Source organism: Chenopodium album, chromosome 18 (assembly GCF_948465745.1).
Source record: "Chenopodium album chromosome 18, dcCheAlbu1.1, whole genome shotgun sequence".
In the NCBI taxonomy this organism is placed as follows: Eukaryota; Viridiplantae; Streptophyta; class Magnoliopsida; order Caryophyllales; family Amaranthaceae; genus Chenopodium; species Chenopodium album.
The window spans coordinates 43,386,930-43,459,018 of NC_137851.1; the positions used below are offsets into that span (position 1 = coordinate 43,386,930).

General features: G+C 36.1%; 3 protein-coding genes across 3 annotated transcripts; 2 read left to right on the plus strand and 1 right to left on the minus strand.

Annotated features, from left to right (window-relative positions):
- Positions 1-6,404: 6,404 nt before the first annotated feature.
- LOC145592181 (uncharacterized) lies at positions 6,405-9,126 on the plus strand. The gene is made up of 5 exons (XM_081648641.1): positions 6,405-6,746; positions 7,007-7,327; positions 7,474-7,548; positions 8,434-8,520; positions 8,620-9,126. Exons 1-5 carry the CDS (start codon positions 6,405-6,407, stop codon positions 9,124-9,126), a joined length of 1,332 nt encoding a protein of 443 aa, XP_081504767.1.
- A 6,383-nt stretch (positions 9,127-15,509) lies between these two features.
- LOC145590907 (uncharacterized) lies at positions 15,510-19,497 on the minus strand. Its single transcript, XM_081647298.1, has 2 exons — positions 16,104-19,497; positions 15,510-15,868 (listed from the first exon to the last, which is right to left on the minus strand). The coding sequence occupies exons 1-2, from the start codon at positions 19,495-19,497 to the stop codon at positions 15,510-15,512; spliced, it is 3,753 nt and encodes a 1,250-aa protein (XP_081503424.1).
- Positions 19,498-26,842: 7,345 nt separating this feature from the next.
- Positions 26,843-57,118, plus strand: LOC145592423 (uncharacterized). The gene is made up of 27 exons (XM_081648874.1): positions 26,843-26,971; positions 28,010-28,169; positions 28,670-28,762; positions 29,295-29,397; positions 29,809-29,971; positions 35,529-35,700; positions 37,220-37,348; positions 38,738-39,331; positions 39,693-40,313; positions 43,950-44,018; positions 45,619-45,729; positions 45,819-46,061; positions 47,262-47,309; positions 49,028-49,159; positions 51,092-51,235; positions 51,311-51,373; positions 51,477-51,587; positions 51,737-51,820; positions 51,909-51,956; positions 52,110-52,184; positions 52,523-52,618; positions 53,186-53,266; positions 53,347-53,418; positions 55,356-55,400; positions 55,477-55,560; positions 55,940-56,043; positions 56,339-57,118. Exons 2-27 carry the CDS (start codon positions 28,014-28,016, stop codon positions 56,451-56,453), a joined length of 3,756 nt encoding a protein of 1,251 aa, XP_081505000.1. The 5' UTR covers positions 26,843-26,971; positions 28,010-28,013; the 3' UTR covers positions 56,454-57,118.
- The last annotated feature ends 14,971 nt before the right edge of the window (positions 57,119-72,089 follow it).

Below are 72,089 nucleotides of genomic sequence, written 5' to 3' on the forward strand. Positions count from 1 at the left end.
GGCAAGACTTCTAGTAAGAAATTATGCGGCCATGGACTGTAGACCAATGTGACCAAGTCACAAAACTTGGAGGTTCCACATAAACTGACTTTTACAAGTTCGGATTATTGTTATAACTTCAAGGAACGTATATGTACAAGGGAACATCCCTCGACCCTGCCAATCATACCATATTCCAGGCAGGGCTTTGCTCTCTTCTTCATGCCATATAACTGATTACTGGAGTTAAATATAAAGACTTTGATTGATATCAAATAAAGCGATTTTCCAACATACTAATATTGTACACTGCAACACAAGACTGTATTGGTAGATTTCTTCCTCAAATTTCCTTTTTTCAGATAGCTTTTGAAGCTGTTTTCACCTTAGAAGGTGGTATCTTTGGACAAAATCCTCCAGGATTCCAGGACCCTCACTTATGAAATGTTAATGTGGCCTATTATCCAGCTTTGTGCTATAAACTCAATAGGAGTCAACACCAACAAAGGCGTACACTATGCTATACAATAATACAGAATCCTACAGGTTAGAGTACGCTTTCCAGGACAAGTCAAGAAGACAAGCGTGGAAAGGGCAGAAGTTTTTGAAAGCTTTAGGCCATACTCCTATACATTTAGATCTTAAAGGGAATATATACTACTTGGTAAAGAACAAACTGCAGTAAGGATTATAACCACATTTTGCATCTGATCCAGGACTATATCAGAATTTGCTACACCTTTCACAGATTAGAGCATCAACTTCAGAGAAAATATATTCGCTTATTAAAAGAAGTGCTCACCTCTCTTTTCGTTTCTCCAAGAATCTTGTAAGAGACGCTTTCCGAGCCTGAGGCACAGCTGCAGTAATTCACGATTTATGTAATTAGTTAGAAACTTAATCTTTATATCAAGATGAAATGAACTGTTGTAAATATCAAAAGTCTGACAGAAGAAATACTGAAATACATTAATTATAAGCCACAACAATGTGATACAAAAATAATCCACAGGAATTGAATATTTGGTTGAGAATATACCTGATAAAACCGATCTTACACCAGCTCCGACAGAGGCACCTGATTTAGGAGGTTCAGGGCACTTAACGTGAGCAGGAGGGGCCACAACAGGTTTAATTGGAGTCGACATAACTGGTTTAATTGGATTTGCTTCAACTGCACAACTAGTTGCTACTACAGGAAGAGAACTGATAGAAGGGGGCAAAGAAATGGGGCTCAAGAGTCCTGCTAACTGATTTGGAATGGCAGTGTCGTTTGTTGGCGGTCTTTGCATTGGCACTGATGGCTGCACTTTAGGTAGAGACGGGATTGCAGCAGGCGAGGAAGTTGGATTTTTTGACTCACCATTTCCGGCTAATAACATTATAGCTTGAGCCTAATTAAAGACACAGAATGTCAGATACAGCAGGAAGACGAAACTGATAAGATTGAGTAAACAGAATAAACAATACCTTCTCAGGAGAAACGTTATCATAGACACAAACTGATCCATTATAGAAGAGGGTCAACTGACAGGAACCGATAGCAATACTCGGAGAACTCCTGCAGATCACATTATTAGGCACTTATTTCCTATGAAAAAAAAAAAAAACTGTAATAAGATGCAGTAGTACAAAACAGACTTCCACAACTCGGAGAACTCCTGCAGAACACATTATTAGGCACTTATTTCCTATGAAAAACAACTGTAATAAGATGCAGCAGTGCAAAACAGACTTCCATAACTTACTTCAGATCAGTAGAGCCAACAACAGGACCGTTTGGAGGCGTAACAGAAATATTTGTCACGTTACCAGAACCTATTGTGGCGGGAACGATTTGATTTGATTGACCAGTAACAGGATGGATTCTGACTTCAGAGGATTGATTTAATGAAAGTACATCTTTAGGCTGCCAATGATGATGACCTGTAATAGGATATTGACTTCCCCCTTGAATATCCAATCCCAACTTTCTCTGCAAAAACACATCTTACAGCATTAGATAACTAACTATCTGAAATGACATATTTTTCTGTTACATACGATATATATCAACATTAACGTTACCCCAATGCCTCTAAAGAGACTCGTGCCACGACCGGTGTTAAGGGACAAACCTGTGAAAAGGCAGGTGGGTATTGCTTATGAGCTCCTTCTTGATCTTGAGCTGTCTTAAAGGAAAGAAATTGGGAAGTTGAGAAAGACCATTGCAAATTAGATTTTCTCATTGTTACTTAGCTTGCAAAAAAATCACAAAAACTGGATATATTATTTCTCCTTGAATAAATTTCATACACATTAATTCAGCTTCAACTCCTGTAATTAGAAGCTAAAAACTATATGTATATATGCTTAAAAAGCACCAGATTCATTGATGGCCCCCCTTAAACTCAAAAGAATAAGCCAAATTTGTGGAATATGTTATTAATTTTATAAAACAAAGTCATATTATTGCTGTAAAATATATTAAAAACTCAAACAATGGGGAATAAAGAAATCAATCCATAATATTAAAACAAAGGAGCATTAACCATGTATTAATAAGTACATTATACAACCATGCATCCGACTAATAAGCATCCAATGCACTCTATTCTATGTGCTATAAATTAACATTTTAATAATAAAGATAGGAATAAATAAATAATCCATGATCTAGTAATGTGTACGAATAAAAGAGAATCATATAAACGAGAAGTTTCATTCATTCATTGACTAGATGAAAGAGTTGAAATGGTGAAAAATTAGCTGTAATTCAAAAAAGTCATTTTAATTAACTCATATTGTAATGCACATTGTACAGTACTACACATCTGATCTCTGCAAAGGTCCACGTGATGCACGACTTTGAAAGTTTTCTAATCATCTTTTCAATTAATTCATAGGTCATAGGACCAAGTTTTATTATTGTGTTTAGTATATTAATTTTTAGTACAACCGGTCTTGGGTGTAACATTATTTGTAATAACACAAGTACACAACCATTTTCGGATTCCGTCCCTCGATAGCTAATTGTTACTCCTTTTGGTTTCTATAAGTGACGTGCTTGCACTTTTCATACATGTAAATGTAAATAGATCAATTCAAACAAAAGTTTAAGGTAGTGGTTAAAATCTGAATTGATTTATGTGCTCTCCCTTCACATGAGAATACGTTGGATTTAAAATGTGGATATCGTTTGGAACTCCATACCAAGCGCGCGAGAGGTCGGTGGATGAGTTTGAACTTTGACCTTTTATCATGCTGACTCTAATATCATGTTAATGGATCAAGTTAACCAAAAATTTAAGCTAATTATTGAAACTCAAGATTGGTTTATATACTCTATTATTCGAGAGTTCGAGACTATATCGTTTCAATTACAATTCACGCACGTGATCACTACAAGTGCATGTCGGTAAATGTTTTCGGCCATTAATTGATGTTAAAAATAGATTAAAATTTGATATTATGAAGATACACCTTTGACAAATCTAATAACAACATATTTTATAATAACATTAATTTTTTATATATGAGTAAATTAGCTAAATTGTGAGTAAAAGTCAAAACTAATGAGCAAAAGTGCAAACCAAAGAAAGCTAGTGTGTTTTTAAAAACATAACAGAAGAAATATATGTGTCCGAGTGATCTTACAGATTGTCCGGTGTATTATAACACCTATGTACAACACCCCGTTCCCCAAATGAAAGAGTGCTAGACAAACCAAATAAGATTTTGTTTATGGAGATTTAAGGTTCGAATCTTGTCAGATGAGACTAATTAAAGGCGAAGACACCTTGCATTCCTTGCACTTCCAAATACCTAACACTCAAATACTGAAACAAGAAATTGTAAGGATTGACATTTGTTATAATGGTCCTCACCATTTTAATGTTTTTTAAAAAAATTTACGTAGTAAAATATTACTTCGTACTTGATTTACCCGTAAAAGTATCCATCTCAAAATCTTTCCTATAATCTTTTTGATTAATAAATATTAAGGGTAGAACTTCCAATGAACAGTATTCGTCGAGCCACGCTGTATCTAATTAAAATTATAATTCTTTTTAATGGATATATATTTAAAATTGTTAAATAAAATATAATACAAACCCCATGTGCATGTGGCATAACTTCACCAACTTAAGATATCGCCTAACATGCTTAAACACCTAATTAGTGAATCAGTCGTTTTTTTTTTTTTTTTTTTTTTGACAAGAATTCGTATTAATTATTGCCCAAAAACAGCAAATTTACAATTTAAAATTAATAATCATTGACAAAAACAAAATGGTGCAGTGAAGGGCCCGAAGGGCGATTCAATCTCTTTTAAATAATTCTCATTCAAATGATACATCAATTAAATAAAATAAAATCCCCTTAAATAAATAATTGCTAAGTACATCAACCAAATAAAATAGAAATCCCTCAATAAAATCAAAGTAATAAAATAGAATTGACCAAAAGAATCTTGAAGTTCTTTAAGCAGGCAAGCAAATTAATAATCTGAGTGATTGTTTAAAATGAGTAATTTTTTTATAAAGGTAAGGCATGAAAAACTGTTTGGTGAAAATGTTATACTATCTTGGCTTTATAAAACTTGTAATAGTTTGTGAGATACTTTTTTTTTTTTTTTTTTTTTTTTTTTTTTGAACATGAGAGCCAAAGCCAAGCCAAGCCAATCCTAAAGAGAAGAAAACTAGCTACGAATACATACAAGCAATAACAAAAATGAAACTACTCTATCAACAACATAAACGATCCTAGTTACTGATCTCTGATATCATCCTTAGTCTCGCACTTCCTTGCGCTTTCAATAAAACATTTTGAAGATCTTTCGAGAGTGCTTTGGATATGAATATGTAGTGGCTTGACTATACATCGTAGATTGTTAACCACTCAGCTACATGTTTACTATTGAGCCTATAAGCACAATTCAGCAAGGTTGTTAGAGGTTCCTGCCATGTCCTCAGAGTTTGTTATGATCTTGCCAGCTAGGATCAGGTTGTTACAGCAAGTTTGTTGTGTCTACGAGAAGTTTGTTAGATTTTCTTCTAGAGTATTCTTTCTTAATAGATACTATATATATCATCCTAAGCTATAATTGTCATTTTTTCACACATAATACAATTTCTCATATTTCTATTTATATTTTTCTCTGTTTCATGACATGGTATCAGAGCAGAAGATTTGTTCATCTTTGTTTGAGATCAATTTCTGTAGAAATTTTTGTTGCGATTTCTTCCTAAATTCTTCATATTCATAAATTTTTTTGAAAATTTCTAGCTGAATTTCTATTTTTCTTCCTGAACTTTCTTCCTTTGTTCAATCGATCATGGCTGCTGAAACTTCTCAGAATTTTGCTATATTACCTCTGAATCAGAATCTTGCAAGCATCTATTACATACATCCTTCTGATGCAACTTTAGCTCAGTTAGTTTCGTTCAAATTCAATGGTGAAAGTTTTACCAGCTCGAAGCGAGCTATGTTGTTGACACTTTCTGCAAAGAACAAGCTCGACTTTGTAATGGTGATTATAGTCGACCTACTTATGATAAAAGTGTTGATTGCAAAGCCTGGGAGAGATCCAATGATATGGTATGTTCTTGGCTTCTGTTTAATCTTGATGAAAGTATTGCTGGTAGTGTTATTTTCTGAGATCTGGTAGAGCAATTTGGTTAGATCTTGAGGATAGAATTGGATATACTTCTCTAGCTCAGATTTATGCATTAGAGCAATTGATGAGGCACATCCACTTTCTTACTGTACATGTAATGGTTACGCTTGTAATTTGACCAAGAGAATCTTTGAGAGGCATCAACTGAAAATGGTGATACAGTTCATGATGAAGTTATCAGATCAGTTTGCTCCTGTTAGAGGAAATCTGTTGATGTTACCTACCTTACCTAAGGTCACTAAGGCTTGTAGAATGTTTTCTCAGGAAGAAAAACACAAAGAGATTTCTCAGATGAACAATAATAATGAATCTAAGGCTTTTCTGGCTGATAGAAAGAGGTTCTATAATTCTGATGGAAATTATTCTGGCTTTTCTGGTGGTTCTGCTGTTAGTTTAACTAAGAACTACAGATCACAACCTTATGGATCTCATTCTAAGCAAGGTGGCTCCTCTCAGTACCAATTCAGAATGAATACTGGAGATCAGAAATTTGTGAAGCCTGGTTCAGAGTTTTACTGTACTCACTATGAGATTCCAGGTCATAATATTGATAGATGCTTCAAGTTGAAGGGGTATCCTCCTAGTTTCAAAGGCTTCAAGGATAAGAGAGTTGCTGCTATGAGTTGCATTGATCAGGATGCTGCTTCAGAACAGGATGATGATGATGGTCAAGTTGATGTTACCATGGAGTAGTATAATCAGTTCAAGGCTTACTTGAAATTTTAAAGGGATGAGGAAGCTAAAGAGAACAAAGAGCCATGCAATGATGGCAAGCAATCTTTGCTTACTTTCTTGTTCTGCTGCTAAGTGGTTAATTGATAGTGGAGCAACTGATCATATTTGCGCAGACCTTAGTTTGTTTGCTGAATACAAACCAATTAACACACATAATTTCATTACAATCCCTGATGGCAGCAAAATTTTGGTTAAAAACACTAGTGTTGTTAAACTGAATGATCATATTTCTTTGCTTAATGTTCTACATGTGCCAGATTTCAAATTCAATTTGATATCTGTTCACAAACTTTGCAAAGACATGTGCTGTGAGCTTCATTTTACTCATGAAAATGTTTTGTCCAAGCACAGAAAAGGGACTCGATTCATCTTGGTAATATAAGAGCTAGTTTATATAAGTTCTAGGAGCAACAAATTTATGACAGTAAAGCTTTCCTTTCAGAAAATAGAGTCAATTTAGCAGCAGTTGATGAAGCTAAATTGGGGAATTTGAGACTTGGTCATTTGTCTTTCAATCAACTTAAGATTGTTAGACCAAGTTGTGATGTAAATGCTTGCTTAGAGAGCACAATTTGTCAAGTTTGTCCTAGAGCTAAGTAGTCTAGATTGCCTTTTCCTATTAGTTCAATAAAGTCTAAGGCACCTTTTGATCTCATCCATATTGATGTATGGGGGCCACATTCTGTAAAAACTCCTTCAGGATGTAATCAGTTCTTGATTATAGTTGATGATTACTCAAGGTTTACTTGGGTTCATATGATGAGAAATAAGATAGAGTCTATTAGAATTATGTCTGAGTTCTTTGCTTTGATTCTCACTCAATATTCTATTAAAGTCAAAGTAATAAGATCTGATAATGCACAAGAGTTAGTTGAAGGTGATATGAAAAAATTGTTGAAGGAGCATGGTGTTTTTCACCAAACTAGTTGCAGTGATACACCACAGCAAAATGGTGTAGTTTAAAGAAAGCATAAGCACATTTTGGAGACTGCTAGGGCTCTATTCAAACAGTCTAGGGTTCCTAATAAATTTCGAGGTGTGTTGTGTATCTGATTAATAGAATACCCTTGAGAGTTATTGACAATGTTGTACCCTTTTAGAGACTTAATGGCTTTGTTCTTGACCTTTCTCATTTGAGAACCTTTGGTTGCTTGTGTTTTGCTACCACTTCTAAGGTGAATAGAAGTAAAATGGATGAAAAAAAATCAATAAAAAAAATTCAACGGATATTGTTTTTGTTCTTGACCTTTCTTATTGCTACCAACGTATATTGTTTTTGTTCTTGACCTTTCTCATGAACATCATTTCCCTGGCCTTACCATTTTTTCCATAAGTTAGAACTTCCTGATTCAGTTTTTTCTTCACCTATATATATCGTCTTGCATCTACTTCACCACCTATTCATGATCCACTAGATTTTACTTCTGTCTTTCCATCTCATTCTGATTCTTTTGATTTTTCTTCTTCTCCTTCACCTATCTTTCCTAACTCTCCTCCTTCTACCTCAACTAAATTTTCTTCTCCTGGCACATCCACCTTATCTCACACTTCTATTTCTCCACCTTCTCCTAGAAGATCAAGTAGACCTCATAAATTCCCATCCAAGTTTGATATATACCAGTGCAATTTTCTAGCAATCATACTCAGATTACAGATCACTAGTGTAATCTAATTACTTATGATTCCCTTCCTATTACTCACAAGTGTTTCCTTGCTCACTCTTGTGACATTCTTGAGCCTCTAAACTATGCTCAAGCTGCTACAGATCCTCTTTCGATAGATCTTATAGACAAATAAGTGACTGTCTTGCTTAAGAATAACACTTGGGAACTTGTTACATTGCCAAAAGGAAATAAACCAATTGGATGTAAGTGGGTTTTCAAGGTAAGATTAAAAGTAAATGGTGAACTAGAGTGATGCAAGGCTAGGTTGGTTGCCAAGGGTTCAATCAAAGGTATGGGATTGATTATGAAGGGACCTTTAGTCCAGTGGTGAAAATGAATACTATAAGATGCATTATTGTTGTTGCAGCAAATAAAGGCTGGTTCTTACATCAGTAGGATGTGAACAATGCATTTTTACATGGAGATTTGAAGGAGGAAATTTACATGAAAGTCCCTGAAGGCATTCCTAATCTTGAAAACAAGGTGTGTAGGTTAAAGAACTTAATATATGGGCTTAAACAAGCCTCGAGATAGTAGTTTGTCAAGCTTGTCAAGACTCTCCAGTCTATGGGCTTTATACAGTCTAAGGATGACTATAGTTTGTTTATAAGAAATAATTCTTGCTTGATAGAAGTGGTAGTTGTTTATGTGGACGATATTATCCTTATTGGCACAGATATAGCAGTTGTTTCTAAACTGAAGACCAACTTACATCACTTATTCAGCATCAAGGACTTGGGAAAGTTAAACTATTTTCTGGGCATTGAAGTTGGTTATACTGTAGATGGGATTATTCTGAGTCAAAAGGAGTTTATTAGGGAACTTCTTCATGATTGTGGTGTCACTTTGAAGACCAGGGTTGCTACACCTCTTCCCTTAGGGTTAAATTTACAATATGATGTTAGTGATCTGCCGCCAGACTCAGAACAGTATAGATCTCTAGTTGGGAAGTTGAATTTTCTAACCCATACTAGGCCTGATCTAGCTTTTGCAGTTCCAACTTTGAGTCAATTTATGCATAATCCTAGAACTAGTCATTTTCAGGCTCTAGTTAACACCTTGAGCTATGTTGCTCTTTCAGGATGGTAGGGTATTTTATTGAAGTCAACTAATGAGTTAAAGTTACAAGCCTTCACAGATTCAGATTGGGGAAGTTGTGCAGACTCTAGAAGGTCTGTTACTGGTTATGTCCTATTGCTTGGGAATTCTCTAATTGCTTGGAGATTAAAGAAGTAAGGTTTGGTTTTCAAGTCCTCAGTTGAAGCCGTGTACATGGCAATGTCTGCTGCTGCCTCTAAAATCACCTGGACTATCAGAATGCTAGAGTAACTGGGTGTGGAAAAGTTGAAGCCAATTACTCTATTTTGTGATAATCAGTCAGCTATGCATATAACTAGGAATCTTGTATTTCATGAGAGGACGAAACATATCGAAATTGTCTGCCATTTTACTCGGGATAAAGTTCTAGAAGGGTTGATCAGCTTAGCTTATGTTCCTACAACTGAACAGTTGGCAGATTTGTTTACTAAAACTGTTACTTCCCCCAGTTGCATTCTCTTTTACTCAAGTTGGGAATACTGAATTCTTCATCTCCCAACTTGAAGGGGGTATTGAGCCAAGAAATGCAGCATGAAGGCACATAATAGTCCAACAATAAGCAAACCAGTTATTCCATTGTGCAACCAACAACAGAAAACAACAATTTTAACATGATAGATCCAACAAACCAACATAATCAACATGACATATCCAACAACACCACAACTCTAAAACAATGATCCATTATCCAACAATAACCAACAAGCTAAGCCAGCATCAATAACACCAATTGATTCATTAATATCCAACAATATCCAACAACAACCATAATCAAAATAATTTATCCAACAATCACAAGGGAATAAAAAATACAGATCCATCAACCAACCAAATATTTAAGGGAGGGGGACTCTTGATGAAAGCCAATAACCAACAATCATGCATAATAATCAAAGGAAAGGGACTCTTAATCACCACCACATACAACAAACTATACTATCAGTGAATCAAAGACAATAACCAACAATTACAAAAAAAAAAAAAAAAAAAAAAAAAATCAAAGAATATGTACTCAAATCAAGAAATAGAGAAGTAAGGGTTAGTGATCGTTACGCAAGGTGTCACTTAGAGGGTTGAAACTTAGGGTTCATCCTCCTCACATAGTGCTTGTAATCAGGGGCCGGAATATCAGAAACTTCAAGGGGAGGGACACATGTGGTAGATCTCTTTGATGGAGGAGTTGAGTCCCCCTCTTTGTCCTTCTCATCATCAGATGAAAGAAGAATCACCTCCTGATCAGGTAGCCCATGAATCCGCCTTAAAGCCACTAGCGCCGCCTTCCTTTGAGCCCTGATCTTCGTCGGAGGCCTAGTCCTCTTAGATATGGGCTTTTTGGTTGGTATGGAACTCCTCTCACCACTTTCAGCCATCAGATCTACACTTACCTCACTAAAATCAAGGGATTTCTTGCCCTTCCACTCACCCTGACCCTCAGCCCTCCTTAAACGTTCATCCTCATCGACGTTTTCAAGAACCTTACCTAGAGCTTTGTAGGTGGTGGAAGTACAATATGGGCCAGACTCACCGGATTCATAGAATTGACGAGGAAAAGGGGAGTTTGTCTTAATGGATTGAATTAGGGAGAGAATCAATTTTCCCTCACCTTCATCGTTAGTGGCCATGTAAGCCTCGTGGAGGGGTTTGAAGTTCACCATGTTGTGGGGGGACTCGATGTGTTAAAGATTTGAGAAAGGAAGGATAGATCTAGAGAGAGATTGGAGAAGATGAAAGAACAGGAGTGAGGAGAGAGACAGACGAAGAACAAGAACTAAGGTTCTTCTGGAGAATTCTCCAAAAGAAATAAGGAAATCCAGCCATCACAATTAATTTTGGGTGGTTGGGAAGATCAATAAATGAAAGTAATTAGTTGGGGGGGGGGATGTGAAGTAATATGGAGGGAGTCATTAATTTAGTGTAATCAGATTAGGTTTAATGAAATGGAATTAAAATAAAGTAAGGGTAAAGTTAAAGAATTTAGACTTTTAAGTAAGGGTAAATCTGTAATTTCTAGGTTTTTTTTTTACTAAAAAAAGAAAGAAAACAGAAAGTTGCAAATAACACTGATCATCCCATTTTGGCAAAAATTGCAAAAAACATTTAACGGATGTAGTAGGTTTTTTGGAGGAAATTTTTAAAAAGTGGACGTCCTCAATTGAAGATTTTTGCCAAAAAACCAAGAATAGTGGTAGTGGTATTCAAAGTTTTTGGGTTTTCGTGGTAGTTTTTCCAAAAAAAAAATTAAAATAAATGGATTTGTTCTCAAAATTGGTAATTTAAATGGTAGTTTTCGAAAAAATTTCTATATTTTAATTCTATGTATACACATGTTTATTTGATTTGGATTAATAATTTACTTAATCCAAATCTTCTATATCTTTATATTATGGTAAAGTAGGAAAGAATATATGATAGTGAATTAAAAATTTATTAAGAAGATTTGAAAAAGAAAATGGTAGGAAATTTTCTAACCATGGATTGACTCCTAATAATAAAATCAGTATAGATAACTTGATTAGGTACCTTGTAATTAAAATTGATCACAATAATTAGATTTTATGTGTGTATTAATACAACCGACTTACTGGTAATTAATAACTAGTTTGGACCTTATGGAATAATAGTATGTGTCCTTTATTGCAAAGAATCATGTCATTAAGAAACGGTGGAGAGCCTAATATGGGTGAAAACCGATCTCATGGTCCCATTTCATACATTCATCCCCAATAATTAGATGGTTTAATTGCTTATAGTTAATGATCTTATTGCATCATTAAAGGGGCGAACCTTAATGAAATGAGTCATTTATTTGTGGTTGCCTTTAAAAAATCCGTTATTCGTATAATAATTCTTTAATGGTTTACGTGTACCTGTCAATTCAAAATTCATGGGTGGCTCACTAGATATGTACATTTTTCAAACTCAACTTGACGGCTAAAATGTAAATGACTTAATTCGAGACCAAACATGTCTTGAATTGAACCCAACCCAAACACATGACCAAGGACATTGGGCTGGGATTTTCACTTCAAAATTAATTATGATAAACTATCATTATTGTCATTTATTAGTGTCTTACCGCCCAACTCAGACAAATCAATAATTAATATAACAAGCTACTACGAAATACAATACTTTCTCATATGGTTTAGTCGACATCGACAACATGTTTGAAAAGTAATTAAATAAATAAACAATTGATTCTTGCATTGACTTTGTTGCATTGCTAGCATCACAATAAAATTAAGAGATAAAACCATATCCATGTGATTATTTATTTAGCAATTAAGTTATTGCATGTGAGTTGGTCACCAATTGTTTGCTTTGATCTCTTTCTCTCATTTGGCGTTTTGGAAATATTTTCTTAATTAAAATAAATTGAATGATTAGTTTTAAAATTTAATATAGGGTTATGAAAATATTATTATATAATAGTCACGGGAAATCTAATCCCCCAATGATTAAATAAATAAAAGAGAGAGGATTAGTTGCACCAATGCATTGTGTTAATCAATTACTGGTATTAGCAAGTTTTGTTCACCACTTTAAGAGTGGAACTAGTTGCACCTGTTAAGTTGTTTATTTTACATGAAAAGCATATATATGAAGTGTATGGATAAATTGACTGACAAAGGAATATGGACATATTCAACAAATGAACATAGAAATATGGAAGTGATGCAATGGACTATGGACGCATACTTCAATTTTTTACTTTGCGTTCCTTTTAATTAGAACATGTGTATGTGATCTTTCGAGGGTTAGATAATATATGCACTCGCTTGTGAGGTATGCAGTATAAAGTAAGAGCAAAATATGAAATGATATAAGTATATATTGTCTTAGTTTTGAACTAGGTTAAAATCCCGTACAATGTATGATTGTTGAATATTTTTATCAATAATATTATAAAATATAAAGTATATAAAATATATATAGAAATATTTCATTTGGGTATATATGAAATATGATTGTCAAACTGGAAAGAAAATATCATATAATATATAAAAAGTTTACTTAAAGATTTTGAAAAAAAAAAAAAAAGGAAATTATTTTAACATGATACTGACAAGTGTCATTAATTATTCGCTTTTAGTATAAGTAGATAGATTGGTTGCCTTAAAAAAAAGTTAATAGATTGATCGCAGTTGTAGATTCAACACGTAATTTTAGGAAAACTAGTTTAGATCCCATGTCATGCACGGTCACACCAGAACGTAATTTTCCTTACAAATTAAAATGGTATCATTTAAGTTAAGTTATCATTGCCTTTTTTTTTTTTTTTTTTTTTTTTTTTGAGGGAAAAGTTATCATTGCCTAAAAAGTAACAATTTTATTTATAGATATTTACCCAAAAAAAAAAAAAAAAAAAGAACACACCAGAAGATGACACGTGTCATTGCTGGTGTGTCTTTTAATATATATATATATATATATATATATATATATATATATATATATATATATATATATATATATATATATATATATTAGTGATTATTGATTGTAGTCTTTATAGGTGGGGACCAAAGATAGGATCTTATAATAGGGTGATTTCCCACAATAACGTAAAACGAAAAGAAATTCCTTTTATACATCGATTTAAAAAAAAATTCCCCAAGTACTATCCACGTAGGATCGGTATGGGGTATTATTTTGGTTCACGTAAAACCGCTAATAATAACAACGGTTTTTGTTTCAAAATTGCTCCTGATATTAGCGGTTTTCAAAAGAGACCATCTATAATTAGAAATAGGTCTCTTTCCCTTCTTAAGTGCATTGAAGGCTGAACACTTTATATGTTAAAAAGAGACCATATTTTGTGATAACAGGTTTAAATTCCTTTTGTATAATAAAAAAAATAAATAAATAAAAAAAAAAACGCTACAGCGTGGTGTAGGACTGTAGGTGTCCTATTGTAAAGAGACATGCTTTCCGAAAAAATGGGTCTCCTTTTTTTTTTTTTTTTTTTTTAAAAAAAAAAAAAAATTAAAAACCGCTAATGACATTAGCGGTTTTTAGTATTAAAACCGTTAATGACATTAGCGGTTCTAAGCTGAACCAAATACCAATCCTACTTGGACGGTATATAATGAGAATTAATTTTTGTTTCAACTATATTAAGGGAAATCACTCTCTTATGATATAAATGCAATTAGTGAAGATATATAAGTGTTAAAGATAAAAAAGTTAAACCAAGTAAGGTAAGCTGGAGAGATTGAAAAAAGGGTAGGCTTGAAAAAAAGAATTAAAAAAGGAAAATGATATACATAACCCTTATGGTTACATATAAAGAGCTAAAAATGAAAAAATAAGTAAAAATATAACATTAATTATACTAATTTGTGCGTGATTTTGTCATATATTTCTAAATTAATACCAAATTAGGAAAAATATTTATTCTTAACGCCTGTTCACATTTACTGAATTGAGCTGAACTGAATTGAACTGGATTGATTAGAGCTGAACTAAACTAAACTGAACTGATTGGAGCTGAATTGAACTAAATTGATTGGAGCTGAAATGAACTGAACTGAATAGAGTTGAAATGAATATTTTATGAGAAAAGGAAATTATGAGCTGCATTGAACTGAACTGATTGGAACTGAACTGAACTAATAGGAACTAAACTGAATTGAATTGAAATTGAAGTGAACAGGCCCTTAGCCCTAAGGGCTACTTAAAGCATTTACCTACTTAAATCCTTACTAAATACTCCGTAATTAAGTATTGCTAACATTTCCTCGAACAAAAAAAAATAAAAATAAAATTATATTGCAATTAATTGAAATCAGATGAAAAAGTCAAATGTTACGATTAATTTGAAATGACGATTCTATTGTAAGTGTCATGAAGATTTTTCATGGTTCTCTCCAATTCTCCATTACCCATTATAAACAAACCATATATATTTAACTTATTTTGAATATTCAAAAGATAAATGGTCAGTACATGATTGAATATGTGATTTGATGATGCCATGATGGTAAGATCTATTCTTGAATTTATTATAGTTGACGAGATTAAATATATTATCAAAGTTGTTGAGCAAAGGTGAACAAACACGAATGATGAGTTGTTAAGTAAGTTTATCTGTGAAATAAATTAAGTCATCATTTGATTAATTTAATTTAAATATGGAATGATTATAACAAAGCCAAGATCATTTGATAGAAAATTTTATTTACATCATTATAACTGCATTTAGGTTAATACAATAATAATATGAAGTCATCATCTTTATGTAATTAGATCATACACTTACAATAATCAGTCTGTTAGCATGAAATTCCTGGAAAAGCAATCAAATCTTCAACCAAAACAAGTGATCTTCTTTTGAAATGCACTTAGGAACACTAATCCACAGTATGAAATGGTCACAAATCACTCTTGGCCGAACTAACTGTCCTGTTTCGGTAGACTTGAAGGAGTTGATCACAGACTTGTCGCATAGTTGGTCTTTCAGCAGGGTAAGTCTTGGTGCACAGGAGTGCAATTTCAAGAACCTGGAATGCTGCACATTCTTCATTAGGAGGAAGAGGCATCAAATTGGGGTCGATAAGCTTCTCTCGTTCTAATCCTTCCATTTCGATACGTGTCTCTACCCATCTCACCATGTCTATATCTGTACCAAAACTTCCATCTGTTGGCATTTTTCCACTTACAAGCTCCATTAGTACAATTCCCATGCTGTAAACATCACTCTTTTCTGTTGCCTTCAATGAGTATGCATATTCTGGCAAATTTAAGAAAACAAATTAAAAAAAAGCCAAATTTTGTGTTAGATATTTGATCTAAGATATTTTTGTATAATGTTTGATGACACGTAAAAACTACAAAGTCAACTATGGTTTATAAATATGATAAAACAAATAAAAAGTTACAATAAAGATTAACAAATTTTGTAGTATATAAGTAACAATATAACTATGAAGCAGATTAATTAATGAGAAATTGGTTTTTGAATTTACCTGGGGCGATATATCCATAAGATCCAGCAAACCAAATACTGGATTCTGTTTCATTGATAGATTCATAATTGCAATGGATCTGCTTCGCTAGTCCAAAATCTCCTAAATGAGCTTCCATGTTAGAATCCAGCAGCACATTACTTGTTTTAATGTCTCTGTGAATGATCTTCGGCACACAATCATGGTGCAAGTACTCCACTCCTTGAGCTAACCCTACAGCTATTCTTAATCTTGTCTCCCAATCGAGTCCTTTCGTTCCAGCCTTCTTGCTGCTACTTTCTTGTCCATGAAGCCAGTCCCAGACACTTCCATTCTCCATATAATCGTATATTAGCACATTCGAGGCTGCTCCTTTGTTGGTGCAGTACCCAATCAGCTTAACCAGATGCCTGTGCCTTATTCTTCCAAGAGTTTTGATCTCCCTGGCAAAGCTTTTGTCCAACATGAGATCATCTTTTCGGGCTATTTTCTTCACTGCTACTGTCTCTCCAAATGCTAAGTCGGCCTTGTAGATTGTACCAGAACCACCCGAACCAATTATAAAAGCATCACTCAGATTCTTTGTTGCTTCCATAATGTCATCCCATCTGTATTCTGAATGCCTCCTGGGGGATTTTGAATTCAGTAAGCGCCGATTTGTATTGGAGGAACTGCTGTATGAACTTCTGCCTGTTTCTTTGGATCTCTTGATCACATATCTTCGCCGTCTGATGCAGATGGCCACTCCAAGTATTAAGACAATAGCAGCAACAACGGTCAGAAATGAAGAGAGTATCAATGCTAAGGTTGCATGTTTACGGCTGCCTTGATTGGCAACACTGCAGAGTTGAAGAGGCTTCCCACAGAGGAGCTTATTCCCCTCGAAAACATCAGCTGGCCAACGCGAGAACTGCTTATCAAGTTTCCCTCCAAGGTGGTTGTATGAGAGGCTAAGTATGCTCAAACTGCTCATTCCACCAATCTGAGGGGGGGCCTCACCAGTGAACTGGTTGTGAGATAAGCTGAGAGCTTCGAGCTTAGTAAGCGATCCGATTTGTGGAGGAATTTGTCCAGTGAGATTGTTGAAACTAAGGTCCAGCATGACTTGCAGATTCTGGAGCTGAGAAATCTCAATTGGAATCTCACCATTAAGATGGTTATTTGATAGTTGAAGCTCATAGAGCTTGCTAAGTTGGCCTATCGAGGGTGGGATCGAGCCAGAAAGTTGGTTTTTACTGACCCTAAGGACATTGAGAGAAGCAAGATTGCCAATTTCTGATGGTAGGGTACCATTCAGCTGATTGTCCTCCAGAGAAAGGACAAGGAGTTTAGAACAGTTGAATAATTGAGGTGGTAAAGGACCAAAGAATGAATTCGAGGACAGTTTAATTTCGCCAAGCTGTGGCAGATTCCCAAACCATGTTGGGGTTCTGCCAGTAAGATGGTTTCCATTTAGGTCAATATGAGAGAGTTTCTTGCAGAAGGAAAGCTCAAAAGGTACGAAACCAGAAAGCGAATTTCCTGAAAGGTCTAACAAGGATAATTCATGTATGAGTCCGAATGTTCGAGGAATATCCCCGGTGAAATGGTTGCTTCCTAGTCTTAGCCTTTCAAGCGAAGGCGAATTCCCCAGTTGGGGTGGAATGACATGATCAAATTCATTGTTAGTCACATCAAAAGAAAGAAATGAAGTTGAACTACACAAAGGAGCAATGCTACCATTCAGTTTGTTATTTGAAAGATTCACCCTTGTCAGATTAGACATGCTTTTCAATTCATCAGGGATTTTACCTCCAAGGCTATTGTTGTACAGCATAAACTGCTGCAGAGACTCCAGATTGCCCAATGTCGCCGGAATTCCACCAGAAAGGCGGTTATCAGCTAAGTCGAGGATCAACAGCTGCTGACAGTTCCCCAATGTAGCAGGAATTTGATCCACCAGATCATTCTGTCTAAGATGCAGAAAGTTCAGATCTTTTAGCAGCCCCATACTTGCAGGTATTCTCCCAGTAAACTGATTCCCATAGAAATCAATCATCTGTAAACTCGAGCAGTTGCCTATTTCTGAAGGAATTTCTCCAGAAAACTGATTGCTGTAGATGAAAAACTCCTGCAGACTACCCAACAGACCAATCTCTTTAGGCAAATTTCCCCCAATCTTGTTCTGATATAGTGCCAAAGTCTGCAAACTGCTGAGATTTCCAACAGCAGGAGATATTGAACCACTCAGACTATTGTTATACAGGTACAAGTCAGTCAGCCCTGCAAGTCCATACAACTCAACCGGAATCGATCCGTTGAGCGTATTGTTGGACAAATCAAGCGTTTGTAATGATTGACATTGTCCAATATCTGGTGGAATTTCGCCGGATAGTTGAGCACTTGACAAAGATAGCCCCTGAAGGCTAGTTGTATTGGCACAAATACCAGATGGTATAGTACCAGAAAGACTATTGCCCGACAAAATCAAGTTTTCTAACTTGCTCATTTGCCCTAACTCTTCAGGAATTCCACCAGTTAACCTGTTCATTGACACATCAAGATTGTAAAGCTTACCCAATTTTGCTAATGACTTTGGTAAGGGACCCACAAGCTGATTACCCATCAAATTAAGGTACTCAAGATTACCCATTTCACCAATTTGATCAGATATCTCCCCTGATAAGCTGTTATTAGCAACATTAAGCGTCTCGAGTTTTCGAAGATGAAACATATGTTGTGGGATAGTGTCATTCAACATGTTTCCTGCAACAGCAAGAACAAGAAGATTTGTGCAGTTTCCAATCTCAGCTGGTATAGGACCAACCAAGTAATTATCTTGCAAAACCAAGCTTTGAAGGCTGGTTAACTTTCCTAATTGGGAAGGAATTGAACCAGAAAGACTACAAGAAGCTAAACCCAACGTGACCAAATTAGAAAGTTCACCAAATGATGAAGGAATTGAACCAGTAAGATCATTGTCACCAATTCTCATGACACGAAGATTCCTGAGTGAACTCAGTTGAGTAGGAATGGACCCACTTAGTTGGTTTGAGTAAAGAAGTAAAGATTCTAAGAAAGAAAGGTTTGAAAGAGTAGTTGGAATGGACCCACTGAGTTGGTTTATAGAAAGATCAAGGTGGATTAGGTGTTTTAAACCACCGATTGAAGGTGAAATTGACCCACCAAGTGATGCATTCGACACATTTAGACTCACTACAACTCGAGCTGAGTTACATATGATTCCTTCCCATTTACAGAAACTTGGGTTGGTTTTAGACCAGCTTTTCAAAACCCCATTTGGGTCTTCTGTAAATGAGCTCTTCACTTCTAGGAGAGTTTCCAAAGTTGAGTTTTTTGAGCATGAAACATACCCAAAATAGAAAGTTGTCAAAAACAGAGCAAAATAACATAATGAAAACCTCAAAGATGCCATTTTTATCAATTAGACAACTACCCAGATCATTAAATTTGAATTTTATGAGGAAATTATGAAAATTGAAGTGAATTTTGCATATTTTGTGGTGTAATTTCCTTACCCAAAATAGAAAGTTACCCAGAAGAAAAATAAAACAGAGTATAAATACTCAAAGATACAATCTATACCCAGATGCTAAATTTTGCAGACAATGAAAAAAAGAGCAAATTTAGAGTAAAGTTTCAGCTTTTTTTGGGTGTAATTTATGAAGTGAAAAACAGAGGATTTTTTTATGATCAATGCTCTGTTCGAAAAATAAATGTGGGAAAATGGACAGATGAAAGTGAAAGTATTATGGGTATTCTGAAAATTGCATGCAAATCATAAATGAGCGCCGAACTACAGTTCCATTGAGAGGAGGAGAGAGAAAATGAAAGGAAATGAGTCAAAGTGTTATGGGAAAAGGTTTAAGTTTGAAGGTTGTCGTAAATGGCATTTAAAAAAGGAGTTGACTTTTTCAATCTTCTGATAAATTTAGAAAGACAACAACTACTAAATTACTACTGACTATTGCAAATTTGTATTCAAACCCAGATAAAGAAAATAGACCTAATAAAGCAGGCAACTATGGCATCTGCAAGCAACAACTGCACCAGAAACGAAAAGAAAAAAAATGCAAACAACTCCATTCATTTACACGAGAAAATTCAAAGCTTTGACTTGATTATTTTGTCATATTGTTAATTATCATTATCCAATATACTCACTCAGTCCCCAAATTTTTTATGTAGATGGTGATTGTTTCACACAAAATATAAGAAATGAATTCAGAAATGGAAAAATGGAAACTAATAATCCCACCTTTACCTGTTCTGCTCAAAACAATCCCACCTTTTCGAATTCCCAAAACAATCCCACCTTTTACCCCATTCTTCTTAAAAACAAGCCCTTTTCATTTAATGACCGGTTAAACCTATTTCCTTTAATTTTTAGCAGGTAATTTCTTTATTACCGTTGAGCTCCATTAATTCCCCATTTACTCCATCTCTCTTCCTCTGCAACTCTCTATAAATGCCTTCTGTAATTGTTCATCTCCTCTTCAAAATATTCCCAAAAAAAATCCCTTCTAATGGCAATGGCAAGTCAGCAATCCCTTGGCTCTTCTTCACAGTCCAAGAATTCAGGCTCCCCACAGCTCCCACTTTACTGTAACCACGACGAGGTAGCTCCGTTGAGGACTGTGAAGGTTGACGGTCCCACGAAAGGAAAGCGGTTTTACGCTTGTTCTTTTTGGCCGGTATATTTTCTCGTCTTTTAAATGTATTTGTAATTATGTTTGAATGGGTAATGAATTGATTTGTTGTGTTTGTTTGGAACAGAGGACATGCGGTTTTTTCAAATGGGTGGACGAGGTTGATGATATTCGTGTTCTGCAATCGCGCATCATGGATAAGAACTCAACTATCAATGAATTGGAGGACAAGCTTGAGCTGGTGAAGGAGAAGGTCAGGAAGTTGAAGGCAAAACAAGAGGAATTGGTTGATGAAGTGGTAGAGGTGGGGATTGCTGCAACTGAGACCCTCTCTGAGATGAAGACGAATAACAAGGAGAAGAAGCTAATGATGGCTTTGATCTTGTCTTGGGTTTTTTTCACTATTGTGTTCTTGATGAAGTGAAGGTTGTAATACTTATTCTGAAGTATTAGGTTGGGGTTTTAAAGTTTTTTGTGGTATGATCTAGGTTTGGTGGGTTAATCTTGTGGGATTGTAGGTATTTTTTTGGGTCATGGCTTATGATGGTAATGTAAGTAGTTATTATCTAAGTAGATTTTCAGTAATGCAGCGGTAGTAGTACTTTTGTTGGTGTCATGGCTTTAAGATTAGGATGATAATGCTGCATTATTTAGGGGTTTATTGTAAATCTTTTGCACTTAATGAAATGAATATGATGATATTTGAATTGAAGTAAATTGATATCACTTATCTTATCTTGAATTTGCACACAAAATGGGTGAAGGTACTTAGTTGTCTTTACAAATAAACAGAGGTTCATTACATATAACAAGTTCTATAAGTGTTTGACAAACACATAATTAGGTAAATAAAACAGTTTTAAGGGTTACAACCAAAAGCCCTAACCACTTAACAACTACACAAAAGTAGCAACAACCAAAAGGGGAAAATGACATGAGATTGCTTGTTGACTATCCTAGCCCTATTGCCCACCAGTTGCAGATGTTGAACCTTGACTGAAGTTGAATGAGTAGGTACTGGTGAAGGCAGAAACATCAGCAGGTGCGCTACTTCCTGGTGCCTGTAACAAATACTATTAAAGTCAGTCACCGAAGAAGGTTCTGTGAATACATACACTTAACAAAATAAAAAAAAATTGGGATCCTTACATTAGTGAAGGATCTTCCATCAGGGGTGACAAATACACCAAATCCTTGTGGCACAGCATTGGTGCCACCCCTTACACCCCTTCCACCCCTTCTACCTCCCGTGTCACCAGTTCTCCCTCCCCTTTGCCCTGAGTCAGTACCCCTCCCACTAGTTCTTCCACCCCTTGCACCTGTTGGTACTCCCCTGCCACCAGTACTACCACCTCTTCCATTTGATTCACTTCACCTCCCAGTGGTTCTTCCACCCCTCACACCCGATTGAACACCCCTGCCACCACTTCTTCCTCCCATTGCACCTCTACTACTACCACCTCTAGTGACAACTCTGCCTCCTCTGCCTATTCTGGAGGGTTCTACAGTAAGGGTATGGTGTGCAGTTGATTGTGGCAGAGCTTCCTCTTGTTGTGAGGTAGTTGTTTTCTTTGGTCCGCCCCTAGGTCTTTTAGTAGGTGGTTCTGTTGAAGGGAGTGTAGCAATACCAGGGTTTGGGCAGCCTCTTTTGTTGTGCCTTTTTGTTTGCACAAATTGCATGTCATTTCCATGCCATGCTTAGTCAAGCTCCCTGGCTTCTTGGGATTTTCAAAAGGGTCATTTCTTCTATTTTTCCTAGGTCTTTCAGGCCCCACTTTGATTGGTGGGGGAACCTACCTAGGGTGCCCCATGGAAATTGATGGTAGAAATGCATCAAGCTTGAATTTCCTTGTGGAAAGAATCTATCAGAAGGCCATGTCCTGGAAGTTCCTTGCATTCTCCCAAGCTGTTAAACTGGTTCTCATAAATTCCAACCTTATAGCTATCCTATCCGATCCCATGTGATCTCTTTATACTTTATCCCTAAGAAAGTCATAGATAAACCGACTTCCACATGCTTGAAATTCTTCTAGGGGACGTCCATGGAGAAAAGACCAATATACTAGAGAAAGAAAGAGGTCCTGGAACTGAGAAAAGATCAGGGTGGTTTGGCTCTCAGAAACATACCTATACTGAACGCCTCTCTCCTCGTTAAACAGGCATGGAGATTTCATAATGGCAATGTGTAACACCTTAGAAATTCCTTTCTTTTAAAATACCTATTTTACTCTGTTTAAAACTCAAAATAGGAAATTTTAAGACATTACCACCACCGTAAAAACGGCTAAGGAAACTATCAAATACACACAACGGAAGCTATCTTTAAAAACATTCAAAACGACTCAACTTAAAAAGTCAACCAACGAAAGTAAAGTCAGACCAAAGTAATAACAAAGCCAACCTACAACTTGGAACCATTGTAGGCCCTTAACAAAACCGAACAAATTCAAAACCTTTGCGTTAGTCTTACAAACATAATATAATAAAATAAATAAAGCAATAATATATCATAAACTTATGGAAACTAGCATGATTCGCTCTTCACTCATGCCCATCATGAATGTGCTTCATCACCTGAAAAGCTTATCTCTACTTGTATCCACTACTCTCCATTAATAATGGGTCATCATAGGGCCAAGGTAAAGACAAGGCCAACAAACACACAATCAGCAAAGCTGAGTACATAAGCGTAATTAAACACACTAACATGCTTTCACCTATCAACACACAACTTACCTCGTTGCACTTGTTTACAAGCACACAACATACAACAAGACTTCTCAACTAAGTAACTAAAGAATTTATTTAGTATTGATTGCGCATCGAACGGGTTTCCCCCTAACCTGCCCCAATAAGGGGTACTAACACAGGAGCTAACCGTGCCAGTATAAAAGAACCACTCGTAAGTGGCGGAATTCCTACGCATAATAATAAAAGGAAAATACAACGTCCTGTACTCCGAGTAGAAGTTACGGTCAAATATAAAGTCGCATAACTCCCCCCATATGTTCATACTCAAGGTATATACGTTCCAAGAGTTTTGGTACGTAATCTCTTTCACTTTACGTCATTTACATATTATTAAACTTGGTGATGACTCTCAAACCATAACACAATCAAACATCATAAATTATCTAAACAATTAAACATTCCAATTCAATTCTTGAATAATTAGTGACCACATAATATTTAATGTTGAACCCTTTTTAAATCTACCTCGGTGTCAAGGACACCTTAAATGCATAATGCGCCACAAACCCTATCCCTCGGTGTTGAAAACACCTTAAGTGCACCAAGGCACCAAAATATAATTTATTCCTCGTGTACATAGACACTTAAATAGCTCTTTTCTCATGCTTATAGCATCAATCGGTGGTTTATAGAAGGAAAGTTTATTTAATTAATTATTTTATTAAGTTGGGACTTAATTTAGGAAAGTTTTACTTTAGTAAAGTTTTGTTAGAAAAGGGATTAGCTTCTCCTTTATTTCTCTTTCTTTTTTATTTCTTTTCCCCTTCCCCTTTTTGCACGGCCGGCCACCACCACACATCACCGGCCGCCACCACAGCCACTGACGCAACGGCCAGCGGCAGCAGCCCAGCCGTGTCGTGGTGGCTGCTGCTGTCCGGCCTCCCTTTCAAAAAAAAAATTGTTCTTTTTATTTTTCTTTTGTTTAATCCTACATCTAATTATAAATTATGAGTTTTGTGATGGTTTTATAAGGGCGATTTTGAGGTGGTTTCGGGTGGTTTCAAGCGGATCGAGTGATCCAAGGGGTGGCTGCGGGTGGATTTTAAGGTGTGCGAAGTGGGGTTTTATGGTGGTTTCAACTTTCAGGGGGGTGGCTGGGGTTGGTTTCGGGGTGTTTAGGGTGGTTACAAGGTGGGTTACGGTGCAGTGGATGGTTGAGCGGTGGTAAGGGGGAAAGGGAGGTGGCTACAAGGTTGGAAGGTTCTCTAATGGAGGTCGGTGTGGGGCTATGTTGGGTTGTGTCTGTTGTGTGGGCAAGAGGCCGACAGTAAGGAGGAAGAGAACAGAGATAATTTAAAAAAAAATGTTTTATTCAATTAAAAATCAATTTTTTAAAAAAGAAATTGCAAAAACAATCACAGCCAATTGTAGTACGACATGTGTCGGGGAATAACCTTTTAAACAGGTTACTGGTTTTTTGTTCTATTTTGAGCAGATGTATGTCAAAGGTCGTTTTATTTTGGAATAATCTAAAGGTCATTTTATTTTTGGAATACCGTCCAAAGGTTGTTTTATTTTTTACAATTTTTCCTAAAATATTTCAAAACTTATTTAAAATAAATAATTGAAATGCCATAAATAATTCATTTCAAATTATTTAAATATCTCACAAAGTACTTATTTAAAATAAAATACGTATAAAAATACGGGGTATTACACAATGAATCCCTAGTGAGTAAGGTTCTAAAAGGGAAATACCAACAATCTCCAGTTACATATGCTATATAGCAAAAGATGCCTAGGAATGCTTCATGGGCCTTTAGAAGCATGACTAAAGCAGCTGCAAGGATGAAGACGGGCCTAGGGAAATGCATCATGAATGGGAGAGACACAAGCATCTTAGGGGATTGTTGGCTAAAAAGAAGAAGGATCGATTTTAAGGCATCAGTGCCTGAAGAAGAGAAGCAGAGGCATAAAATGGTGGCCCACCTCATAGACTGATCAAGGCACTGGAACTGTGGATTAGTTTGGCGATTTTTCGACTTTGAGACAACCAGAGAGACATCCTGAGTACCCTAATTCACCAGAATTTGGGGAATGACGAAAATGTGTGGATGTATGGGATAAATGGGGACTACTCAACTAAGTCAGGCTACAGATGGCTAATGTCAAATAGTGAGCATCATGAGGTCAAGAACAGTGACATTTGGGTGAAGCTATGGAAGTGTAAAGTGTCAGAAAGGTGGAAGATGTTGATCTGAAAAATCCTGCATAACTGTACCAGTTCTAAATACAATCTACGAAAGAGAGGGATTGATGTCAGAGACTTATGTGCTGTCTGCAGCAACTACGTGGAGTCTGTAGAACACCTCTTCGGGGACTGCCCTGTTATCCAGAGAGTTTGGGCGTGTGGCCCATTGGAAATCCAAACGGGGGAGGTAGCTCCACCACTGAATGTTTGGACATAAAATATGTTGTACTACTTATTCAACTCAAGTGCAGAGCAAGGTAGGTACTTCATTGCTACGTTGTGGGTGGTCTGGTTGCATAGGAATTAGGTCACCTTTGGAAGAGCTGATCCAAATCCAGGTAAAATTATGACATTGCTGGAGGAATCAGTCTGAGGAGGGACAATTTCTGGTTTAGGGGCAAGGTTGAAGAAAATTAGTGAGCTACAAGGAAAGAAATGTGCCAATTCCGAGGAGGGACCATTTCTGGTTTAGGGGCAGCTATGTAAACGACTTAGTGCTCACTATGTTCACGAATGGTGCTTGTAAGAAGGACAAAAAGGGCAAAGTTGCGGCAGGGATTGGATGGGTTATCATTAGTCCTAATTGGGAGTTAGCAAAAGGAGGAAAAAACATTATGGCCCATTCACCACTTCAAGCCGATTTAGTAGCCATTAAAGAAGGCATCCTTTAGGCACGACAACTTGGTACATCAGTTGAGATTTGTACGGACAACATGGAAGCAGCTAAGGTCATTCAACAGCCCAAGGCATCGCCTTGGGAAGTACGTCGGCTTGACCAAGATATCCAATGTATTAGTCTTTCTCTAGTTTATTTTTGATGTAATAAAGTACAAAGGGATGTGGTCTCTAGAGCTCATTTCTTAGCCTAAAAGGTTAGAAAGAAAAAATGGGTTTAAGGACCTGTTCTCATTTACTGAACTGAGCTGAACTGAACTGATATCAACAGAACTGAGTTGAACTGAATTATTTATAAGAGAAGGAAATTAGGAATTGAACTGAATCCTACTCTTAGCTTTCCTATTGTTTTGCTACTTGTCAAAAAACAAAAAAATAAGTCTCTATTAAAATCACTATTTTACCCCTGATAGTGGACAGTCCGTCCAATATCGGGTATTGCCCGTATTATATGTGTGTGTGAATCTTCCTTTTCCTTTTCATTTTTTATTTTTCGAGCCTTTTCATTTTTACGCTGTTCCCCTCTTCTCTCTCTCTCTTTGTCCTCTATTGTACCGCGTTCCCTGAATCCTATATTGAAGCGGCTTCTTAGCTTTCTCTCCTCCATTGAAACGCCTTCTCAGGTAATTTTTTTTTTCTTTTCTTTTTTAAATCTTTGTGTATCAATTTCACAATTTATGGTTTATCGTTAATTTTAATTTTCAATTGTCAGTATAGTTAATTTAGGGTTCTTCTAAGGTGGATTATTGAGCTTTGGTTATAATTACTGGGGATATGAAAGATTTAACTATCGATTTGTTGCTAAAATTTTGCTACGTGTAATTTTACATTGATTTTCTCTACCAAGTAGAATGTTTATGTGATTCTTGGAACCTAATTTGATAATTGAGTTAAATTTGGACATTTGGTAGTGAATGTGTTGTAGGCTATTGTTTGTAACCCTTTATTATACGACGGAACTATGAAAAATTGGACCTTTTCTCCGCCCTCCTCGTTCCCTAACTCAGGAATGGCCTGACACTAAGAATTGTGTTATCTTTTCAGCTATTAGACTTGTGGTTGAGAATTCTGGGGTGATAAAAAGGGAATTCTTGGGCTGTTATTCTGAGTAGTTTTGGAGTTTGTGTGTGCATGCGATGCGAGCCTATAACCTTTTGTTATTTGGTTGCAATTTGTGTTTTTCAATTATTACTAATATAAGAGTGGTTTATTGCAGTTTTCTTACAGATTACTTATTGATTGTAAAACTCTTTTAGGTATTCATGTTATGTTCAGAGCTAGTTTATGATTAGGTACTTTGCATTATAATCTATAACTACTCTTTAAGTGTTCCAATCTTAAGTTTATTGGACTAAATTAGTTTTCAGTTTTGAAGATTGCGAATTATTTGGTATTATCAAACCTTTGGATTGTAATGGACTAGATTATCAAACAATTGCGCTTTTTTTTTATTTTTAAAGAAAGGACAGACAGGCATTGATTATGCAATGAGTCGGTGAAAGGTTTATCAGTAATAGCTTCTCTGTCATTTGAGGGATTAGGTTGCATTTAATTAATTCATTCAATCATCACGAGGACACGAGGGTGATGCTGACGTGCTTTTCTTTGTTGTATTGGTATATGGATTGCTCTTGAGTAGTGTGTTAATGCTTTTGTGGCAGTATAATGGAAGAGGTTGGGTTGAGAGTGTTGGAGCATTCTTACATGCAAGTGCCAGCCCTGTTGGCGCAGTTAAAGGATGAAGATCCTGGTGTTTCTTGTCAAGCTATTGTTAGTGGCACAAAATTCTTTTATTCTACACTTCAGGAGTTGGCTCAGCAGGTCTGCATATTTCCTTCCATCATCTCAACTATTAAAAAAGATTTAATTCCCAAGTACCCGGTTTAATATGGAGTACATAATTTTTCTTCTTTGCAACTCTTTCACTTTATGATTTAGCTGTAAGGTTATTTTAAAACCTTAGATTAGTGGACTTTTACTTATGGTTTTTTTTATATCACACTTTAATTAATATTGAGTAAGTTAGCAATTGCATAAGGCCGGATCATGCTTTAAGTTCTGTCTTCCTTTTCAGACTTTTTTTGTCTCCTGTAATTTCTGCTGCTGCTGCTTCTGCTTAATTTTGGTCCTGCATAACTGATTTTATCATTGCACTGTTCTACTTATGTATCAAGTCTGGAAAAATTATTGGGTTATATGCTGTTCACAATTGTTTATCATTCATATCTTTTTAGGGTTTTTATCTCTACAACTGAGGTTTTCCTTGGGTTCTGGTGACTTTGTCAGGTAGAAATATTTGATGCTTGTATTGAATATTGCAGTTTCATCGACATGATAAAGTTGAGAGGTGGGTTGAGGAGACGTGGATGCAGATGATTGAGTTCAAGGATGCAGTATTTTCTCTTGTATTTGAGGTAACATTGCTGCATACAAACTATTGAATAGATTACATAGTCATTTAACTAGTGAGGCGGTAATTTCAATTAGTTAAACACTTCTTTATATTATTACTTATTTGTTTTTTTTTTTTTAATTTATAAATGCTTGATTATATACTATTGATTACAGAGTATAGACTTCTGGACCTTTGTTCGTTTTTGTGCTTAATTTATGCTATGTACATCAATTTTATTTTTGTACTTTACCATTTATTTTCTTAGCTTATTTTGGGGAGGTGCATTTTGTTTATCTTGCACACTACTTATTCTGATGCTATAACGGCTTTTTTGCTTTATATTTTATTTGGGCTATCGTGTTTCAATCATAAAATCAGTATGTGTTATGTATGCATGCCCTCTCAAATTTTAATGTTGTAATAGGCATTTTAGTTAGTAGTGTCATTTTGATGACATGGAGACATAATTCAATTTTTATGCCGTTTCAGAGTATTTATCCTTTTCCGCTCTTTTTTATTTTTTTATTTTTGGATTTACATGTACTGTGTAGGCAGCTTCTGTGAGGACAAGGTTATTGGCGCTGAAGTTTTTGGAAACTTGCATATTGCTATTTACTCCAGATGCAGTTAATACGGATAGACTGACCTCAGGAGGTATTCTATTGGTGATCGTCTTTTTATTAGTGTTTATACATTATAGCCATCATGTTTGACTTTCATGATTGCTTTCTTAGTACTTTAATTTCTCTGAAAATGTTGGTCATTTTGGAAATTGGCTTCATCTCGTCATTATTTTGCAAGTTATCAATTTTCATGGCTTACGCCATCAATTATTATAAAAAAATTATGTAAAAGTTTTAAATATTTTTACATTGGAATTTTTTTCAAGTATCAGCATTCAAATCTTTGCCATTCTTTTTTATGGTATGAAATTATTCATTAATATGTGATGATATAAGAACTTTAAGAGTGTAAGGCCATGGCTGTTTCAATCCTTTTACTGTCTGAATTGCCTTATATGAATTTATTTATTTAAGCTGTATTTCTTTGCATAATGGCTGACAGGTAAGGAGCATAGATTCAATATCTCATGGTTGGCTAGTGACCATCCAGTTCTAGATCCAGCTAAACTTGCATCAGAAGCAAATAGGCTATTCACTAGTTTATTAGATATGTTGCGATCATCCAGTAGCATTCCTGGTCCATTGACAATCACCATTGTCAATTGGTAAGCTCCATTTGTTCTATCTTTATAATTTGTTTGCTTCATATTATCATGTTGAACGCTAAATGTATCTGGTCACTTCGTTTTTAAGTCCCTTTAAAATTAATTGATAAAATGAATTGAGGTAGCTTATTGGGAATAATTAAAATGCAAGCATGTTTTGGAATTCATGGTATGCAGATTTCACCAATTAAATACGATTATGGGAGTGAGTATGTGGGTCTTTGCAAAATAGGCAGGATTGCTAATCTTGTATAATCATTACATGACTATGGCATTAGCAGCATTGCACTGATGGAAATTGAGTATTTAACGATGTACTTCCTCCGTTCCACAAATATGGCAACATTACCATTTTAGGAAGTTCATAAATATTGCAACATTTCACTATTTGCACATGTTTTCTCTCTTTATCTCTCCTCATCACATGTTCCTTATCTTTATTCCTCTCTATTTCTCTCCTCATCTTAAAATCCGTTTCCCCTCCCCATGTTGCAATGTTAGGGTAACGGAAAAAGTATTAGTTAATTGGTTTTTTTTAATCATTTTTGTTATCTGCGGTAAGAAAGATTGAAGGGTCCCTCCCAGTGTTTGCTCCTGAATCTTGTCCAAGTAGGGAACTTGGCAAAGATACTTGGAGACTTGAAATCAAAGTTACATTTTTTAGGACTAATGCATCCAGAAATAATGAAATATGTCTGTCCTCCTAGCTGTATGGGTAAAATATCTTTTGATGACTTTGAATTGTTTCCTGGAGCTCTCTAATATGCTTATTTTGCAGTGTGCTTGGTGTTTTTTTTTCTTTCTTTTTCTTTTTTTTTTTTAATACTCTATCAGCTGCTAGATAACTCGTCTAAAAGCAATTTTCTTTGTATGAAGTGTGTGAAATGTTTGTGCTTTTGGTATGCTCAGTTGATGTCTTTTGCGTTAAAAAATCTTGGAAAAGTGTTGTGCTTTGTTGAATGTGGTTTTGTATTAACATCTCTTGTGCCCCTCTGCAAACTCTGCTGAAGTTTTTGTCAAGCTGGGTGAAATTGGTTTTATGCTCTAGATGTTAATTCTTTCTTTTTTTTTTTTTATTTATTTTTTTTTTCTTTTCTTTTTTTTTTCCTGTGTTTGTTGTGAAGGCCTCTTCTGGAATCTGGATCTTGGATTGACTCATATTCAATATTTGAATACCGTTTTAGATACTTGGAACAGTTTTGATTTTTTTTTTTTTTTAGTGGATATAGAATTTAGAGTGGGTAGGTCTGTAGATAGTTATCTGCTAGTCCATATTGTCTTTATGGTATTCAAGTTATTTTAACAGATGAAGTATCAAAATATGGTACTTTTATTTCTTATTTGTCTTCGTCTGGCCTTCGTCTTCATTGTCAATATGTTTTACGATAGTGTAAGTTTGACGTAGAGTTGTAAGAGTTGGACAATGTGTTAAATTTTTAATTTTTGTTCAGGACATTGCTGGCCACTTCGGCAGTTTACTTATCTTGTTTCATCAAGTTGATGTTACATGGTATTATGATGTCTTAACTCTTACTGATGTCAGTAATTGTCTTCAGATTGATGAAGACATTGAATATCTGTACATGTTATGAAAACTATGTTTCTTTTTAAAATGATTGATTCAAAGTTCAGAGCAGGTGTAGTATGGATCAACTTCTCTTTTGATGCATTAGTGCAGCATGCTGTCCAGCATCTTTGAGTGGCGTTAATTGGCATTGGGTAATTCCTTGAAGCTGCTGCTTTAATTGGTCAGAATGTCAAGATGCGGGGCTAGGCAATACTAGGCAGCACTTTCATTCAGTGTTTGGTCCTAGCTGATGTGAAAGCTGTTGACAGCAATAGAAGTTGAAATGATGTAGGAAAGGGCAGTCCTTTTTTTGAGAGGAATTTGGTGGTCAAGCAAAGCAATAATGTTTTTAAATGTTTGAAGGACCATTTTCTGGCCACTGTTATAGGCTATTCTACTGAATTTGCTTACAGCTGATAGTTTGATTTTTCTTTTTCTTTCGATGGATGTATATATTAATTTTATTGTCCATACACATTAATAACCTATAATAAATAAATATATTTTGGTTCACTTGGTATAGCACCTGTTCGCCATTGCTTTTGTATTGTGTGAATTGTTGTAAATGGTGTTTGTTATAAATTGGCAGAGTTGAACTATGTATGTTCTTATCTTTGTACGCAGTAGTAGACATATAAAAGGGGACTTCTATTTCTTACTATCTGAGTCTCAATTTACAAATGATTCTTCGAGTCTATATAATTTCTTGAAAAACTTCAGACATCAAATATTACTTGATATGTCTATATAAGATTCTTTTGCCAGGGAGGGGGATATAAAATATAATAAATCACACGTAGCAAAAATTAGTTAACTGTTTTCACTCGATAAATATAGAACATTTGATCCTGCAAATGATAAACATTGTTTTCTAATCGGTTGCCCTATCTTGCATTCTAAGTGAACTTCTAGAAGGTTTGCAAATAATATCATTGGTATAGGGAAGTTATGATTGTTAAGTTGATCAGTGATTAAATACAGTTGCTCTGAACCAGTATTTGATTCTGTCACTGTCTTGGCCTGGGAGTTTGTCTCAGGTTTCTGTATCCTGATGTTTAAAATCAAGTTTAGATCTGTAATTACTGAAAAATGGGGATATAACAGCTTGAGTTCCTTGTTTTTATGTTTTCGTCATTACTCAAGGGATACTTAAATAGTGTTTATATACTTTAAGTTACCATTGATTGAAGTAAATTTATTAAGGTACTGGTTCATGGCTTTATTTTTTGGTGATTTGTTTTTTGTAAGATGATGCAGCATGTCCCTGAGAGAATTGATCTTTGCACATAGTCTTGGGGATTGGATTTATCATTTTTATTTGTTTACCTGTCTCTTGTATTGGTTGCATTTCTGATCTCTAGATTTTGTATTACATTTTTCTGTCTTTTGCATCAAAACAATTCTAATTTACTTGAACCTGTTAGCCGATAGGTGTATGTATATCGTTTTACAAGCTAAAATGATGTTAAGGCCTCCATATCTTGGCAAGGGTGTTCATACCTGATCCTTTGTGCTTTCTGTAAACACTCTTCTTTCCACAAAATAGGGGAAAGGCAACTTAGCTTTAGCTGTGCTCTTTGAAATATATAATCTTATTTGGGCTTAGTTTTTTGTTAAGGTATTTGCAGCAGCATTATTTAATTGTTTAAGGTGCTAGCATTGAATAGAGTGGGAGTTGAAAGTAACGTAGTAATTTTGATTGTGGTGCAATGATGTCCAGACCTAAGAGAGTATTTGTTCATCTGTACAGGCTTCAGGTAGATAATATGATGGCTCTGTATTATGGCTAGAATTGATATCTCTTTTTCTTCTCTATATTAAAAAAAATGTGCACAAATACTCAATACAAGCCAGATGTATTTGTCTGGGGGATGCGAGATGGGTTGTGAACATTTTATTGCAGTTTGACAAATGTGGTGTATCTGAATTAAATTGTGTAGTGGGGAGCCTTGTGGCTTGCTGCAGCGATTTGTTTGTGTGTAGGTATTTGGGGTTCTCTGCTCTTTATGCTGTGCAGGAAAGCTGGTGAATGTGTCTAGTCTATTTATGTAACTCCGTTTTTTTGTAGCAGTGACAATTTGAGTTCCCTAATGGCTATTGTTGATTTAAGTTTGAAGCATATGCAAGGAATTTAGTTAGTAATGAATACTATGATTAACTAAGTTGGCAATTTGGCTTTTCTGTCTTGTAAATTTCATAGATTAATTAAGACTTAAGAGTGGGAGACAGGGTCATGGCTTATAAGCTGGTGTATTTATTATTGATTCGTTTTAGTCGATGTTACCTCTTTGGTAGCTTTCACCTTAAGTACTATAGGATGCTGGTTCCCTGGTCAATTTTGATGGTTTCGTGTGAACTGGGAGTCCTTGCAAAGTTATGCTTGTTGCCTGGATAACAAGTTTTATAATATTGGATGCTTGTTGCCTAAATCCACGATCTCGTTTCTGCTTTACATTTCTTGATTCATGTTCCATATGCCATTGATTTTCTGCCATTCCTTGGAACCTTTGAAGAATTCCAAGCAGAATTTCCTTTGAACTTTCTCTTTTACTCATTACATTTTATCTGGAATTTTCTGCTTGTTTTATCAAAATTTTATTGATATACACATTATTAAAAGAAATATTGGTTATACATCTGTACAATTGATTTCTCTGCTACTCTTGATAGGTTAAGACAAGGCTGTGTTTGTTATAATGAACACTCCAAACCTTCTAATTAACTGGATACATGCTGGTTGGTCATATCTGCAGAATTCCACATGTATTCTATATTAATTATAGAGGATGTATTACTATTCGGTTGATGTTTCATATTCATGTAGTTGGCTGAAGGGACTATTTTTCATTGTTTATAGATCTTCATTGATTTGGGCAGTTGTTTAGTTTTTGTATGTGTATAAATTCTGGTTATGATTTTAAGCTGGTTAGTGCATAATCTATTTGGTATTTTTGTTGGATTGAGCAGTATTTCCTGCTTTTTCTGGTGTTTCCATTGGTGTACTTTTGGGTTTGGGTTTAGCTGTTATAAATCATGATTGGATTGTAGTTTTTGATTTAGCGATCTCTCTCTGTTTTAAGAGCACTTGCAATGGGAGTACTCTACCCCCATTTTTCTTCAATTTGGGAGGATACTCCCATTGTGGGTAACATGCCCAAAGTACTCCACATTGGAGTATGTGGGAGCATACTCCAAATATGGAGTAGTACTCCTATCATACTCTTCTAAAGTAAACCCCACACCTTCCTTCCAAAAGTTGACACTTTCCAGCTTTTGTAGTAAGAGGGAGAATAAAAGAGTATTACAAGAGGATACTCTTGTTGTGGGAAATTATAGAGAAGGAGGAAAATGAAGAGTATTTAGATAGTAGAAAGTGGGGTATAGGAAAAAGTACATGATGTGTCAAAAGGAGAATAGGAGAGAGAGTGAAAAGTAAGGAAGTAGAGTACTCCCATTGAGGATGCTCTAATTAACAAAGTATTCTTTTTTATTTTTTAAAATATATGAACATCCAACAAAAGAACACACAATAAAGAGAACAAAGTATCCTCAGAATCCCCCAAACACAGATTACAAGTTACTTTGGTTCCTTTCCCTCTTTCTTGAAACAGAGATTTTAAATCATTCCAGTTATTGAACTCTGTTATTTCTTTGTTTGTTTGGTTTTGGTAGAATTATCTTATTTTTCAGTGTTTTATGAGTATCATTTCTTGCTATCTTGTTTCAGTGGTTAAGATTCCCCATTATTATTTTGTTTGTTGCCCTCCTTTTTGGGTGAGCTATTTGCTGGTCGTGATGAATTGGTTCTTAATCTGTATTTGTATGTAAGAGACTCCTCAGTCTTGTTCTTGTATCAGTATTTCCTGATCATCATTCGAAAGAAAAAGAATCTCCATCTAATTCCTTAGTGTTCCTGTTCTTTCGACCAGATTCTCCATCTAATTCCAGGTCAATTTGTTTATCTCTAATCATTGATTATCTCCATTGCAGTTTGGCTTCTATTGCAAGAAAGAGAACAGAGCACTATGGTCACATTTTATCTGCACTTCTTGACTTCTATTCAAAATCTGAAACCAGATCAGGTCATGCTGCTAGTCTACAGTATTCTGTAAGAAGCGCCTTATTGGGCTTCTTGAGATGTACTCATCCAATTTTCATTGAGGTAATCATTTTTTATTACTAAGTATGATTGCAGGAAATTTCTTGTTAAAAGATACTCCTAGCATTTTCAAATTGTTTCTTGCATCTGAGGACTTCACAATTCAAAGTCATTTTCATCAGTGCTCATGAGTCAAGCTACAGATCATTTTATATTATTTTAATATATTTGACTTTTTTTTTCTTTTTTTTTTTTTTTTTTTTTTTTTTTTTTTTTTTTTTTTTTGTGAAAACAATATATGTGACTGACTCATTAGCACTCTGAATGAAAACTAATCACATCCTGTTTTAAATTTAATTGGCTCACATTCGCAAACATCTTCAGTTGACTAAGGTTATTAGTCATGACGCACTTTATTTGCTGTTTCTCTTCCCCTCCCAAAGTCCCAAGGCACACTTCTCCATTTTCCTAACCCTTTTTGGGAATTTCTGTTCCCTTTCTCTTCGGAGGGGGTCTAATGACTGGAAAATTAAATTCAGGTCTCTAGATCTTGCATAGGTTGCATATGGTAGGTGTAAATGAATTTTATTTAGCCCTAAATAATAAGTGGTTAATGAAGTCCCTTGGCAAGCTTAAGCATCTAATTGCTGATAATTCTGAAGGGTATTCTTGCATTTATATGGTTGTGAACAACATAAGCCCCCGAAAAAGATTTTTGTGGCTTCAAAATCTGCGATGAGCCGATGAATATGAGTATCTAAAATAGAAAAGGAAGAAATGAGTAAGTAGGTGAGAAGTAAGGAATTTGACGAAAAAGATATCAGGAAAGACATGCTTTTACGAATAAACGGAATTGGAGTTGAGGGATTTTTGGTAGGATGAGCAAGGCTTAGGGTTACCTGTTAAATCGAAAAGAAAATAGGGTTAACTAATTAAACAATAGTTGCTGTCTGTAATTCATTAATAGGTCGTTTGGTATGCAGAAATGGGAATTGGGGCACTGAAGGTGGAAAATGTGCTTGGATTCATAAAAATATTGCTAATGCTTTGTTTGGTACATTGACGGGAATATGGTGGGAATATACTTCAATTTATAAAATTGTCCTCACCTACACCTGTCCTCCTTGCTTCTCATAAATGGGAATATAGTCAATTTATACCTTTCTCAATTCCGTCTCCAATTACTACCATTCTCCCTAGACATTTCGCATTACCAAAACACCCTCATTTCTCATTCCCACCTAACAAACATTGGAGAATGGAACAAGTTGGGAAATATTATTCCATTTGCAAACTCATTTTCCATCAAACAAACACCCTGTAAGGGTAATGGGTGAAAGTTATTATACCTCAAGGGTTATTGGTGTAAGTTAATATACCTCAATGGTATATGGTGTATTTACAATTGATTGGGGTTTTGTTCTTAACCCTTGAAGGTATATGATGAATATGTATTGCTTTTGAACTATTATATGTGTGGGCATGTGCGCATATCTGTCTCTGTGTGCATCTGTGTTTATTCTGGTGCTTATGCGCAATTTATGTAATCTGTATCTGTCTGATAAGGTGTTTAAAATTCTAGTCCAGGGACAGATTAGTTCAAGAATTGCGCTCAATGAATGCTGGTGATGCTGTTGATCAAGTTCTTCGACAAGTTGACAAACTAATGAGAATTAATGAGCGTTCTTCTCGTGATGCCCGGATTGTTAAGGTATTGCTCTCTTCTCCTCTCTGAAGTATGATACGGGTTGATAAAGATATTGATGGTTTTTTTTTTCGTATAGAGTAAAGTTGATATTTTCCCTTGCTCGAACATATGCCGCTTTATACTGTACGGGCAGGAATTTAAGGATTGCACCGAATATATGGATCTTTCCCGATTAGTGCTTAGTCAAGTCTTTTTTTGAGAGCTACTCCCTCCGTGTTTTCTTCTCTTTTTTTTTTTTTTTTTTTTTTTTTTTTTTTTTTTTTAAATGCAACCCTTCCTGAAATGGAAATATACTACACAGTTTCATTATCGCTGTCTCCTCACATGGTCCCCATTCGTACCCCACTCACACTTCTTTAATATTTCTCTACTCTCACATCCATTACCTGTACATAAACTATTCAACCATTGTCTCTCTTTATTTTTTAATTTTTTATATTTTTAATATCATTTTAAATTCTCCAACAAACCCCACTTACACAATATTTTAAAATTCTAACTCAAACGCATAAAACTTCACGCAGGTCAAAGTGTTGGCATTTTAAAAAAAAAAAAACTGAGGGAGTATGAAGATCTTCTTTGCTGCTTAACCCTTTCCTACCGAATGTACAGTAAATATTATCTAGCATGAATTGTTTTTGTAGGTAGTATTGTGGGACTAATTAGGGCATTGATGCAATGTAATAATTGGAGTTTTCTGTGACTGACTTTAGGCTACAACTGCCACAAACCATTTGCATTGCTCACAAAATTACTTTTGCAATTATATCCGAATTTCAAATCTTGAATGTGGACTTGCTCTCTCTCTCTCTCTCTCTCGCTTGGACAGTATATTTAAGTCATGTGCTTGCTCCTTTTTACAAGAGCAACAAGTCTTACAGGTTCAGCAGGTGTTTTAGCTTTGGTCAGATGTTAACCAACTGTAATTATAATTACCAAACCTTAAAAAGAAGAGCAAATGTATGTGTGGTATAGAATCTGTTGTACTAATTGACAAGATATGTGTACGAATTGGCATGGAGTTTCTGATTTTTTTTTTTTGGCCTTGATTGTTCTCTGTACTAGAATTTTGATAGTGATGCCGCACAATTTTCAGTACTTCAAAGACTACCTCTTTTTATTTTAAAACTAAAGTGTATTATTGGTATAATTGTTTAACTGCATGTAGCCTTTTCATCATCAGGAAGCCATAATGGTGGCATTTTTGTCAGAGGGATCTGTTCTATTAATATGTTATTAATGTGGGACATTTCATATTGTAGTTTGTTGGTTGCTATTTGGTTTTTTCTTTTTTTCTTTTTTGTGTGTGTGTGTGCAGATATTTGACTGTAGAAATCAATTTTCTGACTTTGATTCATGTGTAATAATCAACCCATGATATCTGATGTTTAGGAAGAACAGTCATCAACCCAGCTTCAGCTTTCAGGGGATCCAATAAAGAGGAAGCTTTTGCCCGTGGACAATGAGGAGCTTGATAATGATCTTGAGATGCCTTCAAAACGTTTGCGTTACACTTCTAATGGAAGATCACCTGATCTTGTACAGATTCATGGGTCTGCTGATGACAATCCTGTTATTAATGGGATTCCTTCTGAAGCTCCCCTGGTGGATAATGATGTGAACCCTGTTGAACAAATGATTACTGTCATTGCTGCATTGTTGGCAGAAGGCGAAAGGGCTGCCGAGTCTCTTGAACTTTTAATTTCTCAAATTCATCCTGATCTGTTAGCTGATATTGTCATAACCAATATGAAGCATTTGCCGAAGACCGCACCTTTAGCAAAGCAGGGGACCCTTCCCTCCAATGCACAAAATATTTCTGCTGTTAGTGCTGCACAAAGTACTGATAGTACATCATTGCCTGTCCTTCCATCTCTTTCTGCACAACAAGGCTCCATTCCTGCAGCAGTTACATTTAGCACTCCTCCTCCCGATTACTCTGGCTCTGCCACTCTCCAAGTGGATTCTAGACGTGATCCAAGAAGGGTAGGTTTTGTTCTCTCCCTCCATTTTCAAATAATTGACTTTTTAAGGTTTTGCACACAAATTAGTTGCACTTATTGCATAGGTATCTTGAACTGTATATTATGCTTGGTACTTTAATTGACAAATTAGAGTGATTGGTTATTTTAAATGATTAATAATGTGGTATTGAAGTGGGTCAGATAATGTGGAATGGAGAGATTAGCTACTACCTTGCCTTTTGCTGGTCATGTTTCAATCATATATGTATATGATAGTTATTGTGGAACTGTATGTGATGGCAAATTTTAACCCAATATATATATCGATATCTGGGAGCCTTTATGTTACTTTCTGTAAGCTTAGTGGGCTGTGCTGATTTCAGGATCCCAGACGCTTGGATCCCAGGCGAGTTGCAGTGCCTTCTGAAGCTCCATTGCTTCCTCCTGCGGAGGAAGCTACACATGTCTCATCTATATTGGAAGGTCCTGCGTTTGTTAATCGAACCACTTCACTAACTTCGGCACCAATCACCGAACGCATCTCTTCGCAATTTGTGCCTGATGCTGAAGTTGATGTGAAAAGTTCAACCCTTCTGGTTCCTGAGAACGAAGTAATGCCAAAAGAGGAGGAAGCAGATGAATCCAGGGAGATATTACCAACTTCAGATGTTAATGTGCTTGTTAATCGTGCACTCACTCCTGATCATGCGGTTAATGAGAACCCCATCACTCTGACATCCTTGAAAACAGAACCAACAGATGCTGCATGTACTTCATATATTCAAGAATCTGATGAAGATTCTCCTCCTGTTTCAAACACATCTGCATGTGAAGAAACTTGTGAAGACTTGCCCGAAGTTCCATCTTATGTTTATTTAACAGAAAAACAGAGACAAACAATAAAGAAACTAGCCGTGGAACGGATTGTCAAATCTTACAAACAATTAAAAGACCAAGAATATTGCAGGACTAGGAATTCACTAATTGCTCGATTGGTCTCTTGGGTATGGAGACTTCCCATTTAGTTTTCTTGGCTGCTGTTTATGGAATGGTTTTCTATGTATGTTAGTGCTTTAATGTATTTTAAGCTGATGCATTTGCTTTGCTGGGATACGAGTTTAAATGTGCTGTTGAGCTTGACTACCTCTGAGCTTATTTTGAGCTTACTTAAAGAAATCTCTGAGTTTAATTTAAAATTCTTGAAAGTGAAATTGATTAGTCAGTATGAACTTGACTCTCCTGCTTGATCATATTTAATCTTTATAGGAAGAACTTATTATCTGAGATGGAGAGAATCGAACTTGATTAGTCAGTATCAGAGTGACTCTTCTGCTTGAACATTTTTTATTTTTCTTGGAAAAACTGAATGTTTGGGATGGAGAGCTAAGCAATGCCTTTTGTGGAGTTTATAATATGTGTGATATGCTTAAATCTTCACACAGAAATATATTTTGTTGTATATTTGAAACTGCAGATCTAGTGCTTTTCATGACAAAATGACCTGCATTATATTACGAGTTGACAGAGATTATCCAGAATTAAACAATTCACCTAATCTGTAACTAGCATTTTCCTTCAAGTTCACTCCTATAACTAAAGAGTTGAATATATCCAATAGATAAAGATTACTTAGGTTCTTTATTACTGTTAGGAGTTAACCTCTGCAATCATATGACTGATTGGGATACTTTCTCATCCCTAGGAAGGTACATGGGCCTTTTTAACATTATCACCTTATTTGTAATACATTTTGGTTTGATACATTGTTTGATTTGGAATACATATCTCGTGATGCATTTGGTTGTGAAATTGTTTACTAACTTGCTTTCTTGAGCCTATTAATTCATTGAATTAGATGGTAAAAACAGATTTACTTTACTATGACAGGGAAAATTAGTAAAGTTTATTTGGTTGTTGATAAACAATTCAAGGGGGTGTGTGGTTAAAGCTTTAGGTTTTTTGCCCCATTTTTCAAAGAGCTACCTTGAGGAGATTGAGAATAAAGATTCCATGATCATTAGAGAGCTAGGGGTTAGTGCAATATGGAGGGGAGTGATGATTATCTTGTACAAATTTAGTGCTCGAGTTAAAAGCTTCCTAGGAATCGTGTGCATTACTGTATTTTTTAGAACGTGGATAGAATACTTCCATCTTGATTGGATATTCATTTGAGGTTAGGAATTAGGTTTTGTTCTTTTCACTTGAAAGTTGAAATAAGGTATTCTTGTATGAATTTATCAAGGTTAATTCTGGTCTGATTGAATTTTAACTGTAATTTGACGCTGATTTTTTAAAGGGAAATCATTATCAATTTGGGGTCTTGCTCTATTCGTCTCTATAATAAGAAGATTGCGTGGTCTAGTATGCTTCTAGTCTGATTCAACTAGAATATATAATTTGTTTCTGAAATAAGGTTAGGAGATTAAAGCCCTATTTCCTGGTGTTAGGGTTGTGATTTAGAAATATAATTTTCACTTGGGATTAAAATTACGGATAGGAGGGCTATTTTAGATGCTACCCTTGTGGCAAGTAAGGTCTTTAAGTTTGTCTGATGTCATTTCAGGTAGGATTTGTAGATTTATGAAACAGTGGACAGGAATCTTTATGATTAGCTGTAGTCGAGCTGTGGAAGGGCTTTGGTCCTAGGAGAAGGAGATGGGACGCCTTAGTCATCCTAAGAGGTGGTTTAGGCCGTCATGATGTTGATAAAAGAATAATGATTAACTCGCTTTCCTCTTGTTTGGTCTGGTATTAGGTAGAGAATTTTTGTTTGGAAACTTTTTGGGTCTTCATGTCTTTAATCATCATCCCCTGGCTCATATTTCTTAATCCTCCATCTATATTTGACTCTTATTTGCCTTTTCTTGGTTAATCATGCTTCTATATTTATCTGAGTGTTATAAATGCTGGTATTCCTTCTATTTTACCTCTATTTTGGGAAGTATCCTCAATGTTTAAAGTCAGGAAATCTTTCAAATCTATTGGGTGTTTGCAATCTGTTTCCTTACAGAAATCTCTGACTCCAGATTGTAGATTTTTGATGGTAAATTCTTCTGGTATCTCCCACACGTATGACTTTTGGGCCTTTTTATCGCAAAACTATTTTTTCTTCCTGGAAGGATAATGCTCCACATTGAGTCAGACTCACTCCACAATGAAGTGCTGTAGCCTAATTTGTATACTTAATATCTTTCAAGTGGTGAGATGGAGAACTCATTTATTTATTTTATTATAAATGGAGATGACCATTACTACTTGCAGTGCAATCTTGCTTCTACATATGGTAGCAGCACTGGAAACTTAGTGTTGAAATGGTTTATTCAGTAACCGTGTGCAGGTTTCCTGTGTAAACTTGCTGGTCATTTTATGGGTATTATGATTGGAAAAGATAGATAGGATTTTTTAGAATTAGGTGTAAGGTGTCTAACCAATTTACCTAGTGAGAGATTTAGGTATTCTTTTCAGGCTTTTCATAGAATGTCCCTATGAGATGTACAGTGTATTTAAAGCCTCTTTTTCGTAATTTTCTATGAATTTGAGTATTTGGTGGCTTCTCTCAATGACTAAAAATTATGTACATCAATATTTGCCTATGGTTTATAAAAAGAAAATAAACTATGTAGGTCATCAAGGGTCACTGACCTCTCTAAATTTCTTTAGCGATTATTCAAGATTTTCTTATGCAGTTCTCAAGCTGAGTAAAGACTGTTGACTTTGAATAACAGCAAGTTGTCTTAGCTTGTTTACAAGCCTAATTAAATGTACTGTTGGGACTTGATATATGTATCTACTGCTTTATCGATTTATTTGTAGGTTTGAAAAAGTTTAGTGATGAAGTGTGCTTTGATAGGAAAGCTGTACGCTCTAAAAGTTAGTGAGTTCTATGAATGTTTGTATAATTGACATAGAAGAATCCTTTATTGCATCAAATATTAGAGGATAGATAGCTCTCCTCATATGTACCATGCAATTCTAGTTGAGGATGCTTTTAGGATATTTTCGTCAAATTTGAGTATGGTCTGGATGATAGACAGCAATGATGGAAAAGTTTGTGGTTTTGGTGTTTCTTTTTAGGTACTTCGGATTGGTTTTGAGTTTTTGACCAGCTCCACTTGCTGAAGGCATTAGGATGCTATGTTTCTGCCGAATCTTCTCTGGCTCTTAGATTATTGTGCCTTTATGAAGTCTGGATGCTGATATTAAGTACATCAAATTTGTCTCTAAGTCTTGTCAAAAACTATATGATAAAACCCTAGGAAATCATGGGTCATGGACCTGATGCTTTATGGACATTATAGTGTGGCCTATATCAAGCTCATACTGCAGAAATCTTATCAAAGTTAGTTCAAGGAAATTTTATCTAATTTACGATACTTATTCACATGAACATTGTTAGTTGGAATTGCTATGCAAAAACCCATTTAAGCTTGTATACTTTGATCCAAGTTCTGATAAGAGAAAGTAAGCAGAAATTTGAGGTATGGGGTTAGCACATTCTGTTGCCTGACTAGAAAGTTATCACTCTGTCAAAAATATTCTGTTATCATACTTTTTATTTTTTAAATTTCAAGGGGTGATATATAAATAGAACTTTTTCAAATAAATATAAATCTTAAGTTCATATTTCATGTTTTTAACAGATGGAAGCTGATGACCTTGTGATAGTGATGGTGCAACAAGACATTGTGTTGGATTACAAAGATCAGCAGGTATGAGGCTCTTGGATTAAACTCCCTTCTTTCTTAGGTCCTTTTATGCATTTATTTTATGTCTGCTGCCTTCTTCTTGTGTTAATTTTAGGTTTTTTTTATTTTTTTTTTATTTTTATTATTATTTATTCAACTCGTGTTTTGCAAACTCTACCGATGTCTGTAGCTAATATTTTCTTAAACCTTTATGTGTTTTACTCACATGTTTTTCCTCTCTTTTTTGTCCCCTTTACTACGCTTGTAAACTCTCTTGAATTTTATTAGTGTACTCTTTTTGTTTCTCACTTTAGACACTTATTCCTTCTTTTTTCCCCCAATTTTTATTTAACCTATTATCTTGCTATGCTATTTTTCCTTTATGGACGGTTCCTTATGACGATTCATTTTGGCCGACCCCAAATCATTTTGAGACTAACGCTTTGTTGTTGTTGTTGTTGTTTTTGCCCTCTTTTTCTTGTGGTCAGAATCAGGAATAGGCTAAAGGGGGTGGGGTTGGTGGCTTGAATTGAGGCTGTTTACATAAGGACCTGGCCCATTGAAAGCATTGTGGGTTGTAGTTTTTTGGAGTGGGGGTTTTATTTGACATTTTGTTCAGTGGTTAATTCGAATGAATTGGTGTAATTCTGTCAATGAACAATGCCAGTATCACTGGTTGTCTTATTTGGGAATGGTAGAGAAGGATATATAATGATAGGAGAGCGCAAGTTGAATTTACGTGTTTCATTTGCAACTTAAATTTTATAAGAAATTGGGGTTGGGAAGGATATGGGGTTGAAGCTGAAACCTATGTTTCCTAGGGACTCGAAATGACAATTTTATCGTGAAGCCTGAAATGACATGGGTTACATAGGATTTGAAGCACGAGTCATAGGAATCTGTTGACACCCTTTATAAATTTATGTCAACCACTGCTAATTAAGTGATGGTTAACACTGATAAATACTAAGGACCTCGTTATTAGCGTGATCTACCTCTTAGAAAGTGGATAGGGATGCCCTGGATGATGATGTGGGATGACTCATCATTACCCTGAAGATTTATTCCGCAGGTTTAAGGTAGGGCATGGTAAGTAAATACATGTTTAAGATGCTTGGATAGTGGAGAATTTTATATGGCCGTTATCCATGTCTGTTTTTGCTTCTTTACTAGACATAATACTCCTGCACCCACACACCCCCCCCCCCCCCCCCCCCCCCAAACATCTCCCGTCAGATGGATAGCTGGAATTTACTTCAATCTGTGACCTCTTGGATATTTAACTTAAGGTTGGGAAATATTTTAGGTTGTGGATGGTAGATTTTTAGGGGATTTTTCTTATATATCCTATATTGGTTGAATCACGCCTCTAAATATCCTTCTCTCCAGTAGCGAACTTCATTTTGAAGATGAAGGGCCACTTATGATAAGGGATTTTGTGTATGTTAGCTTTGGGGTGGATGGATGCAAATGGTGTGCTCTAGATATAGAGCAGGATAACTATCTCAATTGACATTTGCTTGCCTTTGTTGACCTAATAATGAGTCTTGCTCACATATTTCCCATCATTGTGATTTGTGCTTCTTTGTCACAAAAGGTTTATTGATTAGCACTTTTCTGCCAGGGACATGACCTTGTGATGCATATCTTATACCATCTCCATGGTCTGATAACTACAGAAGGTGAACAATCTCCTGGTGCTGCTGACTTGTATGAGAAATTCCTTCTTGGAGTTGTAAGAATTCATACATTATAATATGATATATCTTATCTAATCTGTTTCTTTCTTCAAGATTAAAATGTACTTATTCTGTGTTTTTGTAGGCAAAATCTTTGCTGGATACTCTGCCTGCTTCAGACAAGTCTTTTAGCAGACTGCTTGGTGAAGCTCCAATGTTGACAGATTCTATAATGAAACTGCTGGAGAGTCTCTGCTATCCTTATGGGTCAGACATGCGAGGAAAAGATGTTCGAGATGATCGTGTCACTCAAGGTCTTGGAGCTGTCTGGAGCCTGATTTTGGGACGTCCACTAAATCGACTGGCCTGTTTGAGTATTGCTCTCAAGGTAATATGGCTGTGGAATTTTGCAGCTTGCATCGTTTGATTATGTTCAGTCATATCTATTATATGAGCCAACTTTTGATTTATTTGGGTGTCCACCTAAATTAAACTAACTTTTATTCTCTCTTATATTATACTGTTTCAAATCTTATGTGATATGAGTTGTTTATAGCTTTTAAAATTTTATGCATGCATAAAAATTTAGTGAACCTGTAACAAAGAATTCTATTAGTCAGTGGTTTTATAAGTCAAGTGACTACTGAACTGCTTTTTATTATTAAGAAGACAATTAACAGTCATTTGATTTGAATCTGATATTTGAAACAATATAAGCACAGTATCCTTATACTAAGAGTGGCATGAATGGTGCCTTTGGAACTTTATTTTTCTGTACTAATCCATTATGATTTTTTTAGTATTCTTGCTTCCTTCCTCGTCCCTGATCTTTATGATGTTGGTAATGGAGTTGTCATATGATTTGCAAACTCTTGTTTAAGAAAGGAAGCTATCTCTGTCAGTGTCCCTTTTGCCCATCTTCTTTGCATAATATCCCCTTTTCCGATCTTAGGACTGAAACCTTAGGTTGTTGTTGGACTTTCCACCTCGAAGCATCTTCTTCAAAGGGGAATAAGTGCTCAATAATTTGTTGCTTAGGGTCTTTTAATCAGATCAGCACATAAATAACTTGTATCTATTTCCTTTCTCCTGGATTTCTTTTGAAATTGAAGTTTCTGCAGTAATGTTCTCTGAATTGCAGAGGAGGGTAGAATTGATATTGTCTGCGGCTCAGGTTCATTAATTAAATAAAGTTATTTTGTCACCTAATATGGGTCATGTGGTAAAACAAGGGCAGGCTTGGAGGCACTTGTTCTAGTGATTTGAAGTAAGTGTGTTCGTGTGTGTGTGTGTGTGTGTGTGTGTCTGTGTGTGTGAGAAAGAGATACATTACTTGTTAACCCTGGTGGTTTCTTTTGTTTTTTTTTTTTTTTTTTTTTTTGAACGGCCCTAGTGGTTTCTTTGCTTGTCAAGAAATGATCCTATATTATTACTTTTTGAGCCTGGGCAATGGCTTGGGTTATAATATGGATAACTATTATTATAACCCTAAAATATAATATGGGTTATCATGAAATTAGTTTTTGGTATTTGGGTTTTTCCTTGTGCAATCTACTTAATTTTAATGTTTTGCATATTGTTGATGTAGTGTGCGGTACATTCAGAAGATGATACTCGCGCTAAGGCCATCCGTCTGGTATGTCTTCTATTATTGTGCTCTTGCTAATATGACTTGTGCGTGATATTGCTTATTTTCATTTAATAATGTAATTAGTTAGCTAGTAAGGTTGTCACATTTTCAGATTTTATTGTAGATCAGTGGATATGCTCTTCTCACCTTCTTATATAAAGTTCCAGTCTAACAAGTTCAGATGCTATTGAGTTGTGGGTTTATTTCTCTTGCTCAACTGTCTTGCTCGAAATCTTCTGATTGAGTTTTTGCGATGGCTTAGAGCAAAGATAAGGTCTACTAAGTTAAATTTAAATATAAATTTGTATGCAGGATAATTATAGATGAGGGCTAATAAGTTTAGTTTAGATAAGCGGTCGTATCAACTTTTTGATTTCAGATAAGGTGCAGGTAGAGTTTAGAGATTGAAAAAATAAATATTATGAAAATAAAAAATAAAAATTTAGTGAATAGAAAAAGTTTTCCCTAGCCAACTTGGCTGCAACAGCTCCTAAAGCAAAACTAGTCTCAGCTTAAGTGGACTGCTAACCAGTGCTCTCTTTGATTTGTCAATTTCCATTGCTACCCTTGCCACTTTTCCGCTATCATAATTGGAAATCCACATCTGCAATGCCTGTTTCCTGAGAAATACTGGTCATAGCCTATCGTTTTCTGTCTGTGCACTTGTCCTTGGCTGACTCTTTCTTCATCAAACCAAGTCCTCGTTTCCAGGATCAAAACCTGTTTTATTCAATTTCTTTCTGAATATGATTGCTTGGTTTCTTGTCACCGTCACTCAGTTTCGGTTTTCCTTATTTTTCGAACTTCTTCGCTGGTGTTGGTGTCTTGCACTGCTGAGATTTGGCTTTTCTGGTGTTCTACCCCCTTTAATTTCCACTCCTTTAGAAGGAGAATTTTGCTCCTTTTTGGCAGTTTCTTCTGTAGTTCCTTTACCTCTTTGTTGGTGTTAGCTTCGACAGCAATAAAATTTCAAGATTTGCTTTTAGTGTCTTTTGCTGTTTTGTTTTTTTTTTATTAGTATTTTAGTGTTGAAATCAATTGTTTTTATTTTATTTTTTTTAAATGGTGTTTGGGAAAATAGATAGATTTTATTTTTCTTTCTTTCTTTTTTTTTTTTTTTTTTTTTTTTTTTTTTTTTTTTTTCTGTTTTTACGAACTTTTCTTTGCTGTGACTGCAGTCAGGCCCTGGCTATAGTTAGGTTTTCTATGTGCTCTTTTGTTGTAAAATTTGTTGTCTTGAAGTCCTGAAGCTGTTTCTTCCAAAAGGATGGCTCGAATTGGTGTTTCTTGAATGAGCTCCACATGGTTTTCTTTCCTAGTAAACAAAAAGGAAAAAGTATACTATTTGCTATTGATACTTCATGAACAAATGCATAACAGCTTAAGGTAGAAAAAACTCAAAAATAAATAAATAAAAAATGAAAAAAGATTTACGACCATGCCATCTTTTTGACATCAATGGTCCTAACTTTCTATTGTTATCTCACCTAGAAAACTACCATGAATAAAATTTTTAACTGGAATGTAGGATCACGTGGTATATGATCTGGATTTCGATTCTGATAACTGATATGTAGAGGGGCCATAATCGCCATATAATGGATGTGTTTTGTATATGGGAGCAATTCCTTCTGTAAGCCTCGCTAAATATTATATATTTTATCCATGTTTATCTTGATGAAATTTGGTGATGATTAAATTCTCTCTATTTTTTGATTTGATAGGTTTCGAACAAACTGTATCAACTGAATTATGTATCTGAAACCATCGAGCAATATGCTAAGAACATGTTGCTTTCAGCTGTGGACTGTACAACAGATGCTGATGCATCTGATTCTATTTGTTTGAGAAGAGAAGTAAGTAGAATTTTGTTATATTGTTTTATTTTATTTTTGATAGTTTTCATAGTTAAGATGCAAAATTGATCCCTTTCTTGTGCTTTCATCTTATCTATCTTCACACCCCCACATCTGAAAAATAAACTTGATGAGGTGTATGCTGGAGCAGGATGCCAAGAACATTCACTTCTAGTTTTTGATATATGAATGTCATTTATGCTAAAGCATATGTAAACACATTCCTGTAGGATGCAATGTGTAGGAATTTCTTGGAAATTGTCTTGACTCTATTATCTAGTTCTTTGTGAAGGATTTCTATCATCACTATACAATAAATTTAATGTCAAAGCACTGAAGGAAAGAGTGGAGAAACTGGGGTGGAAACATACAGATAATTTTAGAATTCCTTTTTCCAAGGGTAACTTGCCAAACTGAAAAATCTTTTGTAATAAGATATTTATGTTGACAGAAGAACTACTTACTGGTCTTAGGACCATATACTTCTGGGAAAGCATATTGTTGAAAGAATTCCTTTTCTAAAATGGAGATTGAGTACCTCAAAGATGATCGTAACATCATATAACTGATATAAGACATATTTCAACTTGCTTTTACTGGAAGTCCTCTCTCTTAGCAAAGGACATCTATGATAAAGGCTTTAGAGCTGGATTTGTAAGTTTACTTTTGTTCTCTTAGTTCCACTAACCTTTTTCTTTCTTTTGTGAGAGACATAATAAGAGTGTTATATTAAATGTAGTGTTTGAAACTAAGAATCGTTTATTATTTTTTATTTTATTTTATTTTATTTTTTTTACTTTTTTATTAAGAATAGGCTCAAAATAACCTAACGCCTCATTAATAAGGCTGAGACAAAACTTCTACTCCCTCCGTCCCATAATATAGTTCATGTTTTCCTATTTTGGAGAACCAAAATGTTGATCCTGTTACTATTTTTGGATAATATGTAAGGACTATTATACCCTCACTTTTTTTTTTTTTTAACTTTATTCATTGTACTTCCTACCTTATCCTTGGATTTTGCACATGTCATGTACTTTTTTTTTTTTTTTTTTTCACTTTCTCTCTCTAACTTTTGTCTATAATTGTACTTTTAACTTTTATTAATGTATTTCATCCACTTTCTCCTTCTATTTCTTAAATACTGGGAAAAAACACAAACAAGAACTATATTATGGGACGGAGGGAGTATATAACCAGAAATAAAGAAACAAAAGCAACTCAAATATAACTCTTAAAATAGCAATCCAATCATAGTCATATTGCTTCCATTTTCGGTTAGCAATGTCCATAGCCCTGCTGCACACCTCCTGCTTCACTCTCTTATAGACAACTTTCCTTAGCCAAACAACATCCTTCCACTTTGCATTATTTCTAGCTTTCTACAAATGATAGACTTGAGCTGTTAAGGCACACAAAGCCACCATCTGCTGCACTTGTCTTCTGAAATTCCTCTTCCATTTCCTCCAGCAAGTAAAAATGATATCAGAATCAGCGGCCCTGATTCTATGAATGACATTTAATGTTTATCACCAACAACATTGTTTTCACTTTTGAGTGTACTCATGAAGTATGCCATGGATCATTGCTATTCTAGATGCCTTCATAATAGGGTGTAATGTTATAATTGGGGTTGGATACAAAGGTCCAACAAACCTCTAGAAACTAGATGCAGATCCCTTATCCTATACCGCCATATCACTAACTGCAGAAAGTATGTTCCCCTCATTGTGTGTGTGTGTGTGTGTGTGTGTGTATCTGTTTATTTTTTCTATTTTTACAATTTATATATCTTTTAGTTGAATTTCCTCCTACTATATCTAATTCTTTTAGTTGAATTTTCTTCTATATCTAATTCTTTAAGTTGAATTTCCTCCTACTATATCTAATTATTATTTTATACTCTGGTAAACTTGTCATATCTTATTACAGGCAGGAGTTGGTGAAGAAACTTCTATCAGTGGTCCCCAACTAATAGATTCTGGCATATCACATGCTGTTTCTCAGGCTGATGCTAGCATGTCATTTCCTGAAGCTCAACGTCTAATATCTTTGTATTTTTCCCTTTGTACAAAGGTTAGTTTATGTCCTTACATCTAAGAGCTATAAAACTCCGCCTTCATGATAATGATCTTGGTTTGCAATTCACAGAAACCTGGTCTCCTTCAGCTTGTGTTTGATGTCTATGCACGAGCTGGTAAAATTGTGAAGCAGGTATCACTCTTAAATGTTTCTTTGATCACTATCAGCTATGTATGCATAGTATGCTTATATCAGTTTTTTAAATGATTCATTTGCTTTCATCACAATGATTCAGGCTATTCATCGCCACATTCCTATTTTATTGAGGGCTTTAGGGTCATCGTATTCTCAACTGCTCCGCATTATATCTGACCCACCAATGGGAAGTGAGAACTTGTTAATGCTGGTTGGTTCTATCCCATATCCTTCCTTTCTTGCCTTCTACTGCCATTTCCTGGATGAGACCTGTATTCATTTACATTTCCCCTGCTCTCCAATATTCAGTAATTTTTTTTTAATAAATCTGTTTTTATCTTGCTCCATTGGTGTGAACAGGTGCTCCAAATACTAGCTGAACAAACCACTCCTCCACCTGAGCTTATTTCTACCGTCAAACATCTATATGAAACTAAACTGAAGGTTCCTTTTTCGCGTATCATTTCTTATTGATTTTCTAACTTGCTATTAGGGTCTGTACTTATTTTTCATCAATATTCTACTTCTGCAGGATGCTACTATCCTGATTCCGATGCTCTCTTCTCTTTCCAAAAATGAGGTGCTTTTACCATCTCTTCCCTTAGTTCAATTATCAAATCTACTGTAAATGGTTTATTTACTACTAATGAATGTTCTGGTCTTTATTATATGTTGAGTTATGCCTTGGCTATGTATATTTCTGGATCACTATTGTTTTCGTTTTTGGTCTCAGGTTTTGCCTATATTCCCTCGGCTTGTTGACCTTCCTCTAGACAAATTTCAGCAGGCACTGGCTCACATATTACAGGTGTGCAATCTTTTATCACACATGGTCTATCATCTATTTATGTTCAATCCAGCTCAAAGAACTGTGGGATAGAATTAGCTTGAAAGATAGTGGCCCTTTACCTGCCTTTTATCTCATTTCACTGGAATTTTCCTGCAAGCATACATATTCTAAAATTCTTCAGTTACAGAACTCTTGGCAATAATGCTGCTGTTTGGGAATAGCTTTTTATTTTTTATTATTAATTAAGTAATAGATGTTACGAACTACAATTTAACTATTGCCTTCTATTTTGGGTTCTTGTATCTTGCATCCCTCTCCAGCTCATCTGCTAATATTAAATTGGCTGCATGTCGCAGGGTTCAGCTCATACTGGTCCAGCATTAACACCTGCCGAGGTTTTGGTTGCTATCCATGACATTGTGCCAGAGAAAGAAAAAATTGCACTTAAAAAGGTCTGTTTTTGCGTCATGACAATTTTAGTTTGTGTGTTGAAGTCATTTTATGGAGGACTATTCCAATTTCACTATACCTGTCTTAAATTTTAATATATTTGATGGCCTAAATTGTTATTCAGTGCATTATTTTGTATCGAGTGTTAACCTCTTTTTTTTTTTTTTTTTTTTTTTTTTCCTGATTTAAATAGTTTGACACTAATGTGTGGTGCCTTTGTTTAAGGGTGAACAAGACAGTTGATGTTCTTTTTAAAGCTACTTACAATCCTAAATGAATCCAGTATTATACCTTGTTAATTTGGTGTGTTTTGCTGCACATTAAATTCTGTTCACATAACATCCAATAATGTTTGGAGTCTTGGTTGTATGCTAAATGCTTCTGCTGCCTGTCATTCAAATTCTTTCTTTAACATGCCTAAGTTTTTTAATGGTAAATCGTGTGCACTTTGTACTGGCTAGTGAAAGACATTGCTTTCGTTAATCTCCTCTTTTTTCTGTATTGTCATACTTTTTGGTATTGACTAATGATTCTTGCGACTGTGCTTAGCTTCTATTTTTCATTTTCAGGTAACAGATGCTTGCACGGCTTGTTTTGAGCAACGTACTGTGTTCACTCAACATGTATTGGCAAAGGCTTTAAACCAGATGGTTTGTATTATTACTTTTAGTAGTACTATATCTGGCTCTTCATCTCATGCAAAAAGATATTAATTTGTCTACTTTTCCAGGTTGATCGAACTCCACTTCCTCTACTTTTTATGAGAACTGTAATCCAAGCAATTGATGCTTTCCCTACTCTGGTAAGGTCCTCCCACTTAGCAATGGTGCAATATTGAATTTGTTGACTCTCGGAAATGGGATACTTTGGTACTTTTCAATTGTATCGGTTTTTATTATAACTTATTAGAATACAAAACTTTTGTAGTTGAAGTGGACAAATGAGAGAGCTATTTGGATTTTTGTTGTCTGTATCTGAGTGTATCTCCTGACACCTAAATTCTTTAGCTGTTTTTATTTTTAATTACCATCATCTGAATAATATCAGAAATGGTTTATCTCAATATTCTTGTTTCATTTTGGTCCTGTAAAAGAAATATTTAAATGATGATCTGTGTACACTAGAAGGGTGAAGTACGTTTACTAATCACCTTGTGTCTGGTCAAGAGAAAAGATTAGGGGCAAATAAAAATTAAGAAATAAAAAATAAAGGAATAAACAAATGGGATAAAGATGAGTAAAAGCGTGCTTAAGTTAAAAACATAGGCATGGAGTTGGGAAAATATTTTTTTAGGAGCCAAAAAAAATAAAAATAAACGCATAGCATAATTATTTTTTGCATATACAAAGTATAATAATATATCCTGATTCTGTTTCCATTATGAAATATTTGGAACAATACCCAAATGCTTGTGTAAACCAGTTTTAGATTACTAATTTAAATATGCGAGAAGATGACCAATATTTAATAATATTTGGTCAATGTATGAGAGTGTGATTTATGTTACTCAGTCCCTTCATTTTATCTCAAGTACACCTGCGGATCTCGACACTCAAGACATGGGTAGGACACTTAGACACTTCATTTTAGTTTAAAATTATGTAAAATTTTCAAAGAATAGCAAAGTCGGACGCTTGGACACGTAGCCGTGTCGGACATGGGAGTATGATAAACAATATTTCTTGGCGATGCACTGCTCATGTACCTTGAGATAAGTTACAATATATCTTGAACAAATCCATGACCAATACATTTTATGGTGACAAATAATTGTACTCTTATGGCTCGTTTGGTAGCCGGTAATAAATGGTGGTAATGGAAATGAATTTTAAGTGTAATTTAGTATGGAAACAACTTATAATTAATGGGAACCCATTCTCATCCCCAAAGCATGAATTTTCTTCATATTTCCATTACTATCCATTACCACTTGAGAGAGGTGGTATTAGGTAGGAATGGAAATTTAGAAGGAAAATGCTACAAAATTTAGGGGTCATCTTGAGTGAACATGGATTTCTTTCCAAATTTATATATAAATTCATTCCCATTACCATTGTTTATAACCGGCTACCAAACGGGGCGTTAATGTTCTTGGGTCTGAGTGATGCATCCTTTCAGCCCAAGTTAAATTAACTCTGGCAAGTCGCATTATTAGTATACAATAGTTTGACCACATTTCTCATGCATACCTTTGGACCTTGGTTCATAGGTTAAAGTAGTTATTGTCCTTTGTCAAGCAGCAAAAATTAAAAAATAAAAATTAAATGAAAAGAAATCTTAAATAATTTCTATGCTGTGATATAGTATGCTCTCTTGGTACAATGTACTGACAGGTTTGAAGGAAATTACTGTCTGTAAGCTATGACTAGTACCACTGAATCTGAACTCTTAAGTGCATAGGACTTTGATGAGTTGGGCTAGATTGCCTGGTGATTCCTCAGTTGAGGCTTAAGTGGTTACAAGTCAAAATTGGAATGTACGCGGCTCTAGTATTTAATGAAAATGATCTACTTAAAGCATGTAGTTTTTGCATGGCTGCCATTCTGTGTTTGTTAATAATTTACTGAATATATATATATATATATATAGCAGATTATACTTGGCATGATTATCATCTCTAATTCCATTTTACAAATTCTATAATATACACTAATGTTATGTCTTTCAATCGTTATGTGTAGTGATATATATTACAGAGCTGGATCCAATAGATTAATTAAATTACACTTCTGTATTCAGGTTGAATTTGTCATGGAGGTTCTCTCCAAACTCGTCAATAGACAGGTGATCTTAGGTTCAAATATATTGCGTTTTTGCCTAGTATCTTCTATGGGACTAATTTATGATGCCACCCTTGTAGATCTGGAGAATGCCAAAGCTGTGGGTAGGTTTTTTAAAATGTGTGTCTCAGACACAGCCACATTCATTCCAAGTACTATTAAAGGTAAAACCAGAGAATCTGCCTGTAATCCTGTATAAGCAATATTGGTTTCAAGTGTTGTAGTGCTATCTTAAGTTACTTTTTGCAATGTTATACTCCCTACGTTTTTTCTGGTTGTACCATTTTGACTTGCACATTTGTCACCTCACAACTTTGACCATAACTATTTTAATTAATCTTTAAGTATAGATATTAAAAAAGTTAATATTTGGAAAATTTACATTGAAACAAATCCAATTAATATTTTACATGATAATATATGATTCTGTATGTTCGCTAAAGAAAAAAAGGGCAATATGAAAATTAATTGTGTCAAAAGTTGAAGTGGAACAACTAATAAAATGTATAGAATTATTTTTTAATACTTTTTTGTACCTTGCAGTTACCTGCACCGCAGCTTGAAAACGCCCTCAACAAATACAGTAACCTCAGGGGTCCCCTTAGTGCTTATTCCAGCCAGCCAAGCATCAAATCTTCTCTTCCAAGGTATTAAATTCTTGAACCACCAATCCACTTCTTAGTGAGCTTGATGTGACTCTGGTCTCATCAATATTTAACAAGCAAGCATGTAGCAATATATGTTGTCCCATCACTATCAGTGGTGCGAACTTATGTGATTATTGGATTTTCAATGTATGTGAAGCTTAATTTGAGAATTTATATATGAAGGATTACGCAAAATGTAAGGTCTATATAGTATGATAGGCTGTACTGCTGTAGTGCTTATTCTTGTTTATGCTCTCATAATGTCAAATTTGCTGTAATATGTTTTCTTTGGCAGTTCAACCCTTGCAGTTCTTGGTCTTCCTAGTGAAACACATCTGACTCAGCCACATCTTTCAACTCCCTTGCATACCTCTGATACAAGCTCTGTTCGTGGGGCAACATCAACGTAATAACCCAAATGACATTGGTTTCAAAACGTATACACAACAGCGTTATAAATTTTTTCTCCAAGGATAGTCCCAACTTCCCAGATTCACTAGGAAGTCACCAAGAAGGGAAACACAGAACTGTGTTCCACTTGAATGCTCCCACTTCATAAATATGTCTTTGGCGGGAGCTAAGAAGGCATCTGCACTTAGTTAATGTCAAAAATCCAGTGATATCGAAGAAGATTCCAGGCAGAGCAATGAAGAGATAAATGATCAATTTTGCTTTGAGTTAACAACCTGCTATAACTGCAGGTTATGTATAATATGTATATTTGTATTTTATATTAATTAGTCTGGCTCCCTCCAATTAGAAATAGAATTATCATTCCATGTCAATTTTGGTATTGGTTTTTGCCTCAATTGGGCATTTTTAATAAAAATAATCACTATGTGACACCCCACCCTCCCTGTTGATGTAAAAAGTCTCCCAATCAGCAGAGGTTAATGATCGCGTGTCGGTTGCTGTACCCTGTGGGGTGAGGAGGGGCTCTTTGTGAAATGAGGGAGCCTCAGTTAATTTCTGGGATAAACAAAATTTGTTTATCAGCTTTACATTTTGGTAAATAAATCAACTTTATCCAGTCATTATTACTGTGGGACCCACTTTTATTGAAAAAGTTGTTGATTTATTTACAAAATTGCGATGTGATAAACAAATGTTGTGTATGTCAGAGATTAACTTGTATTTACCCTTGTGAAATTACCTTGTGAATTTTAATGTAAAGCTAACTAAATTAGTCAACTGTTGTGTTTACATAGTTTAGATCAAAGTAGTTTCTGGAAGATAGACACTCCAGTAAAAAACCATCAAATTCACATGAGATAGTCCAGTAAAAAATAAAAAATTGTCAAAAACCATTTTTTATAACACCTTTTATGTGTAAAAACATCTGATAAAAATTTTTCTTGTGAAAGCATATCTAAAACTAGAAATTTTTTTACAAGGTAACACCTTAGGTCGGTTTCTGGCATTAACCCTGTTTTTTGGTGTTAGGGTCACGTGCTCAACCCCTCTCTCTACAAAACCACCAATAACATAGCCTAGCCAACCCTAGTTGCCGACACAACTTAGCCGCCACTAAAACTAACTCTCAGTTGCCGATACCACCACCCATCAACCTAGTCGCCATCAGCGACCACCCAAATCACATTAAACTTGCCCACTAAAATCATCACCCACCTTCAAAACCACCTATGTTCCACCCAAATCCACCCAAAAAAGCGTACAGTCCCCTAAAAACCAATAGAAAGGAGAGAAGAGGGTAGGTAGTAGTTTTTCCCCAATAAAAACCCTGGATCCAAGGTAAATAAAAAGTCCAACGAAATTAACAACAACAAATCAATTTTATTAACGTTAACCACTTACCTACCTCAAAATTAGATTAATTGAGGTTGTTCTTTGCAGCAATTTCAGCAAAACAATGGGGTTTTCCCTTTCAATTGACATAATTCGAGGGTTGCTAGGAAAAATAGAGGAGTGAGAAAGTCTAATTGTAGGGGAAAAGGGTAAAAAAGAAAGAAAATGGATATTTTTTCGGGTGGATTTAGATTGATTTGGGTAGGCGGTCATGGTGGCTAGGTTGATGGGTGGTGAGGTCAGCGTCGGCGGTTGAGAGGTGGTTCTAGTGGCGGGTAGGTAGTAGTGTCGACGGCTGGGGTTGGCTAAGTTATGGTTTTAGTGGTTTTGAGGAGGGAGGGGTTGAACATCTGACCCTCACATGAGGGTCATCGCCGGAAAACAGGGTCAAAGTCCTTAAACCGGGTTAAGGTGTTTGGAAAAAAAAGGGCTGCTTTTAAGTGTGCTTTCACAAGAACATTTTTATAAGCTGTTTTTTCACAAAAAAAGTATTATAAAAGGTGGTTTCTAACAATTTTTCTAGTGAAAAAAACAATCAAATTCACATGATACATATATTGTGTTGATTTGTAATTAGTGGGTGAGTAGCACGTAACCTTAATTGATTTCAAGCAAAGGGAAAACCAATTTGGCTCCTGAATTTCTTTGAAATACCCGTTCATATTGGATTTTTATTTTTTAGTATTAATATATTCATTTGGCTCATAGGGGAAAAAAATAATATGTTCTAGGTGAAATAAGAAACAATTTTTTTTTTCTTCTTGTTAAAAACTTTATCGATAATAGTGGATTATCATTGAAGAGATAACGATACAAAATTAGTAACATAGTAGAAGCTTTTTGATTTTTACACAAAAGTTTACAATTCGTGAAGTTCTCTTATGGAGCCAAAATTACGGAATATAATAGTTTACATTATTGAAATACATGTAAATTATTGTACTAGGTAAAATTAATGTAGACTTTCATTTATTTGTATTTTTCTCAACACTACTACCCGTTGAACGTTCACATAAAATGGGGTATGAGTTGCCTCATTAAAAACCTTGCTAGGTAAAACCCTATGGGATAAAAACCATAGCTAGGGAAAAAGAGTACAACGACATTATATTATATGCTTTGGTTATTTGGTATATTGCCTCGTTAAAAAAATTGTCAAGAAAAATCATGTGGGATAAAAACCTGATCTAAGGAAAAAAGAGTAAAGTGCATATATACTCCCCCTGATTTCAGCATAGTTCACAAAGATGTCGCATTCCAATTTTGTGAACTAATTGCTCATATCTCTTTGAAGGAAGTGACTTGGTGAAAAGGTTGACAAGGTAGTCACAAGACTGAATTTGCTGGACATCTATCTCCACATCCTTTTGCAGATCACGTGTGAAGAATAGTTTTGGGGATATATGTTTTGTTCTATCTCCCTTAATATATCCTTCAGTTACTTGAGAGATGCATATTATGTATTGTCTTCAAAGATGATGGTTGGATTCTCTGTTATCACGTTTATTCCACGTTCTTCTTGGATATTGCTGATCATCGACCTTATCCATACACATTCTCGTCCTGCTTCATAAAGAGCTATGAACTCTGCATATATGATTCGAGGATGTTGCGGTCAATGTCTACTTTGTTGATTTTCATGATATTGTAGTGCCGCCATAAGTGAACAGATATCCAACATTTTGTGGGTCTGATAAGTATTTAGCGTTTGCATACCCAACAAGAGCAGCATCTTGTTTTGGTTGATAATATAAATTAAATCAAGGCCTTCTATCCCTTATAGGTACTAGAGTAAGTGTTGAACTCCCTTCCAATGTCTATAAGTCGATGCATTGTTGTACCTGGCTAACAAGTTCACAGAGCAAGCTATGTCGGGTCTAGTGTTGTTAGGTTAGCTAAGTACAATAAGGCTCCAATTGCACCTGAGTTTGGTACTTCTGGACTCAGAATTTCTTCATTTTCCTCTTGGGGTCTGAATGGATCGTTTTTCATATTTAAAGAATGGATAACCATCTACTGGAGAATGTGTTTGCTCATAATCAATCCCTGTAATTTGAGAAAATCCTTAGGCTACAAGTGTCTTGTCTTGTATCTAACTATTTCATTTTTCTTATTACGTTTTGTCACAAATAACCATTTGTATCCAACGGGTTTTACACCTGTTGGTGTAAGGGTTATTTTTCCGAAAACATCATTCTCGTTTTACAAGTGACTTTAACTCAGCTTGCATTGCCTACTTCCGCTGTGGCCAATCACTCATGTGTCGAAATTCTTCCATTGTTTTTGGTTCAAAATCATTTTCATCAGACACGATTTCGATTGCAATGAACTTTGCAAATATTTCATTTACGATAGCATCTTTTCTATTCCAATGAATCTTGGTAGAGACATCATTGTTATCGATGTTTTTGTCACCTTGTTCATTCCCCGTAGGGTTGTCTTCTTGTTCATCCCATTTCGGATCATCATCGTTTTCTTTACTTTCATCTATATTTGGTCTTTCTTGACCTTATGACAGGGGAACATCAGTCTTATTTTCTATTCCATCTAATCTTTTCACTTTCTTAACTTAAAATCTTTTGAACCAAGTGGTCTCCCACATTTTTGGCGTGCTTGAGATACATTTTCAATGGCCTTATTACCAGTTGAAATTTCAATACGTGCAGCGACATTTTCTGCTGGTATATGTGATTTTGTCATCACCTTTTTTGTGTCTACAAATGCATCAAGCAATTGATTTGCAACACTTTGTAAATGAACAGTTTTCTTGACTTGTTGTTCACACGTATTAGTTTGTAGGTCTAACATCAACAGTTGTGTTGCATTCCAAATGAGTTCTATTTCTTTCTTGCGTTGGTCCACTTTCTCTCCCCTAAGGATTAGAATATTGTCTCATTATAGTGCCACTCGGTAAATCTAGCCATAAATAAGTTACCAATAAATGGTTCAAGATATTAAATTATAGAGGGGGATTCAAACTCGACATAAATTCCTTGCCTTCTTTGTTTGTTGGGGTGGGGAAATAAGAACATACACAACACAACCAAAGTCTTTTAGATGTGAGATACTTAGTTCTCAACCAAAAAATAGCTGTAGTGACGAGAATTTATGGTAAGATGTAGGTCTCAATCTAATTAGTGCTGCTACATGTACTATAGCATGTCCCCAAGTAGATGATGGAAATTTTGACCTCATTAATAATGGTCTTGCAATAAATTGTAATCTCTTCATTATTAAATCATCTGGACCGTTTTGTGTATGAACATGAGCTAATAGGTGTTCAACAACAATTTAAATTAACAAACAATAATCATTAAATGTTTGGGATGTAAATTCTCCAGCACTGTTGAGTTTTACTTTCTTTATTGTATGATTTGGAAATTGAGCTCTTAATTTGTTAATTTGGTCGAGTTATTTTGCAAAGGCAACATTTCTACTTGAAAGTAGACTGACCATGTGACCATCGTGTAGAAGCATCAAATAAAACCATGAAATATCGAAATGGCCTGGTCAACATGCTGGATTAATTGGCCCACAAATATCTCCCTGAATTCTTTCTAAGAATTGTGGAGATTCAATAGCATTTGTTCATAGATGGTAATAGGCCATCGTCGAGCTTATCAAAGATAATTCTATCTTGGTCTCACTAAACTAATAGCAAGGGTAAGAAAGGGTCGAACCCAAGAGAGGCATTGGATCATGTATTGATATATATTTACAACCATTTAAATAAGCTAAATGAAGTCAAATTTGGTTTAGTTTTAAGTAACTTCTATTAGTTCAATCCAATTAAAAAAGGCTAAGAGGAGATTAACAATATTAAGAGGGATCTAGGGCTTGGGTTATGCCACTCAACTTCATCACAAACCACAATTAGCATGTAACCATCAAGGTAAATTATGGGATAAAATAGGGGAAGTCATCTATAAGACACCCAACTACTCTCTCAAGCTAGAGGGATTACTTGAATCATGAATACAACCTACTCACGTGTAATCCTAGCAATTCTGACCCAGACCCGATGACCCAATCCATGAGCCGAAATCGACCCGAAAATAGGGACCCGAAATTGACCCAAAACCCGAATCTACCTGACCCATACCCGACCCGAAGTGGAATTGACCCGACCTTAACTCGAAACCTGAAATGACCCGACCCAAAACGATCCGACCCGAGATAACCCGACCCGAAGTTGACCCGAGACCCGAAATGACCCGACCTGAAGTGACCCGATACCCAAAGTGACCCGACCTTTAACTTGAATTGATTGACCCAAATAGACTCGAAACCCAAAGTGACCCGAACCAAAATTATCTTATACCTTAAATGACAAGAATCTATTTAAGCTAAAGACTTGAATCGAGCAAATCGAAATAGAAAAAAGCCGCAATCAAACTGACTTAATTTTTTTTATTAATTTGTAACGTGTAATAGTGTAAGTAATTTACATATTTTGAGCATTACTTTTCTCGATTTCTTCGGCCTTTTATCTCTATAAGTTATTAAAAAATCATAAAAAGACTGAAATTTAACGACTATTCTACAGAGTTTAAGATTAAAAAAATTAACTAAAGCTCGAAATAAAAGTCACAATTCTCACAAGTCTAGAAAAAAAAATAGTACAATAATAATGCGTACATAACATAATGTTCAATACCAAATGAAATTACAAAATAATCTAAAGTCAAACAATTACTGTATTCCATGAAAAAAGTAGCCTTAATAAATATAGTGAGCTTCTTGTCAAAAAATATATAAATATATACTACCTCCGTTTCATATTATTTGCAACGATTAGACATTTTTCTTCACTACTTTATATCAAATCGTTGCAAATAATATGAAACGGGGGTAGTATATAGAGTTGAATTTAACCAAATGCATCTACCCGAATATGACTCGACTCGAAGTTGACCCGAAAATTGGACTCGAAGATTGACCCGACCCGAACCAAACTTGACCCGACCCGAAATGTTGACCCGAAACCCGACCCGATTATCACTTGACCTGAAATCAACCCGAAACCCGAAATGACCCGACCCGACCCGAACTTGACCTGATAACTTTTTAACCCAAACTTGACCCGACCCGAAATGACCCGACCCGAATGACCCATTTGCCAAGTCTACTCACGTGTGGTGATAAAACACAAGTGTTAAAGCATAATCACGATGACATAAACATTCCCTTGATTGAAAATTCCTATTCTCATGGCATTTTAAGTCAATTAAGCATAAGGGAGCTAACTAAATTTCATCTCTCGATCTTTTGTTGAGAAATCTTGGATAAATAGTCCTAACATTACCCAAATGCAAGAACTAACAAGGAAACCACTTCAGCTTAACAAATTAACACCATACAATTATCAGATTATTACATGCAACAAGTTATTAGTGACTACATTGAGGGTTTTACCCAAACCCTAGAAAATAGACTACTCACAATTCATGAAAAATAAAGCAATTATAGACTTCAAGCAATTCATGATAAAGTTCAAACTAAGAATTAAACTTGTTTCGGGGTTTTCTGTGTCCCTTGGGAGAGTTACGTCACCAAGAATGAATTTCGGGCCGTCTGTACCTGCAAAACAATGGAAGCTCCGGTCGGTTGGAGTTTTGCCTCCGACGATCAAGTTAGTCGAGGTTCAGAGTAAAAAGGTGCGGAAAAGTAAAGATCTTCTCGGATCCTGAGATCTAGTGCCTCTCTGTTTTTGAGTGTAATAAATGATGTAATGATTGAACGTGCCCCAATAATGGGGGGAGTCTCCCTATTTATAGGGTCCTAGAATTGTGTGCCCTTGTCCTAGGTTTTAGTGACCTAAGAATGTGGGCTGTGCCGTTTTGCAGCTGTCTCTGGAGTCGAGCCTTGAAGGCCGCCATTTCTCTTATGGGGAATCTATCTGCCACGTGTAGAGCCCTGGTTAGTCCATTTGGTGAACTTCCTAGAGTGACATGTGTCACGCTCTGAGTGGTCCACGTGGTAGGGTAAAAGTACCCAAAACATTTGCCCCTCACAAGGGTGACGTGGCATGCCACGTGGCACCTATAACAAGTGTCACACATGTATTGGTGTAATTTTTTACTATTTATTCGGAGTAAAATTTAGGGTTTTTACCCTAAAGTTTCACCCCTCTATAAATAGACTTTGACCCCTCCTCTTTTCGCACGTTTACGAAAAGTCTTGAGAGAGAATCTTTGACTTGAGAGAATTTGTTATTTTCTGAGAAGTTAGTAGACCGCCTACATCCTGTCCGCCTGCTCTTATAGACGAACGAGTTTTACAAGTGTCCTCTGCACCTCCGACTGTAAGGTAACCGCCTACTTCCTTCTCTCCTTGTCTTATTTTTCTTTTATTTTCTTTCGAAAATAATTTCCCAAACGCGCATGGCATGGCCTAGATTGGCGATCAGCCGGTCACCGGGGACGGCTGAATCTAGAACTAGGAGTGTCGAATGCTCCTTCTTGGATTCCCCCTTGCGAACTTCCCCGAATCCGACCATCTTTGTGTCTGGACACTATGTCAAGAACCAAAAAAATAACCAGAAGGCGGAATTCAGACGGCTCCTTTAGGGTGCCTGTCGGCGATAATTCTGACCTTCCGCATGGCACTCCTAGCATCCCTAGCAATTCAATTCTAGAAGAATCAGGGGAGGAGTTGAGAGATATACTTTCGGCCCCGTTGATCAGGCTTCGGAAGGGGAATTGAGGGAGGATGCCTCTGGCCTAGCTCATCGGGCCCCTTATTCGGACTCTGAGTCCGACAGATCTGACGGTGAATCTGAGCCGTTTACTTCTAGTAGAGCCTCCATGGACTCTGAGGAGGCAGGCTCCCAAGCTCCTAGTTGGAGACATCAAGGGAGTCTCTATCTGTTGATAAGGGCGAGGGTTGGGCCGAGCCCTCTGGCACTCGCCAACAAGAATATGCCGCCTACTATCAGCACGTTGCTGTAGGCAGGCGGAAGACCATGGCCGAAAAGACCAGGGAGTTCAGGGGTAAACATGTCATGGGCCATGGCATCATTCTCAGCGTCCCGGATGCTGAGAATACTGTAGTCTGGCCAGAAGGGTACATCTACAGGGACGGATGTTTTGGTTGCTATGAGGCGGCCATTGAAGATGGTCTTCTCTTCCTTCTCCATTCGGATGTGGAGAGAATCTTGGATGGATACCAGCTGGGTATATGACAACTTGCCCCCAATTCTTGGGTCAATATCTTGGGGTACGTTGCTGCCTGTGAAATGCTTGAGGTAGAGCCGAGCTTTGAGCCCTTCGTCCAAATGCACTATCTCAGCCGGACCCCACAAGCAAGTGGGACCGAATGACCTGGTTTACCCTGACAAGCTACAAGGGTTACATGATGGCTGTTGGGAAAGAGTCTAAGTGGAAGGACTGGAGGAAAAAAAATTTACATCGTCAAATCCTATGACCGGATGAGAAATAAAAAGTACAACTGGTGGAACTGGAACCCTCCTTTGCTTTCTAGGGGTGTAGTACTGCCGCCTGTCCCAAGGAGGGCCAAGGAGCAGATCCTGGATAAGGGTCTCCTCAGAGTGACCGTTCGGTCAAATGAAGAGAATAGGGAAAAAGAAGCACTACTACAAAACATGGAAAAGAGACCCCCAATTAAAGACCTGTTATTTAACCAACGGGTCTGTTTGATAAAGGAGATCTAATATTAATTGTAACGGGTCTCTTTCATGTATTAATGACAAAATGAGAGAGATAAAATACATGTTATCAAAATCAACGGGTCTCTTCATTATATTAGGTCCCACATCTTTGGCTTATTAGAAAGATAAGAGACCCGTTCTCATTATTAACGGGTCTTTTACCTTTGTTCCTTGCAGCAACAATGAGTGCCCATATTTAATTCGTACTTTGTTTGTTTGTTTTTTATTTTTTATTATTTGTTTTTAATCACTGTGTCCTTAAATTCATTCACCTATTACTCTACTAGCTATTGATCTTTACTTTGCATTCTTTTTCTTCAAAACCCAAACCCCAAATTAAAACCCTAGCTCATCCTCTCTTTGAATCAGCCGCCCTCACCTCCTCCTCTTCCTCTATTAAATTGAAAATTGTCAAATACTCTAAATATGGTGAAATGGGGCACTCCTAGATAGGTATTTTTCTCACTTTAATATGCACATACAGATATGGAAGACAAACCACGCCAAGAAGCCGGATCTCCGTCACCAGCGCCGACAATTCCCGCCGCATCCTCCACAAAATCCAGCGATTTTTCGGCAACAAAACCACCAGCTCCTCGCCACCGAAACCAAAAGCATAAATCCACCAACACGTCATCATCGTCGCCTCTGAAGCACCACGCTCGTGAGAAAGCCACCGCTTCTGGTGGATTCTTCTCTCTCCTTCCTCCGATCCACAACGGTCTGTTAACCAAATCTCGACAGATTTGAATGCGTGATTCGAGTGTTCTTGTTGTTCCTGTTGCAGCTGGTTAGTTTTTCAGGTAATTTGTCCCTTTATGGGTTTTCTTTTCTTGATTTTTTTGTTGGTGAGAAATTATTAAAGGAGTAAATTATACTATTAGATCAGAGCTTGAAGGCTTTGTATAATTATACACCCTGCTTTATATTGAAGATAAATTTGCATTAATTAGTCGATGGTGTTCATCGTCGTCGATGCTTTGCTGAAAATTTCTATGGTTAATTGGTTTTTAATTGAGAATACCCTTCATGCAGAGTATTACATTCATGATTGCAATTTTTTTGTGCTTTTATGAAAACAATTGAATGTGTTTCAAATAATTTTTCTAGTGTAGAATGTTTCTTAATTATAATGATGAATTATTTTGTTTTTGTTTTGTCAGATTTGCTTAATTCATCAGATCACACAACATTCTCAATGAAGATAGGAAATGGAGTACTCAACCCTTATTAATGTAATTATTATTGTAATTTTTTTTTTTTAAATTTTTTTTTAATTTTTTTTTTCGTTGGAGTTTTATATGTTGGATGATCTTTTGGTATCATTCACATCAAATTTACGTGATGTAATAATTTATGTAAATTTCAATAAATTTAATTTTAAATTACAATATATGAAATTTTTGCCGATTTTTATGGAGCATAAATAACAAAATTTTCAAAATTCAAAACCAAACCGCAAAAATAATAATAATTTTTTTTTAAAAAAAGTAGAGAACAAACAGACCCGTTATTTGACATGATAGGTCTTTTTGATACAACTAAACATACCCCATATTTCACATATTGGGTCTCTTCGTCTTCTAAAATATCAACTTTTTAACTTACCTAATAGACCCACTATAAGTGAAAACGGGTCTCTTTGTTCTCATAAACAAACGCCCCTATTGAACGGGTCTCTTTATCAAAGAGACCCCTAAGATAGAGACCCGTTATGAAGAGGTCTCTCAAGCATATTTCGACGGATCTCTTTGCTAATTTTTGTAGCAGTGAAGTGAAATCCTAAAGTTATATTCCCCACCATGAGTGGCTGTCTGATGGGAATTACTTGGCCACCTGCGGCCTTAGTTCTGAGAGGCCGAGAGGTAATCGACCAAATACTTTTCAATAATTGTCAAGACTATCTTCTTTTTTGTTTGTTCATTGCTAACCACTTGTCTTGTTGTGTAGATAGAGCAATGGAGAAGCTTTCGGCCTCCAAGAAACCAGCTGCTCACTCGGTCGCCTACTACCGTTCGACCCTTGGAAAATGGAAGAATGATGACCCCGAGGCGGGTAAAATGCCCAAGGTAAGTTGCAATTTGTGTTTGGTTGGATATAATATATTTCATTTTCCGCCTGCTGTTTAACTCTTTAAGTTTGTGTAGGGCGGCTTATCCAAACCCTATCCCTATTCTCAGCCGGACTAGAAGCTCAGGAAGCAGACGGGAGGTGATGTGAGTAAACCTAGCAAGGCTAGGAAACACATTTCCTACAAGCCTGGGAGAACCAAGGATTGGAGATGGCTCGCACCCTCAACTGGTGGAAAATCACCTTCAAGCCTTGAGGCCTTGAAGAAGCCGGATGCCTATGGGGCGTCGAAGAGTGGCAAAGGTCCACTCGGCACTGCTGGTTGCTCAGCAGCAGGGGGGAGCAAACTCACTGGGGAGGAGGCGGATGCTCTAAGTATAACAACTTTTAATCCTTTATCCTCCCCTTGTAGGGTTCAGTTTAATCAACAGTCGTCCAGCACCTCAGAAGACACTCGGTCCTTTAGCCGGATTTACGTCAATTATTTATGAAGTGTTGATTGTGTAGATGTCCCCTAAAGGTCGGATATCCAGCTTTTGGTGAAGACGATGCTGAGAGCTATCGCCTCTGAGGGAAAAAGCCGTTTAACGAGAAGACCAAAAAGGTTAGGCTGTGAAAGCTTGGGCCGCCTCTTCTCTAGATATGACCAATTTTGAGATTGCTCAAAACGAACTTCTGACAATTGATATGATGTATTCCCAGGCGTCGGCCAATCTTTTGGTCAAGACCGATCTGGAGGCGGCGAAAAGGCGGATATCTGAGCTGGAAAGTCAAGCTAAGGGCCTCAACGCCAAGCTCAATACCCTGCAGGAGGTGGACAAAGCATGAGGGCTTAAGGACAAGGTCAGCAGACTTAAGAGGCGGCTGGAAAACCAGAAAGTCTAACTCAAGAAGAAGTTCAACTTGAGGGCTGAGGATGAGAAGACAACCTTGGTTAAGAAGATGGTAGACGATTATGACGCCATCATGCGGATGACCTAGGAGTCCCTCTACCTAGGTTCTGACTAAAGCAGCTAGAAGAGCAAGTTCGAGGCGGCCTCCTATTAATTCAATGACCAGCTTCTAAAGCAAGCCCAAGAGGAGGCGGTGGTGGCCGAGGACGAGTCGTCTCCTAATGGGTCTGATCAAGAGGAGGAGATGGCGAAGGAAAATAAGAAGCAACCGCCCAAGGGAAACAAGAATTATGCGACTGCTAATCTTGAAGTGCCCTCCCCTGATACTTAAGCTTTTCTATTTGTTTCTGGGGCCGAATGACCATTTATAATGCTTTTCCGGCCTGCGTGCCAAGTAGTTTTATATCTTAACCAACCGAGGGGCTGGGTAACTCAATAATATTTGCCGGTTATACCGGCTAACTTTCCTTAGTCGACCATAGGGTCGACTGTTTTATTAATGAATCATTCGGCCATGAGGCCAATTCTTGTCATATTGCATTTTTGCGCTTGCATTATGATTTTTAAAGCCTTCAAATTTGTTTGATATGCATAGATTTAGTTAAGTATTTAACTTGCCTGTATACTATGCAATTGTTACTATACCGGATGTCCTTGCCCCTGGTCGGCTGTGCGCTTGGTTTAAAGGGTGTGAATTGATTGACTTAGAAATTATTGATACTTGAAAAGAGTATGATTAGTTTCTAAGTCAATCAATCACTATGGTGATTGCACCAAACGAAGTGGATATTGGCCATTGGCCTCGTTATGTCGTCCAAAATGAAAGTTTAGCCGCTAAGGTTTTGAACTTAGCTTATATAATCATGTGAGATTTGGCCGCCTACACATTGCTTAGGCGGTGTTCTTATTGGGAGACGTCTGTAGTAAATAAAATTGAAAGAAAAATTGAAAACAAAAGCAACTTTTTCATTGATACGCTTTTCAGTTACAAAAATTCACAAGTCTCAGAAGTAGTACTTTTTTAAGTTGTCTACATTCCAATTTCTGGCTAGCTGCCTGCCGTCTGGAGTTTCCAACTAATAGGTGCCACCTCTTACTTTTTCTCGAATCAGGTAAGGACCTTCCCAATTAGGCGTCTGCTTGTCTTTCTGATTGGCCCTACCGGTTACCTCCATTTTTCGTAACACAAAGTCCCCAACTTTCAAGTGCTGTTTGTGTACTCTTTTGTTGTAGGCTCTTGTCATTCTCATATGGTAAATCTCATGACGCAAGGCTGCATTTCCCCGGCGCTCCGGGAGAGAGTCCAATGTAAGCTGCATGGCCTCCTAGTTTGCTTTTTCGTCATATAGCATGACTCGAAGAGTTGGTTCATAGTGCTCAATAAGCAAGACGACCTTTGCACCAAACACCATGAGAAACGGGGTTTCACCGGTTGCCCCTTTTTCAGTTGTTCTGATGGCCTATAGGACATGACATAACTCCTTTGCCCATTGATGAGCGTCATTTATGGCACTCAATAAAATAGTTTTTAGTTCCTTTTTCTGTATTTTCTTGCTTTATTTTCAATTAATTTTCTTAGTTTTCTTTGATTTTCCGTCTCAACAACTCATTTTGGTTTTTTGATTTCTTTTATGAGTTTTTCATGATTTTAGTTCTTAATTTGTGATTTTAGTTTAGTTTCATTTCATTTTGTTTTCTCCCTTATTTTTATTTGTAATTTTGTAGGTGAAGTTTCAAATTTTAGTTGTCGCGCTCTCACGGTTGCGCTCTCATTGATTTTAGGTGATGAACATGCAATTATGTGAAGTTCAAGGGCTGCCCTCCTCACGAGCATCATCACGAGAGCTTCGTCGATAGGGATGCACGAGAGCACTAGGATCGAAGCTTCACACAAGGGGCCATGAGCTAGCAAGAGAGGAGCCGCGCGCCGCAAGAGTGTAGCCGGGGTGCATGCGCGCAGGCCCCTTGACCTTTCCTTTTTTGGGGGATGACGTTTTTCTAGTACTTGAGACATTTTTCCAGATTTAGTAGAGAGAGAAACACTTGAATACTTGATTTGTACTTCAAATTACTTCATTAAGCTTGGATTTCTTCATTAATCAATGAAAATAAGTGAGAATTTCTTCCCTTGAATTCACTTTTTGCTTGATTCTTCCTTTAATTCTTGAATGTTTGATTTGATTGTTGATTTTTGGTCTGAGAATTTGTTTGATTTGATCTTCTTTTTTATTAAGCTTGAAACGATGATATTTGTGATTCAATTTGCTTTGTTTTTCAATTTCATTATGTCTTATGAGTAGGTTAGTGGCTAGGGAGAAGGGGAAGCATGCTTGATTGATGATCTTTACTAGTTGATGATTCTTGGTTGATTGAATTGTTGCAATTAAATTGGTTGACATAGTTGTGCATGTGATTAATTTGATTAGGAGTGATCAACCTTGATGATTAATCTAGATTGCATAGCAAATTTCAATGACATGAACCCTTGATTTGAGAATTGCTTTAATTGGTTGAATTTGATTGTGATTTTCCTTGTTAGTCATTCATAGTGAACCCTAGCTTGACTTATAAGAGATAGCTCTTGAATTCTATTAATTGCAACTATTGTTTTTCCTTTGCAACGTTTGAATCAATTGAGTTCTTCATCAATTGGCATGGTCATTGAGCTTGCATCTGGAACCTTAATCCCTAGTGTTTATCATATTGATTTTCTTGATTGTTTAGTTGATTGAAACCTTAGTTACACCTCAATTTTCCTCTCATTCTTCGAAGTAGCTTGACCATAGGCTATAGCATCCTCCCCCTCATTCCTCGTGGTTCGACTCAGACTTGTCCTATACTAGGAATAAGTTTGATTTTCTTAATTGTTTGATTGGTGGTGCTTTAAACTTCAACGACCGAGATTACCACACATCACCCATAAGCTGCCATCTTTTTCAATTTTCTTCTTGATACCGTCTGAGATTAGCTTGTTGAAGGCTTCAACTTGGCCGTTTGCTTGGGGTCGACTGACTGATGCGAAACAATGTGAGATCCCTTGATCTCCCATCCAATTTTTGAGGGTAGGCGTCTCAAACCGAGGGCCATTGTTAAAGACCATAGACATAGGTACTCCGAACCGGCTGATGATGTTCTTCCGTATGAAAGAGATGACATCCTTTGTCTTAATGTTCTTGACCGCCTCTGCCTCTACCCATTTGGTGAAGTAGTCAACAACAACTAAAATGTACCGCCGTCCACCTGGCGCAAGATTATACGGGCTCAGGATATCCATGCCTCATTTGGCGAATGGAACCGGGCTATAAATTACCGTCAGATCAGTAGTCGGACGATGGTTTAGCTTGCCGAATCGGTAACTCTTGTCACACTTCTTCACCATTTCCACGGTGTCTGCCTCAAGCGTGGGCCAAAAGTAGCCCTGCCGCCTGGCCCTAACTGCTAGAGCCTTGCCGCCTATACGAGAGGCGCAGTAGCCCAAATGGAATTCTTCTAGAATCTCCTGCCCCTTCTCAAGGGTGATGCACTTTAAAGTAGGCTTCAGAAAGCCCTTCTTGAAGAGTTCTCCATTTTTTTTTATTTTAAAGTTGGCCGCACGCTTTTTCATTGCG

Bases quoted from the DNA above. Each gene is read 5' to 3' on its own strand.
- LOC145592181 (XM_081648641.1), top strand. From the start codon at position 6,405: ATGGCAAGCAATCTTTGCTTACTTTCTTGTTCTGCTGCTAAGTGGTTA. The intron at 7,549-8,433 runs GTGAATAGAAGT...TTACATCAGTAG, and splicing joins GTTTTGCTACCACTTCTAAG to GATGTGAACAATGCATTTTT. The intron at 8,521-8,619 runs GTGTGTAGGTTA...GGCTTTATACAG, and splicing joins TTCCTAATCTTGAAAACAAG to TCTAAGGATGACTATAGTTT.
- LOC145590907 (XM_081647298.1), bottom strand. From the start codon at position 19,497: ATGGCATCTTTGAGGTTTTCATTATGTTATTTTGCTCTGTTTTTGACA. The intron at 15,869-16,103 runs GTAAATTCAAAA...TAAATTTGCCAG, and splicing joins TTATGGATATATCGCCCCAG to AATATGCATACTCATTGAAG.
- LOC145592423 (XM_081648874.1), top strand. From the start codon at position 28,014: ATGGAAGAGGTTGGGTTGAGAGTGTTGGAGCATTCTTACATGCAAGTG. The intron at 49,160-51,091 runs GTAAGTAGAATT...ATCTTATTACAG, and splicing joins CTATTTGTTTGAGAAGAGAA to GCAGGAGTTGGTGAAGAAAC. The intron at 55,401-55,476 runs GTGATCTTAGGT...CCACCCTTGTAG, and splicing joins CCAAACTCGTCAATAGACAG to ATCTGGAGAATGCCAAAGCT.